The sequence below is a fragment of the Micrasema longulum genome, unplaced genomic scaffold (assembly GCF_059751315.1).
Source record: "Micrasema longulum isolate JH-2025_06_02 unplaced genomic scaffold, ASM5975131v1 h1tg003288l, whole genome shotgun sequence".
Lineage (NCBI taxonomy): Eukaryota > Metazoa > Arthropoda > Insecta > Trichoptera > Brachycentridae > Micrasema > Micrasema longulum.
The window spans coordinates 1-72,089 of record NW_028280368.1 but is presented as its reverse complement, the minus strand read 5'-3'; the positions used below and the strand labels follow the sequence as shown (position 1 = coordinate 72,089).

Below are 72,089 nucleotides of genomic sequence, written 5' to 3'. Positions count from 1 at the left end.
TTGCACATCCCCATCCAATTATTCCATATTCCAAAACTGATTGACTTATTGCGTAGTATATTTTTACAAGTTCTTTTAGGCTAATTATATTTCTTATAGTTTTAAGAAAGGTAAATTTGTTTTTTTCTAATTTTAACATGTTCGATTTGATTAATCATTTCGTTAAGAATGTGTGTGAAATAGCCTATTCTCCGTCAAATATCACGCGGCTGGTTTGTTTATTTGGACATTCTTGTAATAATGAACATACTTTAATCCACACTTATAGTTTTAAGAAAGGTAAATTTGTTTTTTCTAATTTTAACATGTTCGATTTGATTAATCATTTCGTTAAGAATGTGTGTGAAATAGCCTATTCTCCGTCAAATATCACGCGGCTGGTTTGTTTATTTGGACATTCTTGTAATAATGAACATACTTTAATCCACACTTATAGTTTTAAGAAAGGTAAATTTGTTTTTTCTAATTTTAACATGTTCGATTTGATTAATCATTTCGTTAAGAATGTGTGTGAAATAGCCTATTCTCCGTCAAATATCACGCGGCTGGTTTGTTTATTTGGACATTCTTGTAATAATGAACATACTTTAATCCACACAAGTGCCCTTAGAAGATTTGATAAACAGCAGATTTCGACTTCTGGAGACACGGTTGGGAACATGAAAATAAATCGATTGAAACAGAGATGGTAATGTCATAAATTCAGAATTACGTAAACATAAACGTACCCTTAATTTCCTGGACAGGGCACGCAGAAAAGCCCTCTGCCTCTCCCTGAGAAGAACTCTTCGCCCATTCTTCCTGCGCACGGAGTACCGTCGGAGGGCCAACACTAACCACTGCATCAACTGATTTATCATTTTCAGTTCCTATTGCACACGCGCAAACAGAATGCAAAGTGGACGCGAAAACAAAACAAATCTAATACGGATTCAATGAGAAAGTTCAGTGGTTAAAGAAATCCATCCATCCATACTAATAATATGAGGGCGGGCATATTGCCTTAAGGCAATGGGCAATTATCATGGATTTTTTATTAGCTAATAAATTAATTTTAAAAATCACAAGCCGATCGGTACTATTCTTATTGAAATCTGTTAAGAAGTAAGGGAGATATAAAGGATTAAATTCTAGTAATTTGAATGGTGCCAAAAACAAGCAATTCGTGACGTCATCAAGTATGACGTCTCCGGATGTTTTGTGGCGTCATCGGATTTTTTCATCAATGTCTCTGGATTTTATAGTGTTGTAAATAGCTTCCTTTTTCTATGTGTCGCTTGTTTACATTTACGACGTCCTGTCACTTATCAAACGCTACGAATTGTGATTTATAATTTTCATGATCAATTGATCATTATCCTAAAAAAATAATATTTAGAAGAGGTTGAAAACCACAAAATAATAAGAGAAATTCGAGATGTAAGATGTAATCCGTTTTTACTTTAATCTGTCAGTGCCTGGAACTGGAGTGTGGAATGGGTAAGGGGGGGGGGGGGCTTTGAGATAATATGCAGAGACAACTCTCCTTATATTTCTATATGTAGCCTGTAGCATTACCAACATTAAAATGAATGCATTACTCGTGAACTTCTGTGGCAAAATTTATTACCAACTTACGAAACGGTCGTTTTCGAAAAACCTTATTTTTGAAACGAAAAAAATTAATGAAAATATTCATTTTAAGGGTTTGTATAAACACTAGGAGAATCTTTAAAAAATCTTTCATTTGTAGAGTAGGTTAAATCCGATATTCATCCCGAGTAATAATGCCCTTTTTCTTCCTACCGACCCAAACCGTTCAGTTTGAGAAAATTACAAGTACACGGACATATTCTAGGTATTTATGCAGAATCTTATATTTTTTACAAAAAATTACACTATGCTGTGAAGAGAGGAGAGGAGAGGTTATAGGAAGGAAAGAAGAAGGAGAAAGGAACAACTGAAACTTTTAGATAGTGACATTTCAATATTGATTAAAATGTAAATAAAGAAGGGGCGTCTCTAATATTAGTGGATAGATTATTTCACAATCGAGCAGCTACTACTGTAAAAGAGGAGGCAAGAAAATAAGAGCGGTGATAGGGTATTAAAAGGGTTCTCTCGTTACTACAGCAAAGAGATAGTCTATGTCATACGGTATTTTATTTATTTATACGCGATATGGGCTTTTCTGTGAAAGTGAATCCGTAAGGGTTTATATATAAATTTCAAATAAAAAAAATAAGTACAATACTAAAAAAAAATATTACTCGACAGTATTTCAAAGACCCTTATTAATTTAAAATTGGTTTAAAAAAAAGTGATATTGCTGGAAAAAAAAATTCAGTCAGATCATAAGATCTAAAAGAGGTTCAATGAAGGTCTTCGTCCCGCTCGCGCGTGGGAGGGTACAACTCCACATCGGGGCGAAGAAAGCGAATGTGGTTGTTGAGGCGAGAAGGAATGGGTAATTAAAAAACGGAAAGAAATAGTGAATGGTGGTCAGCCAACGGGGCGAGAACGGAAGCCTACTTTGGGGCAGGGGTGGCGAACGAGCGACCCGCGGGGCGCGCAGTGACCCGCGTGAGAAACCATCTAACCCGCTTGAAATCTTAGATACGATAGTTTTTTATTTAAAGCTTTCATTTAACCTTTCCCTTACTGTCATAAAAAACACCCGCGCGTTACGGTGCTGTGTAGTCACTACACATTAAAAAATAAAATATTTAAAAAGGGAAAAATTAAATATTTATAGGGAATAATAATAATAATTATGGACAACTTATATAGCGACATTTTTGTCATATAATACCTCAGGGGCGCTTTACAAAGTGATTATACAGGGTGTTCTTTAAACCCTGTCACATCCGAAACCACCATGATCAGTGTGGCATATAAGCATACTTAAAAAAATATTTAGGACAAAGAAATCTTTTAAAAATACAATATTAAAAAAATAAATGGTTTCTTACTTCTGCAGGGGAGAAGTGAGGGGCGCGCGGTGCAGTATAAGACTCCCCCCTCCCCTTCCTCGTTTCTGCCCTGCAGAAGTAAGCAACCATTTGCAGTTTTTGATAAATATATTTTTTTAAATTTCATTCGTTCTAAAAAAATATTTTGATGTGCCAATATGTCTTCTTGCTCATACTGATCATCGTGGTTTCGGATGTGACAAGGTTTAATGAACACCCTGTATAGAGATTTAAATTTAATTTTAACTTTTTAATTTAAGAAAAATAATGTACTTTGTCACCACATGCTAAGAATTTATTCAAATGATTTAGAAAAATTCCGAAACATCACTTCACTCTCACAGCTTCGAACCTCTGCTGGGAGAGCATTCCTGCGCAGGAGTTGAATTCCATGTAGGGCCTGCGACCGCAAATGCGCGTTCGCCGAATTTAGTGCGCTGTTTGCGCAAAGGTATAATAACTTTTCCTTTCGACGTTGATGTAGCTGATCTAAGCGTAAGACGTCTGTCAGCTAGTTCATCTGGAATGCAGAGTTCCCTTAGATATTCTGGAGCAGAGTGAATGCGGTTGAAATGCGATCTCTTAGACGAATGTGTGGGAAATCACTGTTTGACAGGGTTACGAATGATGAAATCAGGCGAGAGTGTAAATCTGACTCAGGTATAATTAATAAGATTAAGAAAGGATCTCTGAGATGGTTTGGTCACGTAGAACGAATGGACGGCGAAAGAATGGTAAAACAAGTATATATGGCGAAAATGAACGGTTACGTGAGACGAGGACGACCAAGGAAGACGTGGCATTATCAGATAAACCAAAATCTTAAGTCTGGTCATGTCAAAAGCAGACAGAACCGAAGGGCATGTATGACAAGATGTATAAATGTGGAAGAAGCTAGGAATGTATGCCAAGATAGACGTGTGTGGCAGTTCTTTCTCTCTGCTTACCCCTACGGGAAATGGCGTGAAGGTAGTAGTAGATAAAATTGAAGATAAATGCCCTGGACTGACACCTGAAGCGCCAGACTGATAATCTTACCTTCAAATAACAAAAAAAGATTGAGATACGTTGCAATTGGTGTATCTATGCAGTGCCTTATGCACCATTAGGTGGGGAAAGGGAACGATTATGAATCGTTTTTTACCTTTACTGTAAAATTTTCATTTTGCATATAGACCCTTATTCGAGGGGCACCTTCAATTATCTACCCAGGGATAATATGATATTTTCACTCGGGAGGAATATCGGATTATAATGGCGCTAGTAATCAATAATTTCATTCATACATTTCGTTTGCAAAATTCGCTATCCCAAAAACGGCAGTTTGGTAAGTTGGCAATAAATTTAGTCACAAGAGGCCACGAGTAATGCTGTTATTTTAGTATTGTTAATGCCATAGGTATAAACAAAAGACACGTGTACGTTATAATATTGTTTTTTATACTTTTTTTACCTCCACTTTGCTTTTCGCATTCCAGACATTGACAGATAATAATAAAAGTATTTTTTCTAAATTTATTTAGATTTATCATGACAGACTTTAGAGTTAATAGTAAGCATTGCTCTAAACTGAATATATTTTATGACCCGACACCACTTCTTTGTCACTATCAGGTTTTTGGGTAAATTAAAAACAGATTTTTCGGCGTAACTATTGATGCATTTCTGCACATAGGCTCAACGAATCTAAAATAGATTTTTAAAATTATAAATCACAGCTCGCAACAACGTTTGATAAGCGAAAGGACTTGAACGCCGTAGACGTAAAAAACGACCTATGGAAATAGTTAGCTATAATTACTTTATAAAAATCATAGACTTTTTGGGAAAAACTACCGATGACGTCACACAGCATCATACTTGATGACGTCACAAATTGTTCGTTTTTGCTTTATTTAAAACACTCGAATTTAATCCTTTATATATCTTTTATTACTTAAGAGATTTTAATTATATATATATATATATTGTGGTATGTATCTTTCTTCTCATAATTTCCTCTTATCAACATTCAAACTTGTCATGGATATCTGCAAAGTCGTTCAAAATAAAGGGTTCATATCACGAACTATTTCAGGAACTCCCCAGGGCAGGGCATTCGGTCCTCAATATATCCACAAGCACGCGGTTTAAAATAACAAAATAATTCAGATAAAAAACGACGATGAATTTAGTGAACACTGATGGATAAGAGACGAAAGGGAAAAAAACACCACTGCAACACAGAGAAAAAAAAACACAAAGACGTAACGATTTTTATACTCTATGGTTTTCTAACCTAAAAACGAATCACTGACACCCGTTTGCGCGGCCGGTCAACGCGATATTTGGCGATAAAATTTAACAATTTAGTATGTAAGTACTTACATTTGAATCGCGTTCACAAAATCCACTCTCTTTTTTTTAGTTACGTTCTGATAAGCACCGCGCGCACATGAGCGCGCTTTTATCTCGACGGAGAGAGGAGTTCAGAAAACCGTGCGCCCGAAAGCATGCTTAATATACGATAGCTACATATTATGAATATTAAAACGCGGCAATTAAGAATCTCGGATGAAAGTACGCGGAATCAGATGCGGCAAATTTAAACTCAAAGTTTGGTGTGGAACAGGGTCAAACAAACTACGGCCCGCGGGCCGCACATTCGCAAATATCCGACGCGTTTTCGGGATCCACCCGAAGTGGCTTGACGTGACGGACGGAGATTGGAGATACCAGGGGCGCGATTATAAACACTATATTCATTGGTACATATCGAGACGGTACAAACTAACATTGATATTTATGTACGAAAATGTGTCCCCGTTGATCGCGGGGGATGCTGGACATGGCCGCGATAAAAAAAAATCCAAAAAAAATCATTTATGGGAAGATTACGAAATGTAAATGATATAAAAGTTAGTGTTCTTATATATAAAACAATCCTATGTCTACACATAAATTACTGTACTTGCATTTTTTTGATATTTACATACTGTTTTGTTATCTTCATTACTGAAGAAGAAATTAAAAATATACAAATTCTTCTAAATAAGGCGATGAGGATTATACTCAAAAGAAATATCTTTTCTAATGTAGAAATAATGCACAAAGAAATTGGCTCGCTCACAGTAAAGCAGCAAATTAAATATAATGTAGCAATTTTTATACATAAAATAATTAAGGGGATGAGTAAAATAAAAGCAATAATAAAATTTAACCAACAATGTCATACATGTGAAACAAGGGGTAAAAAAAAGATAAGATTACCAATGAGGAGAAAAACAGAATCTCAAAACTAATTGTACAAGGGATTGAAGCTGTACAATGAGTTACCTGAAGAAATAAAAGAGATGGAAAAGAAATATTTCAAATTAATTTGAAAAAAAAATGTTATTGAGAAATTTTGATAAAAAAAATTGTAATGTTATTAAAAGGTTATATTAGTTCTTAAGATGTTATGAACCAACTTAATAAAGCATAAAAAAATAATTAATAAGTAAACGAAATTTCGCGATCAACGGGGGGGGTATTTTCTACGGAACTCTATCGGATATTTTTAGCCGATTCTACGTCTGCACTAGCCGATTCGCCAATCATTTTAAGGCAATGAAAGTTTGATCGTTATTTAAACCGATTAAACCAACAATGGTTGGGCAATGGCTTGCTTTAAAAACAATTTCTCCCTTTTTTTCTCAATCGATAGCACTGTAGACTCAGGCAATTTGAAATCCCCACCTACAACTGCAATTTTACCTCCATTTTCTATAATTTCGATTAATTTTAGTTTCTTTTCTGACGTCACTACATTGCGAAAAATATGGCGTTATAACGAACCCGCAACTCGCCGGGGTCGCGATCAACGGGGGTACCTGTATTTGTATGAGAATTCCAAATATTTTCGTCGGAAACCTGTAATTGAACATGCTTAGAAAAAAATGTAAGCATATTATAACGATATAATCGTATAATGCTATTCTGAATCGACTTCATGTACTCGGCAATAACTGTCCTGACGTTGCTGATATATTTAACATAAAGTATAGTTTATAAAAATCAACTCTTTTGAATTATTTCAAAGATGGTGAACTGTAACTTACATTTGTCAAGCTATAGTTATGTACCTAAATTATATATTTTTTTAAATAATTGCTTTCTCTTTAATTTTTTTCTAGTTTTCGTAAATTTTAATGAACATATATTAACAAATTACAGCAGGGATGGAGAATACCTTAAATAAGGGAATATGGAAGTCTAGGCATTTACAGGGCTTATGACCTGTCATTGACTGGTTTACAACGTTTATAACATTCACCGTTTTGCCTATCTTTGAACATTCGTATTTCTTCAATTCTTCCATCTGTTGATTTTAGTGAAGTAAAAGAGCTAAAACCTTTATTGTTGTGAAGAGATTCATTTGACTGAATTATTTCACATACTAGGCAACGCCTAAAACAATTTTCCAATTTTTAAACTTCTTCTTGGACCAGTTGGTTTCATTACAATATTTGAGTTTGTCCGAATGTTCGTAGACATGTTTTTTGGATCCTTATTTTTAACTTTAAAAAAAAACATTTTTGCTCTTAAACTTAGATTTTGTAATTTTGTATTTTTTTTGTTCAATGTAATTATGATACAAGATATACCTACCTGTCCTTCTTTTAAAAAAAATAACTTTAAAAAACATTTTTCTACTTTTTAATTTTTATATTTCTTTTGATGATTTTTTTATTCCTTTTAATAACTTTTATTTTTTACACAATATGTTAGCGTGTTCACTGAATGAAACCATTGTGATATAATATGTACATATAACCTTTTTATGCTTTTTTTCCTCTTTTATATACTGTATTGAAGTGTTTATTTCTACACAATATGTATTTTTGTAAAGTAAAAAGCACCACGTGCCGTGTATATTGATAAATAAATAAATTTTCTGATTTTCATGCAGAAAACTTAATTTTACTTTGTACATAAAATTGAAGATAAATTTTTACTTTCCATTAGAATACGAACCATGACGCGTTATCCACCCCAGTAATAACAGAATCAAATTACTTTTTTTGGTAAGATATTTATTATCGAAATAAATCTTCAGAAAAAATATTTCAATAACTTTGATACATTCTTAACATTATGGGATGAATTATAAAAATATAAAAAAATATGCCGAATAAAAAAAATAAATTGAAAAAATATGCTACCTGAGGAAGCCTAGATACCCTCCTTAGACCCGTAACGATTAATAACTTTTTTTTTACAAATTATTAAAAATATTTTAAGACATTCCATTATTTTTCCTTGTTTTTTGGTGTGTTCACCAGAGAGCCTGGAGCCTATGAAAACAGCCTATAACCTCTATCTGTCTTCGAAGTGCCCTTCAGACAAAAATATTGAAGAGCCCCGACACAGAATGCTCTTAAAACTAAAACTATTCCAAATGACTGAATCCGTATCATTTTTAATGCGCCGAATGTAAATTAGGTAGTTTTTCTAACTCCATAAGCAGTGAAATTTGATAAATATAACTTTGAGAAAGGGTACTTGTACTTATAATTGGAAGAAATTCATTATTCAACAATTTTATTATTAATTAAATATTTTAATGATCGGCATGTTCTAATATGAAATAAAGAATATGAGAATGCAACAATTGAGTATGTCCAAATGCTTGCAGACTGGCTGGATTTCCTCCACAGGGAGATATTCATGTTTAAATTTATTGCAACAGAGATGGAAAACATTTTTGAGAAGGGGATATGGAAGTCTGAGTATTTACATGGCTTATGATTTGTCATTGGCTGGCCACTGGATTTGATTTTTTTTTTGTTTTTTACAATAAACATAAGTGATAAAACAGAATATTAAAAAAATAAAGCATAATTACATAGCAATGAAATACATATTAATAGTAAAAAAAATCCCACAAAGGCATAGCCTGTTCATTATTCAATAATAATTCTGCCGGATGAATCTCACCCGCATAAAATAAAGGTTTCAGCTCCTTTACTTTCACAAAAGTCAACGGATGGAAGAGTTGAGGAAATTTGAATGTTTAAACATGAGCAGAATGGTAAATGTTACACAGTGTGTAAAGCGGTTACTCAAACCATCTAATGGCAGGTCATAAGCCCTGTAAATGCCTAGACTTCCACATTCCCTTCTCGAAAATGTGTTCCCTCTCCGTTGCAATAAATTAAAATATGAAAATGAGCTAATTAGTTCATTTGGTTGGATCCAGCCATGTCTGAAAACATTTGGACGTACTCAAAACGTTGTTGATATAACCAGCAAAACTTGGAAAGTATTTTCGGGCGTTACCTGGTGGATGTTGTTTTTACACTAGAATATTTCATAGCACCTGGACTAGTACCTGAAGCGTAAGACTGATCATCTTACCTTCATGTAACAAAAATCATAAGATACCCTGCGATTGGTGTACCAATGCAGTGCCCTATGCACCACTAGGTGCGGAAAGGGAATTATGAGGATGAATTTCTTAGAGCTTTATTGATTTAAAATTGAAAACTAACGTTTTTTTATCATTTTTTTATTACTCAAAGGATTTTTTCCTATTCATTAACAAATTTAAATACAGTAAATGGCGTCTTGAAATATTTTGACGAAATTTTTATGAAAAAATGCTAATGAAAGTGGCTCGGACCGAAATAGAGACGATGTATCTTTTTGACCGTAGGCGGGAGTCAAATCTGGTCCCCTGGCGCATACATATGCTTACAAGCTATAATATACAGCATGTTTCGGTTTAAAAGCATTTTATCAAAAAAAAAAAATGTATACTAGTATATTTATATTTTTTCGATTAATAAATTTCATTAAAGCTACATGTTTTTTTTTTCTATACAGACCTACTTTTATACATCTAGTCAATGTTATCACTGTAACTCTCCAAAAAAAGAGACTAACTTTTGTGCTTGAAGGGTGACAGTAGCTGTAGTTGTTTATTTATAAGAGTTTTTATAATTTTGAATATACGAGTGTGAGAAAAAAAAATTAAAACAGAATATATAAAGAAAAAAACATAATATAATAAAACATTCATACTAATTAATATTTAATGCAGTTTTTATACGTGTTCAAAAAATTTCTTCAGATTTACTTTAAATTTATTTATTGATATATTATTTTTATTTGTTTTTGGTTCATTGGGGAGATTCTTATAATTTTTTACACCTTTGAAGACAAAGCTATTTTGACCATGACTTGTGTGGAATTTAGGAATTTTAATATTATTTTGGTATCCGAGTGACTTTCTTTTATTTTTCCTTCTTCATAAATTTGTAAAATGGAATTTTTTGTCAAAGTATACAAAATAAGTAAAGAAAATATATTACATATCAAATAAATACAAATAAGTTTATACATAAATAAATGTTATTTTCATGTACTCGTAAATATTTTTCAATAATCAAAGATTTTTTAAATGTATTTTTTTAAGAACATAAGTTATTGTGTTATGTTAATACTTCTCTATACGATTGATGATAATAATGTTTAGGACCGTGTTATTTTAAAACCGTGTAAAAGAAACCCGTGTAAATCGGGATTCCAGTGTACAGTGTAGGTATGATATATTATATTACATCTATATAGAATACACTACACGTGGGTGAGTGAGAGGTGATTGTGCATCTCAACCGCCCACTTAGTGTTAGGCGTCTGGGAATTTGTCAATGACAAATACATCTGCATATAGAATTATAATAAATTTTATATACAGATAAAAAGGCAGTCCCTCGATGCCTTACACCAGCCAGCGGCAACCTTTTTCTGGTCTGGTTCGAACTGCCAACTCCGAGTTGCGGGCCGGAATATCAAATTAACCACCGCACCTACAGAGCAATGAGGAAACCTGGCCACCAGACTCCGGTGTATTATATCTTCGGGGGAAAACGTGGGAAAATAGAGGAGGTAATATCGCCAGCGGTCACTGAAACCGTCAGAGACATTAACACTGGTAGCAAAACCAGAATAAGTATTTATTCCATCTGCTAGTCTGTAGCACAAACTATGCACAACACTCTTTCCTCTATCGTTATTGCTCTAACTATAATGCTTTTTTGTCATCTATTGATGTATTTTACATACCCATTAATTTATTTAAAAATAAATTAAGACTTACTATTTCTGGCTGCGATACTATCCCACTTGCTATTTAATGATGATGATGAATCACACTAATACGCATAAACACACATCTACACTTAATCTCATACAAATACACATAAACACATCCTTTTGTTGTAACACAATTTAATAATATGTATGATTTTTATTTAGAAACTTTGCTGGTCTGTCTTTAAACTGTATTTTTTTAATGTTATTATATCATAGTCGACTGTTTGTTTCTTTAAAATAAAAAATAAAAGAAATAAATAAAATAAATGTCGACGGTGACATGCAAAAAAAAATCTCAGCAGCCAAAGGCATAAGACATTTCCCCTTAGCTTTGCCAAAGGCTGTATAAAGCAAAATACGCGGCAGCGTTGGGAGGATCATTACCGCGCTTCTTCTACAGGTAAAATCACCAAACCCAACGCTGGCTGATGCAGCAAAATTCCGTCGTCATCACCAAAGTACTTTCGAAACGACCCACATTTTTACCGGACACGAAGCCATGAGAACCTACCAATATAGGTTTAAATGAAGGAATGATGACTATTGTTCATGCGATGATATTTCTTTACAGAGTATCGAACATCTGTTATTTCAATGCCCATTTTTCAGTTTACAACGCCATAATCTTGAAGCAGAATGCAGGAAAGATGGAATATCATTAACAGATATCCACGCTGTAGTTAAAAGTAGTTATCACGCGCCATTGTTCTTGAACTTTGCAACAATGGTGATTGGACTCATAAAGGCAATAAACCCAAATCAGTGATCGAACGTCCCATTTCCAAGACAAACAAAAACGTTTTTTTCCGAGTACCTTAGCCTTGTACATGACACGTAAAACTACTAACATTAAAATTAAGTATAGTCCAGAAGGAGCGTAGAATCATATTTGAATACATCGGACTGTGTCCAATAATTCCCCCACTATGCCTCACTTTCGCCGCGCGCATTCGTGATGCCGCCGCGTAATGTTGCACGATGGGAAAAAATATAATTATATTACGAATGTAAGGTAAAAAAAAGCAATCTATTAATTTCTCTGAAATTTTATTGGGCATGCGGAAATATTGATTGACACAACAGAGTAGATAAATAAAAGGTCATTTAATAAGAGTAATTGAATTAATGAACTTTAAACTTAAAATATATAATAAATTTTATTACATAAAACGGATATATTTATATCATGTTAATGATGTTTTAAAGATAATGTCGGTCAAATGTCCACGATAGAGTTGTTTAATCCGAGATCCAATGTTCATTATTTATCTCATTACATGAGCAAAGTAGGGTAAAAAATTTACTACCCTGGTAACACTAACGAAAGGTTCATTTTGTTTCTTCGACAATCTGTCAGATGTAAAAATAATTTAATTTTTAAGTAATGCATTTGTTACATCCAGTTTCATTTGCTAATTACACATGAAATGTGATTGCATCCTGTTTCTTTAAGATCCTAGGAGTATTTCTACACTTTAAAAGGACACAACACGGCATAGATGAATTCAAATCAGAAGTTGCATACTGAGCGTCGTCTACAAAGAAACTATTGGGTCAAAACGTAAATATACTAATTTATGAGTAGTTTAGTCGCCTTCTGTTTGATGTGCGTATGCGGTTTCTGGACTATTCTTAATTCTATGGCTACTAAATACAGAGGTCCAAATATATGTATCAATATCAATATCAAAATGGCATAAGACAGGGTGACAGCTGAGCCCTTTTCTGTTCGATTTAATTATGGACAAATCTAGGACTAGATTACAAAACGGGAGATAAGGTCGTTAAAATAACACGCTACCTAGACGGTACAACCATAGTGACAGAATCAGAAGACTTTAGTCCTTAAAATATAGCATGATTAGAATGACCATTGTCAGAAAAAGTGACGACATAACTTTGTAGTAACGTCTAAGGAATGATTTATATTGACACACGAAAAATAATTTGTATTTGGTATGTTAATTTATTTTATAATACAATGCTTGACATATAAATCAACATAAATATATAAAACCAGCTTCAAAACTAAAATAAACTTAATTCTTGACACATAAATCAATATAAGTATATCAAATCAGCTTTGAAACAAAAAAAGTAAATAAACCCAATTATTAACGACGTTCTTACAAGGTTACATAATTTTCCAAAAACGTTAGAGATGGGACAAATTGATCAACGTAAATTGATCGAATAAAAAAAAATTAATTTGATAATGTTCCAGAAAAAAAGTATAAATGTCTTATTTTTTGGTGAATAATTGTATTAAACACACTAAAATAGGCTTGTTTTTGCGTTTTTATTTCAATTTTCGGAAACAGAGTTTCATATTTGCGTGATAAAACTGATAAAATCGATTTGATCGGTACATGATCAGTGATCAGTAATTTCCCATCACTATTGACATTAGTTTGACAGCTGTCATTTTAATCAAGCTAAATTTTAAGGACTATAGGAGTAAGCAATTTTGCAAATTAGATCATAAATACCAGGTTACTAAGCAAGTCCATCAGTATAAATATTTAGGATAAATATCTGAATGAGGAATGAGATCACTCACGAGGCACGAGTCACGAGAGATCAACGCCAGAATAGAGAACTTATTTTCGGGATTATTATTATTTTATTAATTTAAAGCGAGCAGTAGCTCAATCACAAATAACTATCGACGTTTAAATTTATTGCGACGGAGGGAAAACATTATTGAGGAGGGAAAACATTATTGAGAAGGGAATATGAAAGTCTAGGCATTTACAGGGCTTATTGGCTGTCATTGGCTGATTAAAGTGGCAAGTGACAGGTCGTTAGCCCTGTATTTACAGCATTTGCTCTCTGTTACAATAAATTTTAATATGAATAACTCCCTGGGGAGGAAATCCAGCCAGTCTGCATGAGAATATCGTCTGTTGTGTTGTTAACCTTAATAATAAGTTAAGGAATGCTATCTTTGTTTAGTTTTTTTTATATTGTACTTTTTGTGATGTTACATGTTCACTTAATTGCCATACTTACTAGTTCTTTGCTCAATGTATTATTATTGCGTTTCTTAAAATTATTTTTATTATTAACTTTTTAAAATCATTCTTATGTTGTTGAAATTCCATTTGTCGATGCGTTTTGAAGCTGCAAGACTTTTTGTGATGTTAGCTATCATATTATTTTTATCATATTATGTAAATGTTTTCAACTATCAAATATCTAAATTTAGTAAATGGGGTCTAGAATTTCAACCGTCCATGCGCTCAGTAGCTGCGAGACTTGTTGTTATCTAAATTCTAATTTTATAAACTTGCTTTTTATTTCGTTTTTAAAATATCACTTAAACTCTAAACTTCATTGTCAATTAAAAAAATGAAAATAAAAATGTAAATAGGGGCTAGATTTCTTATTGTCCATGCGCTCTGTAGCTGCAAGACGTTCTGTTATCTAGCTCATATATATCATAATTGTAATATATCATAATTGGAGACGAGGAACTAGAATCCCAACCGTCCATGCGCTCTGTAGCAGCAAGACGTGTTGGGATATTTATTTATTGTACAGCGCCCTTGAGGTGATTTTCACAAAAATGGCGCTATATAAATTATCCAAACATTATTATTATTATACTCAAACATTAACATGTGATGTTAATGACCTTATCTCCCTTAGTAGATTCACTACTTTTTTTTATATATATTTATTCTGTTTGTGTAAGAAAATGTTTTTGGGGTATATATTGTTGTGCTATATTTAGATATAAAGGTGCTAAACTTGCTTTGTTTCTTTGTTGTTCTCAATATGTGTTATTTTCTAAATGTTAATATTATTAATGTCCCGAATTGAGTTGTTGTAACTCCTGGGAATGTAATTCAACGTATTATAATTGTAAAATACTTTGTGTTATATGGTTTATAAATAAAAATAAACAAATAAAATAAAAATAAAAATTGTTGAATTAACTGCCTGGTAAAAAAAGAAGTATAAAAATTGGAAAATTGTTTTCAGGCGTTGCCTAGTAGGTGATTTGGTTCAGCCGGATGAATCCCACCCGCATGATAAAGGTTTCAGCTCCTTAACTTCACAAATTTCAACAGATGGAAGAGTCGAGGAATTGTGGATGTTTAAACATGGGCAGAATGGTGAATGTTACACAGTGTGTAAAGTGGTCACTCAAACCAGCCAATGACAGGCCATATGCCCTGTAAATGCCTAGACTTTCATATTCCGTTCTCAATAATGTTTTCCTTCTCTGTTGCAATAAATTTTAATATGAATAACTCCCTAGGGAGGAAATCCAGCCAGTCTGCAAGCATTTGGACATACTCAAACATTATTAAATAGTTGTAATTCAAATACATTTTCATTAAAAAACTTCATTAATTAATTAATAATAATAATAATTAAATAATAAGAAATAAGAAAATAATAATAATTATATAATTTTCACCTGTTTTTATTATATACATTCAAACAAAACCTGAATTCAAACAATTGTTATTACTTTAAACTTAAATTATTTTAATTTCAATTCTTTTATTTCCATAATTATATAAAATCATGATTTACAACCCCTGCTTGCACTTGTATAAGTATAACATAGAAATTTGTTTAGTCTCCCACCAGTCTGACGATGTCGGTCACGACGAAACCCGGTCACTGGTAAAAAATTATAAATAAAAGTGTAATAAAACTATTTACGTATTTTTATTATTATTATCAAAATGCAGTTTCACCAAGAAATGTCAGTAGAAAAACTGAATATATATGTATTAATATGTCATTGGCCACAAAAAACAGTTTGCATAGCTGCCGCATATGAATTTAAATTTCGACCGTGAAAAAAATGGATACCTACATACTACATACGCTAATTCACTATAAATAAAAAATACTATTTTTCATGTTGAATAATGAATTTACAATTGTTGAATTCTTAAAACACTACATGGTATCGGAAAATAATACTGTATCTTTAAATTTTAATAGCCATAAACTACTAAATTAAAAAATGCAGGGACTTTGACAAGTCAAATTGTTTAGCAATTTTGTTTGAGTTTTTATTGCAGTCCGATAAGGTATTTCGATATAGGCAAAGCTCATAACGATAAAACTAATTCTTAAACAACATTGATCGATTCGATACAGCACTTTTTGTGCAGTGTTGATAAAGTCTGAAGAAATATTATTGTCACATTACTCAAACAACGAACCATTATGGAATTATTATTCTTGTTGGAATCCAGTTAGACATTCGTTTCACGAGAAAAGTGTTCGCCTTATCTTGTTATACTAGCATACAAGTACCGCTATTTTAGAAATATATTCGATAAATCTATTTTTACTTTCGAAATGCACATGCCTAAAACGTGTGCGTCTAACGCCTAAAAAGAAAAAAAACCTCGCTCGAAATAGCGTACATAAAATGCATCAAAGAGACACTTAAAAAATATCCCGACTACAGTACAGTGATTCACTTTGTCCTATGTAGATTTAAAAGCTCTCGAGTTTTATGAATGAAGCTTTGATTTTTTAAGTCAAAAGCTCGACGCACGCTGAAAAGCGGATGCTCGTAAAATATAAATGATAGCATTTTATGGAATTATTGAAGTGTTGGAAGAGTCCATTGCTCACCTTTTTGGGTCCATTCTGCACGATCGTCTCGTATTCCAAGCCTTCCACGGACATTTTAGCGTAATATGGTCACTGGTTTAATTTACAGGGATGCACAGATTCTCGCGCGGGTGGCGGACGATTAGCTATTTTTTGTATGCAGAAAAAGCGCCGGCGTGTCGGCTAATAATTTGGAACGGTAAATTAACGAAAGGCCGGTCGCGCGACGTTCACCGCGGTCAACAATCTGCGAATACCAAGCCAAACACCAAACGAGACGTTTTTTGTTTCTGCCGGCGCGGACCGCTCTTTCTCTCTTTCTGGATTGAACGGATTGAACGAACTCGAAAACGCCCGCTCTGTCTGTCATTCGCTACCAAGCCCGCTTGCATTTTGTTTACTTTCGCTGTGTTACCATACGATGACATCCAATACCCTAGATTTTTATTTTATGATACACGATTAATAGCCAACCCAGCAATAAATCAAGAGGTAATATTAAAAAATGATCATGTCCACGTTTGTTAAAATTGAGTAAATGTAACAATTAGTTTTTACACTTACTATTTCATATTTAAATTTGTTTCAACACAGAGGGAAAACATTTTTGAAGAGGATTGAAGTCTAGGCATTTACAGGGCTTATGGCCTGCCTTAGGCTGGTTTAAGTGGCCACTTTACACACTGTGTAACATTCACCATTCTACCTATGTTTGAACATCCACATTTCCTCAACTCCTCCATCTGTTGACTATTGTGAAATAAAAGAGCTGAAACCTTTATCATGTGGATGAGATTCATCCGACTGAATCAATTCACCTATTAAGGAACGCCAGAAAATGATTTCCTAATTTTTTTATTCTTCTTTTACCGGGTAGTTAATTCAACGATGTTTTGAGAAAAAACATTTTTACTCTTTCATACCGATAACAATATAACTAACTATGGTTTTCATTCCCCTATGCCCAGAATTCTTAGGTCTGCCAACAAACATACCAGTCTTGATTTCTTTGATAAAAAGTTGACTTCTTTCATACGACTACTGAATCAAATTCAATTAAAAACACCTCTTTCCCACTTCCTGTCTCAGTAAGTCTACTATTTACCATTGGGTCTTTCTACTTTCCTAAATAATAATTTTATATGTATAAATATGTCCTAAAAAATACCGTTCGGCGTATATATAATTGAATAAACAATTAAATACATATACTGTATATTTCCAGCAGAACAGTAAGGGATTTGACCAAATTTTAAATTAAGCACTTTGAAAACTTTAAAGTTTTGAAAAAAATTACCGGAACCGCTTTTTATACGGTTTTGAAATAACACTGTACAAAATGAAATTTAAATAACAAACAATAACATGAATTTAACAATGCTTCATAGTCATATAATTATACTATTCGTTTTTGTTATTTCCTACATCGCTCTTTTACTTAGTAGGCGCAGAAAAGTATGCGCAAGGGAAGGGTGATAGTGAATAATCTTTATTTCGATTTATGAAAGTATTTTGTGTTCATTGTATATTGTAAAATAAAATAAAGTTAATATGTTTAATTTATCAATCATGTTATATTTAATAATGTAATAAACCATAAGGGCTAAAAACTTAATTTCAAATAAAAAAAATTACAACAAGTAGTTGAAAATATCTATTTTACAACGATTGTTTTTTTATGGAATACTTTTATTACAGTGTAATTTGATTATTATTTTTATATTCCGTTTCCTAAAAAGGGCTACATTTTATTTTAAATTATTTCTCATTATTTTTTACTTTATTTTGTTGTTAATATTTGGTATTGTTTGTATTTCTATAAGATTTAAACAGATAAATCCCTACAAAAATAAAAGCCGCTAAGCGGAAAATTAATTACATGTGCATGAAATTATAAATGCAAATTTTTTTATTAAAATAATACCATTATATCCCTAATATCTGAGGATTTTTTGAAAGCATGACAACATTATTTCAGATGTTAACTGTCAACTGTCACGTTTATTTTGTATTGCTTTTAAGTCGTCAATAATATTAGTTTTTAGTTTACATACAGAACTTTGTTTGGTAATAATTAAAAACATAAATATTTTGAGGTGAGTTTTATTTTTACATACAGTGTTTGCATTCTTGGTAGCGTTATGCACTGTCTACTTTAAATATAAAACAGTATTATTGTTGTTAAGGTTATATTTTTATTTACGGAGATATCAGTTCAATTCATTTAGACATCATTAATTTGATCAAAGATTTTCATGTAGGTACCTACTATAATCTACCAAGAACTACATAAACAGTAATAATGGTGTTCTTAGAAGAATTCTGAGCGCTTACAATGACGCTTTTAGTGACATCTTTTGTAGTGACCGACTGAAACTAGATTTTCAGCCGAAATTGAAACCGATTTTCGGTTTCGTTCAAGTTTTTCCAAAACCGAAACTTATTTAAAACGCCCAAAATGTGACGATTTCGACACATCCTACGTACAACTGTGTAACTGAAAAAAGTATATTTTACAGGAGAGCCTCTCAAAGATTTTTTAAAAATAAATTCGTGATATTTCGCTGTGCTTACGAAGTAAAGCTGTGAAATTCGGCATTACGCTTTTAATTGATGTATTTAATAAGATAAAAAATAAATGTTCTTTCTCAGATCATTAGTTTTTGTTTTATCACACATTCAGACTTAAACTGTGCTATGTAACCTGTCGTCAATACTGTAAGTCGCTGATACAGGCTTATTCAATGGGATTCATTGAAATGTTTCACGAGTATCTGCCTAGTTACATAGTTTTACTCTGTACTTCATTTGATGTCTTCCCCTAAAATGTTCTTATACACAGCTTTCACTAAAAAATCGTAATTGAATACGGTCTTATATTTGTTTATGTATCGCTGTCACAACATTAATATTAGATCATTCTAATTATTTTGATAAGTATACATGTGATTATAATTTTTTTTTAATTTTTGACCGAACCTTGACGCTGTCCGAGGTAGAACTGAGCGATGGGCAGATCTCTGTCGCCCGCGCCGCGCCGCATTACCCCCGCGTAATAGTCTGTAGCTGGCACGTACTTAATTATTCCTCAGATTTTATTTTAGATATATGCAGTTAAACATTTATATGTTTTAAAAAAAAAACACATTCCAATGATTTTTTATATTTTTTAAATATTTGATATTAAAGTTTCAAAAGTGTAGATTTCAAAAATGCAACAGTCATATAATTGTGGATGAGGCAGTTACACAGTTGTACGTAAAACTCCTGTTTTAGTGTTTTTGAAAAAATAACAAAAACTGCTACACTAATGCCAATGAAAGTCTCCATGTTAGAAATGTTATTTTCACTGAACTGAAACTTTAAGATAGGTACTAATAAATTAGCTTTAATAAAAACACGAATTCAAAAAACTTTCTTAAGATTTGTATGGCACGGCCATTTTGAAAATTTAAATCTCAAGCCTGTCATTGGTCGAATAAAATCGCTGATGGATATTGCTGTTTGCTTCCAAACACTATTTTCAAACCATCAGAAGTATGATTTTAAACAAAATTTGCAACTCAACTCATGATTTTTATAAAAATGAAGTTGATAAACTACAGAATGACATCATCATGAATGGAGTCAATGTCAAAAATCTCAAGTCTACAAAAACGTAGAAATAACAATGACTCAATATTTACGTTTAATTTGCTGAATGGCTTAATTGATGAACCATCGTTACTGGAACAAGTGGCATTCAATGTTCCGATCCGCCGGTTGCGAAATAATAATGTGCTGTTCCTCGATCAACACAGCACAAACTATGGCTTGCATGCACCGATGTCCCGATTGTGTCGTTTTGTAAACTCGAGACAAGATCTGGCCTTTTTTGGTGTAAGTCTTTATAGATTTAAAAATTTACTAAGATAAACCGGATCTTGTCTTGAGGTAGTTACTTTAATTTTTTTGTCCTAGCTTTAATTTTATTTAATTATATTTTATTTTATTAGTGCCTGTATTTATTATAAGAAATTGTACTTACCATTGTTAGAATGGACTGCAATAAGTCCGTCAAATAAATAAATAAATAACCAAAAAAAAACTTTTTTTTGGAAGTTGCTATCTTTGCTTCGATGTCCTTATATGTATTATACTTTGTATGATATGATTCATAAATATATAATTTTTTTTAAATATCAATAAATTTTGTATTAAGAATATTTTTTCCAGAAACCAACAATGCCAACACTAGAGGAGCAAGGATTTAAGTTATTCAAACAAGGAGCTGAGGGCAAACTATACACAGGCATTTACTTGGGCAAGCCGACCGTAGTAAAGGAAAGATTCCCAAAATCATATCGCCATCCGGACCTCGACGTCGCCCTAACCAAGGAGAGAATCAAGGCTGAAGCTAGAGCGATAGTGAGATGCCAATCGGCTGGAATAAAAACTCCAGCACTGTACTTAGTAGACTTTGAGAGACGTGCAATATTTATGGAGCATTTTGTAAACAGTACAACAGTCAAGCAGTATATATTTGAATTGACGGAAAAAACAGAAGATAAAGAAAAGCATGAATCTAACAATTCTAAGATTGAAAAGCTTACCCAAAAAATCGGCACAGTTCTTTCTAAGATGCATAAAAACAACATCATACACGGTGATCTAACAACATCAAATATGTTACTTATACCAAGTAGTGATTCGTCTATAGATTCTGACGATAAATACGAACATGCGACTGTTGTTCTTATAGATTTTGGTTTGTCGCATGTTGATTCTGGCGCGGAAGACAAAGGGGTGGATTTGTACGTTTTAGAAAGGGCTCTCACGAGTACGCACAGTATCTGTCCCCATCTGTTTGTGCGAATTCTCGAAGTGTACAGAAAGCAGGATAAAGCCAGTTCTCGAGAGGTTCTGGAGAAATATGAGGAAATCAGATTAAGAGGAAGGAAACGAACTATGGTTGGATAAATTAAGCATTGCTGAAATAAAAGTTATAGTTTTGTCATTTATTATATTGTTTTATTTTTATTATGTTGTTTGATGTATCAGATATCAGCCATAGAACCACAACCCAATTCGCTAACCACACACTTAAAGTCTTAGGTTCGATTGCTCGTAGAGTAGATGAGAAATATTAATTTTAAAGGTGATTCTACACTGCAATATTTCATTGCCCCTTGACTAGCACCTAAAGGATAAAACTGTTCACCTTATTTTCTCAGGAAGTTACAGAACATATGATTGAGATAAGCTGCATTTAATTTACTTATGCAGTGCCCTATGTGCCATTAAGCGCGGACAATGGTTTAATGGGGTTGTTTTTATTTGATCTACTTAATTATTTGGTTTCTATGATGTAAAATAAATCTTCGAACATCATTGCGGTACACAAAATCAGTTTTTTTATTTGCTGCAAACAAAAAAGTTGTAAATGAAAATTAACCTTTGAATAATTTTTTTTTGCAGATACGAGTATTTCAATAAAACTCAATAGATAATATTTTTTGTACGAAGTTTTTTTTTTTAAATAAACAGGACTTTAAATGTGCCTGCTTAGGAGAGAGGGCTCATTTTGCACAATTTTTTGTGTATTTTTTGTAATTTATTCTGTAAATTAGTTGATTGAGCAGAAATCTGAATACTTTAAATTATAATATTCCAGTCTTATTTTTATACTTAAGATATTCCAGTGAGGTCACATTACTTTTATTATTAATCTTTTTTTTAAAAAACCGATAAATAAATATCTTTTTAAAATTTAATCTAAAAAGTTTAGCAGTTTTCTTTATACATTTGAGTACCATAATTTTATATTTAACATTTTCTCTCTGATGGTGCAAGATGCTTCTTTTGAAAGGCAGTTCGTTTTACAATTACGCAATTTTTTTGTAATATTTATACAATTATATTTCATTTTAAAAATCCATCGGTATCGCGAGGAAGTTAGGATGCCCTCGGTTTCATATGATTCTCTTATTTGTTTTAGAATATTTCTTTGATTTATTCGATGAAAATGTTTTTTTGGATTTTTTTTTTGTAAATTTTATAAAAACTCTAAGTACTTACCCCAATCAATTATTTATTAATCCGAATCTGTTGACTCTGCAGCGGACAACACTAAATTTATCTGTCATTGTGTCGAAAAAATATAAATAATGAATAAATAATGATTATTTATCTCTAATAAAATACGAAGCAATTCTTAGCTGCTTTATTACTGAAAATGATCACTTAAAAACCTCAAAAACAAATAAATAATATATTCTGACCGTGAGAAAGCGAGATAATCTATAAGATAATTTGAGGTTATGGTATCGTAAATGACGTTAAATAACGTCGATTGATGTTTTTCGTTGGAACTTCAATAAAGGTAAAACGAAATGAATAAGAAAAAGGTTTTTTCGTTTGGCAAAATAGCTCTTCCGACAGCATCCTCGAATACTAGCACTAGTGAGGATGCTAGCGTCCAAGGCTTCGGAACATTTGGCAAACAAGCCACTGATAAAGAAGACGATGTTCAGAATATCGCGCAGGACTTGGAGAAGCAGCACATGGAAACAGTGATGGGCATACAGGGCTTCGGTAAAAAGGCCAAAACTTACGACGTGGAGAAAATGCTGGAACAAGTAAAGAAAACTGCCAGAGATGTTACACCTAAAGCTGTAGAAAAGGCCGCGGAATCTTCGGAGAGCGAAGATAGCGATGAGGATGCTATAGGACCCCCGCTTCCCCCGGAAATGCTAGCCAGTTCTTCAAAATCGGAGTCTACAACTCAAGTTTCCACTACGAAGAAAGCTGCCGAAGACGACGACGATAGTTACAACGAATTGAGTGATTCCGATGAAGAAGAAGACTCACAAGTCAACAGGATTCCTTCTAGCCACGAAGTCAAAATGGAACACGGAACTAAAGCAGTCGTGGCTGTCGCAGCTGATCCATCAGGAGCTCGGCTCTCAACTGGGTCTGTCGATTACGAAGTCTGCTTCTGGGATTTCGCCGGAATGGACATGTCCATGAGATCATTTCGGACTCTGCGCCCTTGCGAGAACCACCCCATCAAGTGCCTGCAGTACTCCGCCACCGGAGACACTATTTTAGTAGTCAGCGGGACTGCACAAGCCAAAGTGCTCGATCGGGACGGATTCGAAAAGATCGAGTGCGTCAAAGGCGATCAGTACATCGCGGACATGGCGAAGACTAGCGGCCACACGGCGGCTTTAAACAGCGGCTGCTGGCATCCGTACACAAGGGAAGAGTTCATGACCTCTGCCAACGATGGTACTTTGAGGTTATGGGATGTCGAAAACCCCAGACAGCAAAAGTCTGTCGTCAAACCCAGGGCACAAGGGGGAGTCAAGACTAATCCCTATGCTTGTGCGTACTCACGAGACGGCCACACTGTCGCAGGTGCCTGCTTCGACGGTTCTATTCAAATGTGGGACCATCGTAAAAATTATGTAAACACCTGCATGTTGTTAAGAGATGCACACACCAAACAAACTGAAATTTCTTCTCTCAGTTATTCGTATCTTGGCCACAACATCTGCACTAGAGGTATTTAATTGTTTTATGTATGTGTATTAATATTAAGTCATAATAATAATATCAATTCTATATTATAATTTTCACCAGTGACCGGGCTTTGTCGTGACATCTTCAGACTGGTGGGGGACTGAACAAACTCTTATATTATATACGAGTGAAAGCGGAGGTTGAGAATTTTCTGACGATATCGATCACGACAAAACCCGGTAACTGGTGAAAATAATAAAAATAAGTGGAAAAAACTAAGCACAGTATTTTTATTATTATCGTTTAAATGCAGTTACACCAGAAATATCAGTTGAAAAACTCAAAATATATTATTTGCTTGTTAAAAATAGACATAAACAATAAAAAAGAAATTAATTTATCTTATTTGACATATTAAAAATATTATTCACTGTAATCGGAATAAATATTGAACATTCTAAACTAAAAGTGAAAACATTCCTAGCTTCTTCAATACTTTCTGGCAACTCATTAAACACTTTTGAATTTTTTATTTTTTTTTTGCACCACAACAGGCCAAGAGGCCTAATTACAGTGGTGAATTACATCACAGAGCACCCAGGCTTGAGAAAAATCACATTTTAATTTTTGTGTTTTCACCGGGAATCGAACCCGGAACCTTCCGTGAGTGAGTCAAGCGTCTTGACCACTACACCACGGAGGCCGCCAAGTATATAAGTTGCTTTGGGTTATATTACCTATTTATGTTTAAAGTATTACCTTTGTTGTCAAACATGTTAGTAACTATTAGTATATAACCACTTACCGACTTTTTATGTGTACCGATTTCGAGACGTACCCATCTCTTCGTCAGGACACTCACTACACTAACATGCAAATACTAAAATACGCTTTTATATTCACTGTAGTATACATAATAATGAAAAAAATGCATAAATTACGTGCAGAGTTGTAGGGGGATGCATTCACCACCGTGTATTTTAATATTTGCATGTTAGTGTGAGTGTCCTGGTGAAGAGACGGGAGGTCTCGAAACCGGTAGACATAAAAAGTCAATAAGTGTTTATACACTAACATTAGTGCTTTGAGATACTTTGAAAGTATTTGTATCGCTTTGAAATACCCTTTAATGTTTCATTTGGAAGATGTCTGCTTTTTAATTTGTGAATAAACGTAAAAGTATCAAACATAATCCTTTATTCGAGTCACATCAGTGTTACTCTTATCTCCTTATTCTGAATAACTTGAATGTAAAAAAAAGACTTCCCGTTTTAAGAAACAGGACTGTAATTGTGGAACTACAAACAATTTTAAAACAACTTGACTTATAATAAAATAAATAAAACAACTTTGTTTTTAACCACTAATTTTTATTTTTCACCGAGCGGTTTCAAAGCAAACAAGATTCTTTGTCAAGGTTTACGTAACTAATTAATTGATTCCTTTTTATTTTATTTATATCATGTTCACTAAATACTACACGTGGACCCAATAAATCAAGTGGTTTTTCTTACACGGGTGGTAAATTGATATCTTTATTTTCGAAGTAAGCCAGGAGAGGACTAAAAGAAATATTGTTTATTTGGTTATTAATTATTGTTTTCTTATTATTATGTCGGTGAAAAATAAAAATTAGTGGTTAAAAACAAAGTTGATTTATTTATTTTATCATAATGAATAACCACAAAGTTAGTGCTTCAAATATAAACTTTATACAACTTGACTTAAATCAAAATTTAGTTTATTTTAAAGTTTTAATTTTTTTTTTTCTTTTTAGGTTGCGACGATACTCTAAAACTTTGGGACTTACGAGCCTTCAAAAAACCTGTGCACGTTATGAATGATCTGTTTTCTAGATATGATACAACCGATTGTATGTTCAGTCCGGACGACTCAATGATAATAACAGGGGAATCCTTAAAAAGAGGCCAAAAAGCCGGTCGCGTATTATTTTACGACACAGCGTCTTTTGCTCTCGTTTCAAGCATAGATGTTACGGATTCCCACGTTATCAAAACTGTTTGGCATCCAAAATTGAATCAGATCTTCGTCGGGTGCGGAAATGGCACAGTCAACTGTTTCTACGACCAAAAGCGCAGTATTCGAGGAGCGAAGCTTTGCGTTGTCAAAACGCACAGAAAAAGAGGATCTACCGAAGTGATAAGCGCCACGCAGGTCATAACTCCACACGCTTTACCTCTCTTCAGGCAAGACAGAATAAAAACCAACAAAAAGAGGATGGAAAAAGATAGATTAGATCCCCTTAAATCCAAGCGCCCGGATTTGCCTATTACATCGGGTCAAGGAGGTAGAGTAGCATCTTCAGGAGGAACTCTAAGCTCTTATGTTATTCGAAATCTCGGCTTGAGTAAACGAGTCAATGACGAACAAGATCCGAGAGAGGCCATTTTGAAGTACGCTAAAGACGCAGAGGAGAATCCGTTTTGGATCGCCCCAGCTTACGCCAAAACTCAGCCTAAACCAATTTTTCAGGAATCCGAGAGCACAAATAACACAGAAGATGAGGCATCTAATGCAAAGAAAAGGAAACTGTAACTACAGTCAAGTCTACTGGATAATTTTACTACTACAACTGATGTATTTTAAATAAGTAAATTGGACTACATGTTACAAATTGCAGTTTTATTTTTATTTGTAAATTATTTTAGAGTTACCCAATAAAAACACATATTTGTATCTTCCTAAATTAATGCTACAATCATTAAGTCATCATAATATGACTTAAACGAATCACAACCTGTCTAATTGTAGCATTAATGGAGGAGGATAAAAAAAAACATGTTTTTAGTGGTTATAAGAGGGAGAATTTGCAATAGTATAAATAATGGGAATAAATAAAACCTCACAAAATATCTTCAAAACTTGAATAAATTATCTTACCAAACAAATTAAACAAACAGAAAATGTAAAGTACTAGGGGTTTACAAGTAGATGAAAAATTAGTATGGACAAAACATATCAAAGCAGTTAAAATAAAAACTGGGTTCTAAGATGAAAAAAATAAAAAATAACAAATATTCATTTTTAACTTCAATATCCAAGGAATACAAGAGTATGAAATAATTTAACTTACAAACAACCTAGGACTAACAGAAAAATAAACAGCTTAGTGTATTCAGCAATAAAGTTCTACAATTCACTTTCAATGACTAAAAGGATAAACAAAACAAATATGTACGTACTTAAAACACTGTTCTTATAGCCCATGTGACGAGTGATATGTGAAGTTATTTTATTGACTTTTAATAGTGTCATAATATATTATATCCAACATTATTTTTTGGTATGTGTATTTTTTACATACACAAATCTGGATTTCTCCCGAGGGGGAGTAGGTATATATATATATATTTTTTATCAATATTCCTTAAAATAAAGTAATATGCTAATTAAAAATACTTAACTTCAATATCAATACATAGATGGTGCTCCAACACGCTAGTGAATGGTTTCTCATTTAATAAGATATATATACAAGAATCAAAAATGGTACCTGTGTCGATATTCGCTAATAAGCGGAATGGGGAATGTTGTAAAAACGTAAAGTGGCCACTCAACCCAGCCAATGACAGGTCATAAGCCCTGTAAACGCTTGAATATCGATAATCCTGAATTTGAAAAACTTCTACCTCATCTCTGTAGGAATATTGATAAAAAAAAAAAAAAAAAATATATATATATTATATCCCCTCAAACAAGCACTTTTGCTGATTGGGAATATTTTTTACAAATAAAATATACAATATGCGAAGTAAAACAATGTATTTTGTCATAAATAAATAAATCTAATTTAATCTAAAACAATTTAATACTGTAAAAATCCACAAATAAGCACTTCAAATAACACCTCATTCTGCGTCACCTGCTTTTTTATTTAATTATTTATTTCTTTCTTATTTTTTTGTGCACCACAACAGGCCAGGAGGCCCAATTACAGTGGTGAATTACATCACAGAACACCCAGGCTTGAGAAAAATCACATTTTTTAATTTTTGTGCTTCCACCGGGAATCGAACCCGGAACCTTCCGTGCGTGAGTCAAGCGTCTTGACCACTGCACTACGGAGGCCGCAAATTTATTTATTTATTACTATTTTTTATTTATTACCTTAAATAACAATCATCATAATTTTATTTCCTCAAAAGTAAATTTATTTGACAATATCCTAACAAGTCCGACCTATTGTAAGAATTTTAGTTTTTGTGTTTAGAAATGAAATAAAAGAATTTTAGTAGACTCAGATCAGTATTTGATTTCAATATTAAAATTATAATTTTTAGTTCTACAAAATGAACACAAATTCAACAAAAAAATAATTATCATTATTCCTTAATTCACACTTAATGGTGCATTAGGCAGTGTATTATTAGAACAGTGAAGAAGTTTAGCCCTACAGGAAGTAAGATATAAAAAATGTGTTCTTACGGGCGGTAAAAATCAGAGCATTAAATAGTGGGGTGAAGATTTTTGAAATGTATAAAAACAATAATAAAAACGAATTACTTTGCATGACGTTACTAGTTCTTCCGAATCAACCAATGATAAAAGAGTTGTTATGAATTTCCGGTTAACGGTAAGTCAACTGACGAATTAGCTAAACTCATTGAGTTAAGTATTAAAATATCAACCGGTTTTTGTTTTTTATCAAATAAAAATAGTTGTAATATTGTATTTATATAATCAGTAAACAATGAACGGTACCCATGTGAATATTGAATTTTTTGTTAAATAATTGTTAAGGTGACACAAAGGTCAAGCGGGGAATATTTAAAATCGATTTTCTTGCCTCCAAAGACAAGAAAATTTTAGATATTTTCAACACGCTTATTATTAATTTTAAATCTACCGGTTCTGTGACGTTTTATCAGCAAAAGCAAACGCGTCTCTTCTTAAGACATACGTCTTGAAGCAAACGCAACCATATTTCGGCCAGTCAAAGATGGTCGCCGAAATGTCAAGTCGCGGGTGTGAGGTGCAGTGATGTTTTTTCGCTTTTTACTAAATATTTGCACATAAAAGTGTGTTTCATCATAACACAAGGATAACTAATTGTAAGTTCTTACAACTCTAATTCAAGGTATTTCTCATCCAAGTGTAATAATGCGTTAAATACGCTTCCAACCTTTGATTTTGACAGGTGATAGGTGTTTCTCTAACAATAATATGATTTATTGTGAACTTATACAATAATTCCGCGGTATTTCTAATTAATTTACAAGTAAATCGATTGGTTCTCGATTTTAGAAATTCTGCGCTGTGTTTACGTTATGTTTTTCGTGTAAATATGGCAATAGAATCTGAATATTTGTGCAGTTTCTTGACACCTTTATAAATCTTGGAATTCATTGCGATCAACAATTTTGGATAGGTACCCCGATTAAATATAATGCAAACATACTTCCGAATTATTCTATGCTTGGGTTGTCACCTTGAATTAATTACATTTTTGTGTCGTTAGTTATATTCATCAGTTTTTTTACTAGCAAATATTTGACGTCTACAATATTTTATAATTATATTATTTATTTAACATACTTATGAAATGTATGTATTGTTATTGTCATGGATTTCTTTGGAAAATTAATTATGGAGTTTTTTCTGAACATGTTTTTTTATTTTATCAATTTTAGGGTCAGATATTAAAAAAATCTCTTTGCATCATTCCAACAGAAGTGACATTACTGATGATTGAACTGTTAATTCTATACGGATAGGAAATATTTAAGTGATTGAAATATCAAATTGAATTTTTAAAAATCCTATGAAAAATTAATGTAGAAACTTATGTAGAAACCATAGAATTAAGAATAGTCCAGAAACTGCACACGAGCATCAAACGGAAGGCGACTAAACTACTCAGAAATGAGTAGTTTACTCGCCTTCTTTAGTAAATGATTATTATTCTTATAAATAACTTATATAGCGCCATTTTCGTAATATGATACCTCAAGGGCTCTTTACATAGTGATTCTATTGATAAATTAATTTAAATGAAGCTTTTAAATTTGTAATTTAATTCTAACAACTTATTTTGTTATCTTTACGGATTTATTCAAATAATTTAGAGAAGAAGTGGGTTTTAAGGTTTTTACGAAACATCACTTCACTCTCACAGCCTCGCACCTCTGCTGGGAGAGCATTCCATGTCATAGGGCCTGCGACCGCAAATGCGCGTTCACTGAATTTGCGTAGAGGTATAATAACTTTTTCTCTCGCCAAAGACGTAGCTGATCTAAGCGTAAGATGCCTGTCAGCTAGTTCATCTGGAATGCATAGTTCCCTTAGATATTCCGGAGCAGAGTTGTGCAGTGATTTATACATAAGTCAACACAGTTTGTATTCCACTCTCTGTGAAAAACGTAGCCAGTGTAATTCCCGAAGTAGTGGAGTAATATGACTGAACTTTAGAGATTTCGAAAATAAGTCTCGCTTCAGCATTTAATACAGACTTTAGGCGTTTGGCGTTCTTTCCTCTGCTTACCCCTGCGGAGTAACGGTGTGATGGTTAGTTTGTTTGTTTGCTACAACACAGGAAAGATGTATGAAAAAAAATATACTCAAATTTGAAAAAAAAAACAGTTCAGGTTTTGTTGAAAAGTTTTCAATGCATTGATTTAAAAAAATATGTGAACTTATATGATAGACATCCATGTTATGATTGATGTTAAAATATAAACAAGATCTATGGTCTATTATCATTATTCTTTAATCAATTGTCTTGTGATGAATTTAGCCTACTTGAGCACGACAAATGGCTTCTTAATTGATGTTAATTTACAAATAGAGCGCTCTCTATTTGTTTATTTAACCCTTCCAGTGCGAGCATGGTTACATTAACTTAATTACCACAAATTAATAAGGGTCTATAAAATACTGTCGATTAAAAAAAATCAAGTTTAAACATGTCGTGTTTTTGTAGGGACATATTTTTTAATAATTTCTTTTTTAAAGTTATGTTTGAAAACATTTCTCCACAAGATCTACATTGATTTTGGAAACACAATTAATTTTTCTAAATCCAATTCATATATTTTTATCGGTATTCATACTAAGTGATATTTTCCTATTACAGAAAAATTGTTTAAACTATTTTAAATGTTAAATTGGTGCGAAGGTTCTCACGGTCACTGTTATCAATGTGTTTCTTTTTTGGGTGATACCGTGTGTGTTTGATTTGTTCCGACGTTTCGGCTACCATTGCAGGAGCCATCTTCAGGGTAAACTGTGTGTTTTCTAGAAAAAAAGTGTGTTTATTTACTAGTAATTTGTACTGTGTCGTAGTCGGCAGTAGGCACATTTCTATTCGTTTTTGTAGTGTAGTGCTGGGAACCATGTTGAGTTTAATTTAAGCCCTATTAACTTAAAAAAACACACAGTTGACCCTGAAGATGGCTCCTGCAATGGTAGCTGAAATGTCAGAACAAATCGCACACACAAAACACACACGGTATCACCCAAAAAAGAAACATTTATTCCAAATGTGTTTTGAACCAATTGCGTAGGCCTTATATAATTTACTTAAAACTTCATGTACAAAGAATCAGTACTTTGGCGGACTTATTGCTAAAAGCAATATCTTCCAGCCGTCCAAAAAACGGGCTGGTCAAAATATACATGAAAAAATAAACCTAATTTATTAAAATGACAGCTGTTTTGTAATGGGGCGATGAGGCTTGCACATATTAAATTAAAAAAAGTATATTATGTTTTACATATTATAAGGATGAGGAATGTGGAATCAGATAATGAGTTTGGAAGGAGAGAAAGAGAAACCAAGGAAAGAAAAGGGATATAAATGTATATAAAAAAAAAACAGTAAAACACAGGGAGTTTGGGATTCTGAGGGTATATAGTAATGTTTCAGGCGTTTCTTGAAAGTGGCTAGAGAAGTAGCTACGTATATATATATATATATATATATTCTAGCAAAATGATTTGAATTGCAAACGTCTATTGACTGAAATTCTTTTCCCAGAATATGCATAAGACCCATGCAATTGGTTTACAACACATTTGAAACCATTGAGATATAATACATAGAGATAACACTTTATACAAATCCGAGCTAAAAAGTCCTCCCCGAAGAACAGGGATTGACCAGCGGAGATAGCAAATATCGTCACGTTGACTTTGACAAGAAAAACAAGTAGTGCAGTAAAAAGCACGGACTGTTAACATCAGTCTACTTACAGTATATTGCTCCCTTCTGCATACGCATCACCTTTGTTTGTCGTTTTGCTTTACGCCCGACTTACTGAACATATTAATAAGAATGACATTAAAATAGCCATTTTAAACAAATATTGATGAACCGTTACGCTTCTGAGGTCATTATGTGAATCTATGTTAAAATTGCGATGCATTTTTTATACGTGTTGATAAAAAAAACAAAAGAAATCTTAAATGCCATAACTTCATAAAATATTTTGGGATTTTAATCATTATTTTTGTGTATTGTAGAGAAAGAATCATTAATTTAATATCCGTAAAAGAAATAAATGTAGTTTTTTTTTTATTTACAATAAATATAGAATATAAAATACAATTAACAAAATTATTTTTTAACATATATGTTTATGGGCGCAAATTCCATGTAGTCCCCTTTTACAGCGACTTCAAAAATTTTTATTGAAGAAGAGACTATCGATAACCGTTTGCGCGGCACACGCGACTTCGCTGACGGTCAGGTGTGCTCTGGCAGGTTCGGGCAGGAACGGTGAGACACGCGTCAATTTATTGACGCTCCGCAGTTTTGACGGGTATAATGGCGTCAATTTATTGACTCTCCACAGTCTAACGGTTAAGATAAGAACATTACTTGGCGGTTGAAGGTTAAACCATCGCTTTTCCAGATCGATTTGTGCAGTATCTTAACGTACACACAGGCATTTTAGTAATTTCGAGGACAAAAGTAGCTGGCGAACGCTCGCAACAGACTGAAAACCGTTCTATCAAACAAAGACCAATGGGCTGCAAGTTGGGAGAACATATTTCGAACGCTTATGTTTACTCTTGTTATATACCTCAATGTTTGAAAGAATGAAATAATCAAGGTCAACATGGCAACGGTTATCTTTGTCGTGAAACACTACCCTCACTCTTGTCTTTTAAGTAAATATGATTTCAACAATGTTTTGAGTATGTCCGAATGTTAGTTGACAGGCTGGATTTCCTCCCAGATTTATTTAGATCGAAATTTGTTCTATACATTGTAAAATCTAGGAGCAGGAGAGTGAATGTCTCTTGAATTCTATTTTCGCTCATCTTTGTAGAAAATCTCTAAATCTATCAAATAATCTAAAATAATTCTTACGGTATATAAATTTTAAACTTAGAATCAGTCATGAATTTTTAAATTACGATTTTTTACTAAAAACATTAAATTTGTTAAAACTTAACAATATAAGAAAAAATATAGACCTTTTAAATTTATTCAAAATTGTAAATTCAATATGGGATTGCCCTGAACTATTATCTCTCATCAACTTCAGGGTTCCTGGAAGAATGACTAGACGGGTGCCACCGTTTTGTAGCAACAATTCACGGGCAGTGTATACTTGTAATGCCGTATTAAATAGACTTCATGAACTCGGCAATAGTTATTCCCACGTATCTGATATATTCAATGTAGGGTATTGTTCCTATTGAACAAACCTTTTGAACTTTTTCAAAGATGGTGAATGGTAATTATATTTATTTATTCATGCATTTCATAATAAATATATATACAGTTTTTTGTTCACTTTGCCTAGCTGTGTGAAACAGTACTTATGATTTTCTTGTTGTTTTACTGTAGAATGTTTTTATTATTTAAACTTTCTACTGAATATGCTGTATAATTTTCAGGTTAACTTTTTTAAATATAAATCTTTTAAATTGTTGGTTTATTTTTTTTTTTATATATATCTTGGGTATAAAGAAATTCATGTTTTAAAAAAAATATATATATTAAGCCAAATATGTTGATATTTTTAATGTTTGTAAAAGGCAGATTTTCCGTTTATGTTTATAAAATAAAATAAAAATAAAATAAATAAAAATTAATAAATAAAATAATGATGTCTAAAAATAAATCACGACGGATTCTTGCGAAAAACTTCTCAAATTTCTTACTTTTTATCAAAAGAACAATTTAACCCTGTAACCAGATAATATGATACTGTAAATCAAATTAACTAGAGCTGTTCACTTTCCAATTTGACGTCCTCGGTACTAATTTCGAGAATGAAATAATAGGCCACGCCTGTGATTGTGTAGTTGACAATGCAACCGAGTATTGAATTACAGTGTTCATAACTTCTCCGCTTGCAGTTGCTAACATCGAATAAAAAATGTTTATTTGCGTAAAAGACCCCTGATATCTTTTGATAGAAGTTACCAACTTGTCAACAATACGAATATCAAGTGAAAGCACTACTTCCACATACCCGAAAACCCGTTTTAAAGACCAAGGGTCTCCTTACCGATTTCATTCATACTTCAGATAAGTATTTGTAAATGAAGATTTATACGCTTAAACAATACTCACTTACAGATTCAAAAACTACTCTTACTCAAATGAAAGACATAATCCCTACAATACATCACATACAAATAATATAATCACTCAACACAAAGACAACTTAAACAAATACAAACTAATACCACTTTCGAACAATAGGATTTTTAGTATTATTCAATTAAAATCTATAACCTACTTTCACTATCTATTAAAACTATTAGTAAAGAGAAAATGTTCAAAAAGGCTATAAAAAATGGATAGTGGAGCTAGGTAGAAGTAAAATGGATTGTCTCATTCGCCCAAACCAATATTGAATCAACCGCTCCACAAGTGTATAGCTTATGTTAGGTTTTTGTTCTTTCATTGTGCGTTTTGTAATATAAATAATATAGGTTTACATAAACTAATTATAAACATATATACGTAGTGTTTAAAACTGTCTGAATATTTTGTTAATTATCTCTGTTTATTAAGTTAGTCTTCTTTGCTTATTCACAAATGTAAAAATATTTTTAAAAAGTATATTGTTAAGCGTCCTCGGCACGGGTAACCCCAGTGAGGTCACATTATTTTTATTATTAATTGTAGTTTGTAAGAGAAAAAATATGAATAAATAAAAAATAATAATCAGTCTTTTGTTATTATGTTCAGTGTTTAATTTGACATTATTTTGCTAACTAATTCAAACCATCGAATATTTAATATATTATGTATTTATTTATTTGTATTCAATAAATGGCAAACACAAATCTTTATAATACGTACAGGCACAATTGAAATAAAATACAAAATTTAAGGCAGGACATTTTTTATTTTTTATAATAACTTGTCAATTCTCAATGTCAGCTTATTGAAATTAATCCTTTGCTAGATTTGAAGACTCCTGAAACAAAAATTAAATATACATGATTTATATTTATTCTAAATGACAAACTTTGATAGTTTTATAAGGTTATGTCATTCCACTGTCTTTAAACTTTTAAATTCGTGTTATGATAAAAAAGTTATTTTCATGTAAATGTGTAATTAAAAAGAGTGAGTACAGATTTCATGAATATTGAAGTAATAAAATAACTAATGACAAATAATTTCTGCTAGTTACAGTGAACTATTATATTCGATAAGAAATACTTCATTATTATTTCAGCAAATGTAGCAATAATCGCAAGAAGAAATAAAGTATACGTCAAACATCAAACAATAAAATATTATGACAACGATGTTTGGCCACTCGACGGGAACCTATAATAGTTATGCATGTAGTATGCCTGTTGAACAGAATAATGGGTCGATGTTCAAGTCCATACCAGAACATATTTTTAAAAATGATTTTTACTGTAAATATTTTTATTAAATATATTTTTTCTGTTAATTGGAGGTTTGTGTTATGTTTCAATTAAAACAAAAAGCTGCAAGTGACATAAATATTATATGTATTTTTATTGAATCAAAAATAGCAACCCATTCTTTAGATTTTGTTCATAGTGTCTTTGTGGACATGTTTTTATGAAAATTATTGCAGCTTACCTATCAATAAACCGACCGCTCGCCACTGCAGAATTGTAAATGTTACACAATATGTAAAATAATCACTATAGTCATGTTATTTCATGCAATCATGAAACTCTGTTTCCGAAAATTCATATGAAAAACGCAAAAACAAGCCTGTTATAGTGTGTTTAGCAAAATTGTTCACCAACAAATGGGAAATTTTTACTTTTTTCATGAACAACATCAAATGAATTATTTTTTTTTTCGATCAATTTACATTGATCAATTTGTCCCACCTCTAAAGTTTTTGCAAAATGATGTAACCTTGTAAGAACGTCGTTAATAATTAAGTTTATTTTAGTTTTAAAGCTAATTTTATACATTAATGTTGATTTATGTTTCAAGCATTGTATTAAAAAAAATAATAAACACGCCAGATACAAATGATTTTTCGTGTGTCAATATAAATAACTCCTTTGACGTTACTACAAAGTTATGTCGTCTCTTTTTCTGAGAACTGTCATTCTAATCATGTCACATTTTAAGGAGTATAGGAGTCTGATCTTTATTCTTTCGCTTTGATTATGATTATGTTCAAGTAGACTCTCATTATTTTTTGAATGAATAATTTTATACCCAAATATCATGGTATTATAAAATATCGTTTCCCTATATTATGCAAGTATTTGCAATTTATTTAACACTAGCTTTTACCAGCGGCTTTCCTCGTGTGGCATTAGATAAAATGAGTTAATTAATCAGTTTTTTCGTTAAAAAATAAGAATTTTTCGGATCGAATGATTTTTTTGGCATAAAAAGTAGCCTGTATCGATTGTCGGTCCTACAACTATCGCTATGCAAAAAAAGACGATCCTTTGGCATACGGTGACGTAGAATCGTGGTTTTGTTTTGACAACTATTAATTTTCCATCAAGAATTCGTTTACCGCTAAGAATCTTCTCGAGGGGTGATATTTTTTTCGGAATGAAAGTAGTAGTACCCTATGACACTTCTCAGCTCTCCGACTATCCCTATGACAAAAATCACGTTGATCGGCTGCCCTGTTACGACGTGAAGGAAACACGAACAAACAGACACACTTTCGCATTTATAATATTATATTGCATTGATATATATATATATATTTAATTATACCTCAGTGATTATAGTATGAATGAGGAGTTTAAAATTATTTTTATTTGTTAATAGACTATTAAACCAAGCTTAAAAAAATGTATCGTATTATCAGCGCTACGATTTTTTAAAGTTTTGTGTTTCTGAAATTACTCCGCATGTGATGTCAAAGGTTCTCATCAGCTTCTCTCAGTCACTTCTGCCGATTGGTCCGTTGACGGTAAGTAAACCGGAAATCTTCGGCAACTCTTTTATCATTGGTTGATTCATATGAACTGGTGACGTCGTTCAAAGTAGTTTGTTTTTATTAAAATATTTTCAATATTTTTTTCGTACATTTTCAAGAAACTTTGCCTTATAATTAATGCTTTAGAAAGTAAACCGAAAATCTTCCGCAACTCTTTTATCATTGGTTTATTTATATTAACTACTGACGTCATTGAAAGTAGTTCGTTTTTATTAAAATATTTTTCATAATTTTTTCGTACATTTTGAAGAAATTTTGCCTCATAAATGAAAATAGGAAACTAATTATTCACAGATATAATTTTTCATTGAAAAATTCCTTTTTTTCACGTTTATTTTTAATGGAAATTTTACAAAACTTGGTTTGCGAAAACTTTACACTATATTGATTGTAACAAATACCATAACCATAGAATTAAGAATAGTCCAGAAGGAGCGTAGAATTATATTTGAATACATCGAACTGTGTCCGAAAATTCCCCCGCCGTGCCCCACTTTCGCCGCGCGCATTCGTAATGTCGCCGCGTAATGTTGCACGATGGGAAAAAATATAATCATATCACAAATGTAAGGTAAAAAAAAGTAATCTGTAAATTTCTCTATAAATTTATTGTGCGCGCGGAAATATTGATTGACACAACAGAGTAGATAAGTAAAGGGTCATTTACTAAGAGTAATTGAATTAATGAACTTAAACATAAAATATAAAACAAATTTTATTTTACATAAAACTGATATTTTTATATCAGGTTAAATAATATTAGATGTTTTAAAGATAATGTCGGTCAAATGTCCACCACAGAGAAAAAAAAAGTTACTACCCTGGCAACACTAACGAAATGTCCATTTTGATTTCTTCGACAATCTGATCAATGGAAAAATAATTCAATTTTTAAGTAATGTATTTGCTACTTACACATTCATTTTCTAATTACAATGAAATGTGATCCCATCCTGTTTCTTTAAGATCCTAGCAGTATTTCTACACTTTAAAACGACACAACACGGCATAGTTGAGTTCAAATCAGGAGTTGCGTACTGAGCGACGTCTACAAAGAAACTAATGGGTCAAAACGTAAATATACTCATTTATGAGTAGTTTAGTCGCCTTCTGTTTGATGCTCGTATGCGGTTTCTGGACTATTCTTAATTATGTGACCATAGCGATATAATTTCGTTCCTTTTCACAAAATAGTGTACAAAACAAAAAATAACTTATCTTATTTTCGTTTTAGAATCTCCTTATTGCTATAATTTTTACCGCCCGTGAGATAACAATTTTTGTAGCCAATTTCCCGTAGGGATGAATTGTTATAAAATCGTCAAAGATAATTATTTATCGATGACTAAAATCGATAAAATATCTATAATATTATAACGTGATTGAAGCAAACTCAGTAGGTACTTGGTAGATATTTTCTCAATTATACTTCCTTGTTTCAGCTGTAGTATTTTGAATAAGATATGTAAATCATGTGTACGATTATAAATACACTTAAAACCTTGTGTTACATCGTGTTATTTTGCCAAGATTTGAATCATTTCCGACACATATTTATATCTCCCGCGCCTCTGTTTGACACTTCTATTTTTGACAGGCGGCGCCATCTTGAATTTTCGGCGCCAGGTGCATTTGTTTTTTTTTCTTCGAAAATCGAACGCTGTTTTTGTTTTTTTAGTATTTTTATCTAATTAAAAGTACCCGGAACTGGGCGGACGTAACCAACGTAACATGTCCACCGATGTTTACAATTATTTCTACTTTTTTCATTCGTTTCAATAGCATGCTAAAGAATAGCATCGCGTCTTTTTAAAAAATAAATGACCCGCTAAGCCTCTATTTTAGAAGCTTGTCAGCAGGTGGAAAAAAGGTAAGATTGATTTATTTTATAGAAATTTACAGTCAACAATGATTAAATTACGTAATAAAGATATAGTAATAGATTATAGATGTTCAAATATGGGCAGAATGGTGAATGTTACACAGTGTGTAAAGTGGCCACTTAAACCAGCCAATGACAGGTCATAAGCCCTGTAGATCCCTAGACTTCTATATTACCTTCTCTTAAATGTTCTTCATCTCTGTTGTAATATGTTAATAATAAAGATAAGATTCAAAGACAGACCAGCGAAGTTTCTAAATAATAAGCATACATATAAAATTATGGTACATTCTTAAATGTGTGCGTGCTATATACCTATATATGTAAAAGGGTGTGTTTGTGTGTGCATCATCAAAAAGCAAGTGGGAGTGTATCGCAGCCGGATAGAATGAGTCATAATTTATTTATGGAAAGAAATTATGAAAAATACGCTACAAAAATATTTCATGGATTTTTCCTCACATCATCATAATCTTCTTTCTTTTTCCGCACCGCATGGTGCATAAGACACTGCTTTGGTATATTAATCGCAGCGTACCATGATCATTTTCGTTACATGAAGGTAAGATTATCAGTCTTACGCTTTAGGTGTCAGTCCGGGGACTATGAAATATTCTAGTTTAAAACACCCTTTTAAATAAAATAAAAATGTCAAACATGTCGGGAATCAAACCCGAGACCTTTTGTTTGGTAGTCAGTCACGCTGATCACCACATGATGCCGACAAATGGCGGGATTAGAACACGTGACGCAAGTTTCGCAGTTGGTCGTTTAACCAACTGTGCTTGTTAAATAGTATTTTAAAATTACGTTTCAGAATTTTCGTTAGAAAAATGGCAATTTTTTTTTGTGTTTTTGGAAAAAATTCTCGTCTCGTTTATTAAAATATTTTTCGGTTTATTCCAAAGTAACCCATTCAAACCAGCCAATTGCAGGTCTTATATAAATGGCCCTGTATATGCCTATACTTCCGTATTCCCTTTTCAAAAAATTCTCCATGTCTATTGTAATATGTAATCTCTATAATAATTTCCTAGGGTTGAAATCCAGTCCTTGTCTACATGCTTTTGGAAAAACTCAAAATATTGTCAAATACGTATTAATTATTAAATGAACATAAAAATAAAAACACATTTTTTTAAACATTGTAACCTGTAATACATACGTAACCCTTACTCCATACCTCCAAAAACACAAAATTTTATTTGACATAAAGGCTTGACTTATTAGCTCCTAATATAGGGTGTTCTTTAAACCCTATCACAGCCGAAACCACGATGATCAGTATGAGCAATAAGACATATTGGCATATTAAAAAAAATATTTATATCGAAGAAAATTTGTAAAAATAAAATATTAAAAAGATCAAATGGTTGCTTACTTCTGCAGGGGAGAAGCGAGGGGGGCGCGGCCGCGTGGTTAACGGTGTGTCAGACTGCCCCCTCTCCCTCCTCGTTTCTCTCCTGCAGAAGTTAGCAACCATTTGTTTTTTTAAATATTTTATTTAAAAAAAAATTATTCCTTATAATTTTAATGTGTCAATATGTCTTCTTGCTCATACTGATCATCGTGGTTTCGGATGTGACAGGGTTTAAAGAACACCTTGTATATTAGATTTATTTATCATACATTGTTAAAATTATAAAATAGGATTATGTTCATTTAAAAATTATTCCTTGACAAGGGAGCACGTTTAGGTCCAAAACTGGTCGGTAATTAAATAAGTCATAAGTTGTTGAAAACAATGTTATAAAATCGTATTTAGAATTTTTAATTAGCATTTACCAATGCTTATTATTTAATTTCTATTTCACCATGCTAACGCTAATTATAATTATTAGCTTACTATTGCTCCTTGCTGAATTTTATTTTATTTTAGTTACTAAAGTAGTTGCTTAATCACAATGGCCACACTTGTAATGACCGACATGATAAATGTTTCTCACCGCGATCGCGCTTATCGTTTTAGTTTTAATATAGAAATGTCGGGGATTATTATATTTTTTAATATTTCCACACCTCAACCTGATGCGTGGCAACACCTAATATTAAATGTCATAATTAAAAATATTTACGTTTTGCGTATTTGAATATTATTTGGCGCCGTTGAATTATCGTACTAACTAAAGATGGAAAATACTCCAAAACTGTAAGTAAAATAAATTTGTTTTTTAAAGTTGTAATTGTTTGTGTATAATTTATCATGTACTATTTATATTTAACTCAATTTGAGACAGCAATAAAAATATATAATTTATTAACACGGTACATAATATTAAAGTCATAGAATTGAGAATAGTCCAGAAACCGCATACGCACATCAAACAGAAGGCGACTACACTACTCATAAATGAGTAGGTTTACGTTTTGACCAATTAGTTTCTTTGTAGACGTCGCTCAGTACGCAACTCCTGATTTTAATTCAACTTTGCCGTGTTGTGTCCTTTTAATGAGTAGAAATAATGCTAAAAAAAACAGGATGCAATAACATTTCATGTGTAATTAGCAAATGAATGTGTATATAAAAAATGCATTACTTAAAAATTGAATTATTTTTCCATCTGTCAGATTGTCGAAGAAACAAAATGGAAATTTCGTTAATGTTGCCAGGGTAGTAATTTTTTTTACCCTACTTTGCTCATCTAATGAGAGAATAAATCAAAATTGGATCTCGGATTTAACAACTCTGTGGTTGTATTATTTAACATGATATAAAAATATCAGTTTTATGTAAATTAAAATTTCTTTTAAATTTTAAGTTTAAAGTTCATTAATTTAATTACTCTTATTAAATGACCCTTTACTTATCTACTCTGTTGTGTCAATTAATGTTTCCGAGTGCCCAATAAAATTTTAGAAATTAATTAGGGCTTTATTGGACACAGTCTGATGTATTCAAATATGATTCTACGCTCTTTCTGGACTATTCTTAATTCTATGATTAAAGTCATAATTACCCTTTCCCTCACTAAGCATCCAAAAATTACATTACTACCGAATAATTACCGAACGGGGGGACCAAACGACCCCAGTGCCTACTTGTATATGGCGTCAGGAGAATAAAACTTTAGAAGTGTTTATGACCGTGCAATAATTTATTCACGTTTTCGCGTACACATATTTTACTCATCCCTGTATTTTATTCATTTTTGTTAGTTTGCCGAATGCTTATGTAAATAAAGTGAAATTGACCAAATCGGTCTATGGGGGATTCGAATCCCCCCCTTCGGTCCGGCTAGGTTAACATAATCATAAATTTTATACTGAAATTAAACAATTAACTATCACACAAAATTAAACAAAAGACTCAGACAACCTTTACAAAATATATTGTTAAAAATATTATCATAACCGTAATATGAATTTTATAAATTTAATTATTTTGTTAAATTAATGTAATCCGTAAGCGTTTATAAATAAATAAATTTCAAATAAAGAATAATAATCAAAACAAAGTAAACATTTTCATAATCGATTAACAAATTACAACAGGGATAGAGAACATTTTAGGTAAGGGAAGTTGGAAGTCTAGGCATTTACAAGACTTATGATCTTTCATTGGCTGGTTTAAGTGGCCACTTTACACACTGTGTAACATTCACAATAAAAATATTAAAAAATCCACTTTGTGAACTTCTTGGACCGGTTGGTTTTATTACCATATTTTGAGTTTGTCCAAATGTTTCCAGACAAATAACTGAATTTTGCTCCCTACGGAGTCATTAAGATTAACATTTGGACAAACATTTGGACAAACATTTGGACTAAATCTTGGAAAAACTCAAAATATTGTAATTTTCATGATCAATTATTAAAACATGTACAACAGGATGTTTAAACTATGCCGATAAACATCTGTGATTGAGCAACCGATGTCGCCTATGATAAAATAATACTAACGTAATTTTTAAAACTGCCTGTAAGTTTGTTATCTGATTATCAATTGGAACATCTTCAAAATAACAGCAGTTTACCTATATTTTTGTAATAAACTTATGTGGAGTTCGTATTTAATTTTGGTAATCAGTTTGTATTTATATCATCAAACAAATCTCATTAATAAATTAGAACTTATTTTTCATTTATTTTATTTATTTATATTAAACACTTGAATTTTTTGTTATACGTTGACCGGTTTCGAAGTTACTACCTTATCATCTGAATCTAAATTCATCATCGCTCCTAAGCTCATCACTCCTAAATAAAGGGGTTAAAAGCCAAAACGTCACTGTCCACGATTACCGTTTTTAGGAAAACCAACAAAACTAGCAACAAAAAGATTATTTCTAATGTGCACATTGAATAACAAATTGATAGTCTTTTCGCTACTGGTTCCGTTAGTCTTCTCAAAAACAGTGATCATGGACTGTGGTGTTTTTGCTTTTCATCGTTACTGCTCTCAAATCCGTTATCATTCCCAAATCCATTATCGCTCTCAAATCCATTATCGCTCTCGAATCCATTATCGCTCTCGAATCCATTATTGCTCTCGAATCCATTATCGCTCTTAAATCTGTTATCGCTCTCAAAACCATTATCGTTCTCAAATCCACTATCGCTCTCAAATCCATTATCGCTCTCGAATCCATTATCGCTCTCGAATCCATTATCGCTCTTAAATCTGTTATCGCTCTCAAAACCATTATCGTTCTCAAATCCATTATCGCTCTTAAATCCGTTTTCGCTCTCAAATCCGTTATCGCTCTCAAATCCATTATCGCTCTCAAATCCGTTATCGCTCACAAATCCGTTACCGCTCTCAAATTCATAATCGCTCTCAAATCCATTATCGCTCTCAAATCCACTATCGCTCTCGAATTTGCTATCCCTCTCAAATCAAATAGCTCCTAATTTGACCATGTCTGTTGTTGCAGGGCCAGAATGAGTGCGGAGGAGGGCGCCCCCGGCGACCCCCGTGCGGCGCTGATGCAGGAGATGCGCGCGCAGAACTACGACCACATCCGCTTCGCCAGCTACCGCACGGCCTGCAAGCTGCGCTTTGTGCAGAAGAAAGTCAACTGTGAGTCTGTAGGATGTTAGTTGTTGTTAGGGGGGCTCCTACCCCAGCTGGGGGTGATGAAAGAAACGCTGTTGATGTCGGCTGTGTATTTATTACATATTGTAATATACGTGTTACCACAGGTTGTGCTGGTTTGCCACCGTCCGTCTACCGCAGTCAGACTTCCTGACTTAAACGGGAGCGCACCAAGTGTGTTCCACCCGTAAATACTGCGGATGTGGCGCATCCCTTGACTATATAAAAAAATAGCATTATAAAAATTACATTTTTTAAATTTTTTAAAAATATTCCTAAAATTATCGCATTCCGTATTTCCTGTCAAAGTACCTTGGCCTTGACAGTATTCGTTAGGTACGCTAGAATCTGGATACTACTCTTCATTTTGAGTCCAGTCCTATTACAAATTATCAAACTGTAGAATGTTTTATTACTTAAACTTTCTACTGAATATGCTGTATAATTTTTAGGTTATTTTTTAAAATATAAATCTTGTATAATTTTTGGTTTGATTTTTTTTTTTTATAAATCTTGTTTTTAAAATTCATGTTTTTGAAAAAAAAGGAAAAAAAATATTAAGCCAAATATGTTAATATTATAAATGTTTGTAAAAGGCAGATTTGCCGTTTATGTTAATAAAATAAAAATATAAAAAAATAAATTTCCATTAAGGTACATAATGTTGTCATATTGTTCTACGAGACTCATAGAGATAAGAGCATCCGACTCGTGTAATGCAAAGAAAAGGTGAGACGAAAGATCGAAAAGAAATGCCGCGAGTGATGTCCTTTCAAGTGTCATATAGAACCTCGTATGGTGAAGTTAGGTTCGTATCAGGTTTGTCAACTGAAAAGGGCGTTCCAGTGTTGGCAACCTGATAATGTTTATTTAAGTACATCGCTCTCCGCTACACGTTCAAATAGTAAAAAAAATGGCAAATTACAGTAATTGTCGGATTACTGACAGAGTACTGTATTACTTTGATTTTATAATTGATATTCAAATCTTTCTGAAAACACATATCAACATAGGTGCGAAGGTTTTCACGGTCACTGTTATCAATATTATGTATCTTTTTTGGGTAATACCGTGTATGTTGGATTTGATCCGACGTTTCGGCTACCATTGCAGGAGCCATCTTCAGGCAAAACTGTGTGTTTTCACAAACGTCGGATCGTCGGATCAAATCCAACATACACGGTATTACCCAAAAAAGATACATAATATTTATATACATATCAATATGTCTGTAGAGCGGCGATGCTGTGGCTTTGGTCATTGCGATTTTTCCCTTTCCATTTCAGTGCACGCCGTGGACATATGGAACGTGATCGAGGCGTTCCGCGAGAACGGCCTCAACACCCTAGACCCGCAGGCCGAGGTGAGCGTGGCCCGGCTGGAGACGCTGCTGTCCTCGCTGTACCACAGCCTCAACAAGCGCCTGCCCCCCGCCGGGCAGGTGCGCGCCCCCCACTGCTGCGCCCTGCTGCTCAACTGGCTGCTGGCCGCCTACTGCCCCCCGGCGTAAGTACGGCTGGCGCTGCCCCTGGCTATGTGACTAACGGAATGAGTGGGGAAATTGACAAAATGTGATGGAAAATCTTAAAATTTGTTAGGAAAATGACAAAATTTGTACGGGAGATCAAATAATGTACAGTCGAACTCGGTTATTACGAGAAAGATGGGACCGACTGAATTTGCTCGTTATAAACATTCAATCGCCATTGCACATTGTCACTAAATAAAATTATTAATAAAAGCAAACTTAGAAATCTCCATTGAAGGCGTTACTGAGATATTTGCAAAAAACTTTGAAAAGTGAATTGTGAGATTTTTAATTATTTATTTATTTATTTATTTATTAACGGACATTGTCCATGTATACAATTTATAAGGTTTAAATATTACAATAAAAGAGTAGTTTAAAACATTTAAAGAAAAAAGAAAGAAGCATTGACAAACATAAGGGACATCGAGACAAGATCTGGACTATTTATTTAGTGCTCGTTTAAATCGTTGTAAACTTAAACCAAAAAAGTCCAGATCCTGTCTCGAGTTAACAATACGACAAAGGCGGGTCATTGGAGAATTTAGGCCATAGTTTGTTCTATGCTGATCGATGAACAGTACTTCATTGTTTCTCAATCTACGAGTCGGAATATTGAATTTTACTTGTCCCAGTAATGATGGAACATCGATTAAACCATTTAGTATGCCGAACATATATATGGAGTCAATATTAGTTCTACGTTTTTGTAGACTAGAAATATTTAACATTGACTCTATTTCAGCATAAGAATAATTATCTCTCTCTAGTCCGAGCATCCACGATATTTTTCGAAGCAAGCGATGTTGGACTGATTCAATGTGATTTATGCGATTGACATAGAATGGAGACCAGGCCACTATTCTAGGAGGCATATTCTAGAAGAGGGCGAACAGTTGAGCAATAAAGAGTTTTGATTGTACGGACATGAGTAAAATCAGAGGATATTCTGTTAATGAAGCCAAGTAATTTCAGTGATTTATTTACTGTATTATCTATATGCTCGTTGTATGTCAGTTTATAGTCCAAAACAACTCCTAAATCTCTGATGGACTTGACTACATCAATTAATTATGCTTCACTAACTCAATGGAGAATGCTATGTTTGCGATGTCAAGTATAATTGAAATCTGTTTTGACAAGATTTAGAGAATAGTTTTGAATTACGCTATTATTTAGGTAGATAGATTTTAATGTATAGTTTATTTTGGCATCAATGACTAATTTTGTCGTATAATAATATTTGTCGCAAGAGGCAAAATTAGCCGTTCACAACGGAGTCCTGGTCCCGACCCTGATGCATGGGAGCGAAGTATGGACTTGGAAAAACATGGATGAAAGTAGGCTGAATGCTGTCAAAATGCGATCTCTCAGGCGAATGTGTGGTACGATAGATGCACAAATGTTGAGAGCCGTACATTATGTAAGGCTGAGACGAGCATTATCGACAAAATCGAGAAAGGAGCTCTGCGCTGGTTTGGGCATGTAGAGCAAATGGACAGCGAAAGAACGTCTAAGAATATTTACAATGCGAATGTTGATGGATGCAGAAATAGAGGAAGACCGAGAAAGACATGGCACGACCAAATTCAACAAATACTTGAAGATGGACATGTCAAAAGTCGGAATAATCGGCGCGCGTGCATGAGAAGATGTATGAATGTAGAGGAAGCGAGATCTGTACTCAAAGATAGAGTGATGTGGCGTTCTATCCTCTCTGCCCACCCTTATTGTTGTTGTCAATTAATTTTCCGTTGTTAGTGGAGATTCCTAAGTTTAACAATATTTTGAGTTTGTCCAAATTTTTGTAGACAAGGTGTACTGTGTAACATTCACCATTCTGCCCATATGTAAAGTGGCCACTTAAACCAGCCATTGACAGGTCATAAGCCCTGTAGATGCCTAGACTTCTAAATAACCTTCTCTTAAATGTTCTTCATCTCTGTTGTAATATGTTAATATAAACAGCTCCCCAGGGAGTTGAATCCAGTCCTTGTCTACAAAAATTTGGACAAACTCAAAATATTGTTGATAAATTATCTGGCCCATGAAGAAGTATAGAAATTGAAAAAATAACAATTTCAGGCGTTGCCTAGTATGTAGGTGAAATAATTCAATAAGATGAATCTCACCCACGTGATAAAGGTTTCAGCTCTTTTACTTCACAAAAGTCAACAGATGGAAGAGTTGAGGAAATGTGGATGTTCAAACTTGGGCAGAATGGTGAATGTTACACAGTGTGTAAAGTGGCCACTTAAACCAGCCAATGACAGGTCATAAGCCCTGTAAATGCCTAGACTTCCATATTCCCTTCTCAAAAATTTTTCCCTCTCTGTTGAAATAAACTTAAATATGAACAACTCCCTAGGGAGAAAATCCAGCCAGGCTGCAAGCATTTGGACATACTCAAACATTGTTGTAATACTTTTGTATTTAATTTTAAGTTTTTCACATTATATTGAAGTGTTTATGTTATTTTTAATATGTATCTTTTTAAGGTCTTTTACCTGCGTGCCGTGTATATCAATAAATAAATAAGTAACCAAACAAAATATTTTTTTGGATTTGGTAAGGGTTGCTATCTTTGCTTCCAATACCCTCATATTTTGGATCACTGTTGAAATAAAATAGGTTAAGATATATTAGTTGAGCATACCTTGATAAAGAAGCTTGTGTAGCATTGAAACTGGTCGGTAGAAAAAAAAAGTACAGGGTTAACAAAAAAGTTGATTTATATTTATTTTTTAACATTTTTTGGTTCGTGTACCTGCACACAAATCTGGATTTTCTCCCAAGACGGGAGAAGTATATATTTTTATTTATATCCCTACAGAGATGAGGTAGATTCAGGATTATGGATATTCGAGCGTTTACAGGGCTTATGACCTGTCATTGGCTGGGTTAAGTGGCCACTTTATGTAGGTACTACAACATTCCCCATTACGCTTATTTAATAAAAATAAATAAATATAAGTAAAAATAAATTGCAGAGTCATCTGCAGGCGTTTACTAGTACTTAATTTAACTCGGATGAGTCTTAACTACATAAAATAAAGTAATCTGCTAATTAAATACTTAACTTCAATATCAATGCATAGATGGCGCTTCCAACTCGCTTGTGGACGGGTTCTTGATTCGTAGCATATATACAAAAACCAAAAATGTTACCTGGTGTGGATATTCGCTAAATAAGCGTAATGGGGAATGTTGTAGTACCTACATAAAGTGGCCACTTAACCCAGCCAATGACAGGTCATAAGCCCTGTAAACGCTCGAATATCCATAATCCTGAATCTTGAATTTGAAAAAATTCTACCTCATCTCTGTAGGGATATAAATAAAACTATATATTTATTTTATTTTAATGAATAACCGAAATGTTAGTGCTTCAAAGATAAATTTTAAAATAAATTTGTGTTCACAGGGAAAACGTTGGAAAGATCCGGGTGTTCTCCATCAAGGTGGCGCTTGCTACGATGTGCGCCGGGAAGCTGATGGACAAGTTAAGATGTAAGTTTTTATTTTTTTATTTTTATATTTTATTTTATTCCAGTAAAATGACTATATAGTGCAGAGCCAATTCTACCATATAAACATGAACATAATTATAAATATAAACAAAAATATAACAATAAACACAAAATAAAATTTTATATTTGCAGCACTTATGGTGGTCTTAGCATATCGCGCCATCGCTCGAACAACGGTATATATCTATATATAGTTGGATAATTTATAAAGCGCCATTTTTGTGAAAATCACCTCAAGGGCGCTGTACAATTAATAAATATCCCAGTACGTCTTGCAGCTACAGAGCGCATGGACGGTTGGGATTCTAGTTCCTCGTTTTCAATTAAGATCAATCAAAAATTATAATAGATAGGAGCTAGATTACAGGACGTCTTGCAGCTACAGAGCGCATAGACAGTTAGAAATTTAGCCCCCATTTACACATTTTAAAAATTGACAAATAAATTTAGTGTATTACAAAATAATATGAATAGTAAAAAGGAGTAAGATTACAACACGCCTTGCTGCTACTAAGCGCATAGACGATTGGAATTCTAGACCCCGTTTACAAAATTAAGGTATTTTAAAGTTGATATATTAAAGCTAGATAACCAATCATCGTGCAGCTACAAAGCGCATGGATGAGAGGAATTCCAGCAAAGTTAAAACAATATCAATAAATTTATAAAAAATAGAGTATAGTAGTAAATTGGTCAAGTGTTCATACCAAGAAGTAAGCAATAAAAAACTAAATAAATCAAACGGTGAATGGATCCACCCTGCAGTGGCTTGGAGAATTTCGTTATTAGAGTTTTTCAGGCGCTCCCATAGGCTCCAGGCTCTTTGGCGAAGTAGGGCAGCGAAGGTGTTTATTCGTCCAGCTGTAAACATTTCAGAGGCACTGAATTGTTATACCTGACCCTTAATTTATTCCTCGCTGCTTGCGTATAGTTGTTCCATAGTTCCGCTGTATACACGGACGTCAAATACGAAGTAAATCTGATTTTCTTCACTTCGTTACTGCATTGAAAGAAGCGTCTCGCTTGCATATTTATTTATTTGACACTTTATATACATATACAATAAATATACATATAAGGGCGGGCATATTGCCTTAAGGCAATTTCTTCCTACCTACCCAAACCGTTCAGTTTGAGAAAATTATAAATACATGGACATTTTGAATCTTACAATTTTATACAAAAATTAAAAGCAAAGATTAACAAAAATAAATATATATATATAAAAAAAAAATTTAAAATAACACTATACTATGAAGAGAGGAGAGGGGATGGGAAGGAAAGAAGAAGAATTAAGGAATAATTTAAATATTTAGATAGTGACATTTCAATCTTGACTTAAATGTAAATAATGAAGGGGCGTCTCTAACATTAGTGGGTAGATTATTCCACAATCGAGCGGCTACTACTGTGAAAGAGGAGGCAAAAAAATTATAGCATAGAGGCCCTGACATTGATGGCTCTTTTCTGTCTCTCTATGTCCTGATTGTCTTTACAATTATCAGTCAGTATGTGCCCTAGATATTTGACAAAACTTTTTATTTGACAAAAAATTATTAACAAAAAAAAACCCTCACATTATTTCACTGCACCAACTTTCAAGAGTTAATTCACTAACTAAACGTGTACGCATTGCTCCATTCATTCGTCCCATGCTACCATTCATTCTCACCATATTTATTTATTTTAAGCTAAACGCGATTCTGTTCATCTTATGATCGTTTTGTCCCCAGATGTATTCTCGCAAGTGTCGGACGGCTCGGGACAGCTGATGCGGCGCCGGCTGGCGGAGTACCTGCGAGAAGCCCTCGCCCTCCCGGCCGCCGTTTACGAGAGCCCCTCCTTCCCGTACTCGGACAACCTCACAGACATGCTCTTCCCCGGGGTAATTACCTATTTATTTTTTTACTAACCCTGTTGCGAAATAATAATGTGCTGTTCCTTGATCAGCACAGCGCAAACTATGGCTTGCATGCACCAATGTCCCGATTTTGTCGTGACAAGATCTGGACTTTTTTGGCGCAAGTCTTTCTAGATTTGAACAATCACTAAGGTAAACCAGATCGTGTCTTGAGGTAGTAACTATTTTTTTTTTTAATTGTCCTAACTTTAATTTTCTTTAGCTGTATTTTATTTCAATTGTACCGTTATAAAAGAATGTATTTAGCATAATTAAACGGACTAAACAAGTCCGTAAATAAATAAATATCATATTATTATTATCAAAAACATTTTTCACTTTGTGGTATGACATTTTACACTTATTTGTTTATAAATTAGTATAAACCACTTAATTTTTTTAATTACACTTCGACTGGTTTCGAGGTTAATACCTCATCGTCAGGAATTTAACTAACTTATAATTACACGCGTTGCTATTTATATAATAAAATATTGTATGAAAGAGACAGAAAATTGAAAGACAAAAAATTCCAAACGTAAAAAGGGGGTTTTACTGTATCAATAAAAAAACGGTATCATTGTTGCAGCATGGGAAGGTGACAGTAAACGACTTCATGGACACCATGATGTCGGATCCCGGTCCTCCTTGTTTAGTCTGGCTACCTCTTCTCCATCGACTCGCTTCTGTTGAAAACGGTAAGACCAATTTTACCTAGTGCACTTTACCAAAGTGATTGTATGCTATACTGATGAATCTATTCACAACAATCTCATGAATCTATTCACAACAATAAAGGTTTCAGCTCCTTAACTTCACTAAAATCAAAAAATGGAAGAATTGAAGAAATATGGATGTTCAAACATAGGCAAAATGGGGAATGTTACACAGTGTGTTAAGTGGCCACTTAAACCAGCCAATGACAGGTCATAAGCCCTGTAAATGCCTAGACTTCCATATTCCCTTATTTAAGGTATTCTGCATCCCTGTTGTAATTTGTTAATCTTAATGACTCCTGAGGGGGTGAAATCCAGTCTTTTGTCTGCGAACATTTGGACAAACTCAAATATTGTATTTTAACTAAAGTTATTTGTTAGCGCACTATGGCTTTTCACAAACAAATCTGGTCCATTTTTGAACCCATTGAGACGACACATTGAGATCAGCTCTTGCGGCAGCTTATTCCAACCATCAACAACCCTATTGCTCAGGAAATGCTTCCGTGAATTTAGGTTGAATGAGACTGTGGCCCCGAAGACGAGCAATTTGTTAAAGCTTGAACATGGGATCCAAATTTGGGCAGCTATAGTGACTGTTGAGTGTCTCGTATGTCTCTATCAGGTCACCCCTTTCTCGCCGTTCCTGCAGCGTTGTGAGACCGAGAGATTCCAGTCTCTCCACATATGGGAGCTGTTTTAGGGTCGGCGACAACTTTGTAGCTCGTCTTTGGACTCTTTCCAACAATTGAAGCTTTTAAATTTGTAATTCAATTAAAACAACATATTTTGTTGTCACATGCTACGGATTTATTCATTCAAATGATTTAGAGAACAAGTGGGTTTTAAGTTTTTTCCGAAATATCACTTCACTCTCACAGCCTCGCACCTCTGCTGGGAGAGCATTCCGTGCCATAGCGCCTGCGACCGCATATGCGTGTTCACTGAATTTAGTTCGCTGTTTGCTTAGAGGTATAATAACTTTTTCTCTCGCCGTAGACGTAGCTGATCTAAGCGTAAGACGCCTGTCAGCTAGTTCATCTGGAATGCATAGTTCCCTTAGATTTTCCAGTATTGATTTTAACCTGTCCTCCTCCTTGATGTGTAGCTAGTACACATTGCGTCTAATAACTATAATATATTAAAAAATATATACATATTTAAAAAAAATTTTATTTATTTAGTTCTATGTAACATAGTCTAATATATATTTACAACACAATATTTACATCTATACTTATTCTAACATTATTTATCACTATTATACACTTAATATCCTAATTTATAATATTCACTGTTTCATATGTACATTTTCATTAATTATATTCACTATTTACACTATATACTACCTAATATTTTTCACATATATACTTTTTACATTTAATTTTAAATATATTTACATTAATTTAATTTTTTATGCTTTCTGGCATTTCTTCAAATAGTTGTATTCCCTTGTACATGCGGCAGTTCTGGGACATTGCTTTTGATTTCTTTTCCAGTCTTATATTTTTAGATCCTCTTGTTGCATAGTTCTATGAAAGAACTCACTATTTTTTAGTTTATTTTGAAAATATCTCGGAACTATTCCTTTAATAATTATGTTTATTTCATTGGCAACATTGCATTTGATTCTTTGATCAATTGTCGTGATATCTAGAAGTTGAATCATTTTCTTAACTTTTGTTCGTCTCCCACATCTTAATATTATCCTATTGGATTTAGATATTCAGTATTCCTCCATTACACATTTACGTATCGACTGAAATAATTTGTTATTAAACAATAAGTACTTATTAGACACAAAAAAGAATTTTATCGGAAATCGGGATTAAATTATACTCACAGGATATCAATGTTTCGCATTGTTGCGTATGAGAGTAAAGAATTTACGCCCATCGCGCGTTGCAGTCAGTTACGTAGTCCAGTACTAGCTACGAGTACTTAGTAGATCTCAAGAAGTTGGCGTTGGTGCACGTTTCGTCCGAGTCGTTAGCGATACCCAATGGTTTTTTCATGTTTTCAGCAGTTAGATTTGAAATATTATCATCCTTGAATTAAATTATGATTGATTAAAGCCATTCCCTATAAATATTCAATTTTTCCTCTTTTATATCTCTTATTTTTTTATTGTGTAGTGACTACACAGCACCGTAACTCGAAGGTGTTTTCAGGACAGTAAGGGAAAGGTCAATTTGACTTAACCCTTCAATGCCCAATTATCTGCCTGCTGCCCGTGGCATTTTAAGTTTATAGATTTTCTTCCCTTCTCCTCCAGTGGTCCACCCCCTGGCGTGTTCGGCTTGCGGCCGGGAGAGGCTGGCGGGCTTCCGCTACCGCTGTTCCCGCTGCAGCCACTACACGCTGTGCCAGGACTGCTTCTGGAGGGGGCACACTTCCGACGGCCACACTAACCAGCACGAGGTCAAGGAGTACACCACATACGTGAGTCTGCCTTCTGGCCTACCTAACCTAATCTTACATTCAGTAAAATCTCATGTTTACTTGCCTTAATTTTACGTTTTCCCACTTTTTATACCCCGAAATGTTCAAGTCTCATTTTTTCCCATACATTCTCATTCAAATATTCCTCCCAATTAAGGTTTTTGCGTTTGTCAAAACCCCGGTTTTACGTTGTAAATTTTCGAAACTTATTCGATGTGTCAAAAAACGCCGAGCCACGTGCCACCGCGTTTGTAAAAAATGGGTACTAAAAGCAAGGTAAATAAAAAAAGGGTAAATTTTTGTCTCAAACTAAATACAAAGTAGGTGCAGTGTAATCGACCTTTTTGTTTTGTGTTGTTGTATCTAATTTTCTTTCCATTGTATGTTGATACATTTTTCGAGCAAATACAATCTTAATGACGTTCCGATGTCCTTTGGGGTTAGTTTTTCATTATATCCTTAAAGGTTTTTTGAACAAAAACGCCGTATTGACATTTAACTAAATTGTGAGAGACAGCTGACGCATGTTTAGGAAGAAGTATTTGAATCAATGAATTACGACGCAGAAAGTTAAAAGATGTAGCAATAGAAATATTCTTTGAAGTTATAAACATAATGTGAAAAGAAGATGGTTTAAACAGTTATAAAAGTGTAAAACCGTTTTGCCGCGATGTATTTGACAGTTGAAATTATGTGTTGCCATAGTAAAAAAAGGGATACCTTATAAATTAAATATCCCAACATTTAGGGGAAAAATAAATTTATGTACGAGGGTTGTGTAAAAAATAAGGTTTTCAACTTTTTTTTCAGGTTTAAGGCATTTTTTATTTGAACTGAAAAATACATCATTGGAAAGCTTAATTTCTTAACTATTTTTCAACATAATCACCAGATTTTTCTTGACGACTAATCCACTTTTGGAATCCAGCTTCGAAGAAGTCCGCCGCCAGTCCGTGGAGGAATTTGGTGACCGTCCTGCTTGTTGAGTTTATGACTCGAGGGACCACAATAAATTCGGAATATCATTGCGAGACCTTGAAAAAACTCAGAAGAGCCATCCAAAATCGCCGGAGAGGAAGACTGACGAAAGGCGTTAGACTGCACCACGACAGTGCGCGCCCGCACGTCTCTCGCCAAACCGAGGATTTAATAAAAAAAATTGGCTGGGATCTCGTTGAACAGGCTCCCTGCAGCCCTGATCTTGCACCGAGTGACTTCCACTTGTTTCTAAAATTAAAGCAATACTTGGGTGGACAACGTTTCGAGACTGATGAAAGAGTGCAGGAAGCGGTCACCAAACTCCTCCACGGACTGGCGGCGGACTTCTTTGAAGATGGATTCCAAAAGTGGATTAGTCGTCAACAAAAATGCGTTGAAAAATAGTTAAGAAATAAAGCTTTCCAATGATGTATTTTTCAGTTCAAATAAAAAATGCCTTAAACCTGAAAAAAAATTGAGAACCTTATTTTTTACACAACCCTCGTATTTTATGCAAATTCAAAATTTTATTTTAGTGTTTTTAAATTTATGTATTTAATATGTTTAATATGCGTTATTCTATACCCTATCCCTTCTTTCTAGAAATCCCCTTCGAAACAGATCGGGCATTCTCTTCGTAAATCCTTCCGGTGTGTTCCGGACCGCGCTAGGCCCGCCCTTCCCAGGTTCCCGGACCAGCCTGAGAAGACCCTTAACCTCAGTCACATTGTGTGAGTACACCAAATTATTGTAACTGTATCAAACAAACCATCACGCCGTTTTCCCATAGAGATTTGCCAGAGACCGCCACCTTGCTCTATCTTTGCATCCAGATCTCGCTTCCCATACATTCATACCTTCCATTAAATAAACGCCTATATGGCGCTGATTTTTTTTTATTAATAAAAATAATGTCTTACAGCCCCCCCTCTCCTGTGGCCATGCACAATGGCTTCCCGGACCCTTACGGGGGCCACCAGCCGCACACGGGCTCCCTGGACTCCAGAGCCCCTCGTCCCGCTCATCACGGTAAGACTCACAAGTCCAGTATTTGCCTACAAAATTTGGACATGCTCCATTAAGTTTTAGTTTATTTTATTTGTAAAATTGACTCAGTGGTATTTCGGATGACTCCCCACTAGCGATTCATGTTCGTGTTGTGATTTTTATATTCTAAAAATAAATCCCAACATATTCTTGTTTTTTTTTCAATAGATTTTTAATTTGTATTTAGAGATGGTAATATTTTTTTCCAGTAGACATGGGAAGAGGAGATGATGAACATCGTTTGATAGCGAGGTACGCTGCGAGATTGGCCCAACACAACACGATGGTTAGTACTTGTTCATTTGTCCATTCCTCTTACTCCACTGAAATCATAGACCTTTATATAAAAACTGTCGCCGCGTCCGATAACGTCACACGTGGTGACGTCACGAATTGTTTGTTTTTATTTAAATTTATTTCAACAGAGAGGGAAAACATTATTGAGAAGGGAATATGAAAGTCTAGGCATTTACAGGGCTTATGACCTGTCATTGGCTGGTTTAAGTGGCCACTTTACACACTGTGTAACATTCGCCATTCTGCCCATGTTTGAACATCCGCATTTCCTCAACTCTTCCATCTGTTGATGTTTGTGAAGTTAAAGAGCTGAAACCTTTATTTATGCAGGTTCTTCATCTCTGTTGTAATATGTTAATATAAACAGCTCCCCGGGGAGTTGAATCCAGTCCTTGTCTACAAAAATTTGGACAAACTCAAAATATTGTTGATAAATTACCTGGTCCATGAAGAAGTATAGAAATTGAAAAAATAATATTTTCAGGCGTTGCCTAGTATGTAGGTGAAATAATTCAATTCGTTGAATCTCACCTGCATAAATAAAGGTTTCAGCTCTTTAACTTCACAAACATCAACAGATGAAAGAATTGAAGGAATATAGATGTTCAAATATAGGCAGAATGGTGAATGTTACACAGTGTGTAAAGTGGCCACTTAAACCAGCCATTGACAGGTCATAAGCCCTGTAGATGCCTGGACTTCTATATTACCTTCTCTTAAATGTTCTTCATCTCTGTTGTAATATGTTAATATAAACAGCTCCCCAGGGAGTTGAATCCAGTCCTGGTCTACAAAAATTTGGACAAACTCAAAATATTGTTGCCAAACCTAATTATTAACGACGTTCTTACAAGGTTACATCATTTGTTAGAGATGGGACAAATTGATCAATGTAAATCGATCTAATAAAAAAATGATTAATTTGTTGCTGTTCATAAAAAAAAGGATTTAATGCCTTATTTTTTGGTGAATAATTGTCTTAAACACACTATTATAGGCTTGTTTTTGCGTTTTTATATCAATTTTCGGAAACAGAGTTTCATGTTTGCATGAAAAAACTGATAAAATCGATTTGATTGGTACATGATCAGTGATCAGTAATTTCCCATCACAAGTGACATTAGTTTGGCAGCTGTCATTTTAATCAAGCTATATTTTAAGGACTATAGTAAAAAATCTATGATAATTGCCCATTGTTCAATTGATTTTATTTCCTTATATTAAAAAAGAAAAGACTTATTACTTCCAGAAGATTTCTAGAGTCGTTATTGAATCATTGTTAAAGAATCTTTTTTAAATATTTTATTTTATTTTGAATATATATATTTTTTTCTCTACTATATGAACTTCTCACTAGGCAAACCCGTGTCATGGCATTCATTTACATAAATTTTTAGATAGTATTTTTCTTATTTTTTTAATATTATAAAGTAATGCCTAGTCGGCCTCGTGGAGTAAGGGTCAGGGCGTTTGCCTACCATGCAAGAGGTCTTGGGTTCGATTCCCGACATGGTTGATATGAAATATTTATTTAAAAGGGTGTTTTCAAACTAGATCATTTCACAGTCCCTGGACTGGTACCTGAAGCGTAAGACTTACCTTACCTTCGTGTTACAAAATTGATCGAGATATGCTTCGATTCGTGTACCAATCCAGTGCCCTATGCGCCATTAGGTGCGAAAAGGGAATGATGATGATGAATACGAGAAGACGAGAAGACGCGCGCCAAGGCAGACTAACATTTTGAAAATAATTTTGATGAATGTTTTTTGTTGCAGCCGAGATCCGGTCGGTCAGCCTCACTCACCCCTGACGTGGTAAGCAATCACAGCTCGTACTAAGGTCGATGACAGATCATAAGACTCCCATGTCGCCTCGCTTACAGTTTGTATTGAATGCCGCCGCGAGACTTTTTTTTGGAATCTATAAGTTCAGTCATATCACTCCACTACTTCGGGAATTACCCTGGCTACGTTTACCACAGAGGGTGGAATACAAACTCTGTCGGCTTATGTATAAGTCACTGCACAACTCTGCTCCAGAATATCTAAGGGAACTCTGCATTCCAGATGAACTAGCTGACAGACGTCTTACGCTTAGATCAGCTACATCAACGTCGAAAGGAAAAGTTATTGTACCTCTACGCAAACAGCGCACTAAATTGGGCAAACGTGCATTTGCGGTCGCAGGCCCCACGGCATGGAATGCTCTCCCAGCAGAGGTCCGAAACTGTGAGAGTGAAGTGATGTTTCGGAAGAAACTTAAAACCCACTTGTTCTCTAAATCATTTGAATAAATCCTCAGCATGTGGTGACAAAGTACATTATTTTTCTTAAATTGAAAAGTTAAAATTAAATTTATATTTTTATATAATCACTTTGTAAAGCGCCCTTGAGGTATTATATTATGAAAATGGCGCTATTTAAGTTATCCATTATTATTATTGTTATTAATTGGTCACGTTGTCCACAGGGCAGGGGAGTGGCGGAGAGCATAGGCTGGGGGGGAGCGGAGGGGGCGCGCGCCCAGCGCGAGCTCATCTCGCAGTTGGAGAGCAAGAACCGGGAGATCATGCAGGAGATCTCAAGGTTAAGGTACCACATAACCACCCCCTATTTCCTTCTGTCTCTAGCTGACTCTTCCATAGTGTAGTGTAGAGTAGTGCGGACCGCATTGGCTGGGGCGGAGGGGCGCGGGTCCAGCGTGAGGTCAGCAGTTGTCCTGCTGGTGGAGAGCAATGCTGCTGTGCAGAGCCTAAACCGCCACAACCATTTTTTTCTTTTTTACTTTTTCGTATTTATGTATATATTTTGTTAATATTTTTGGTTACTTATGTGTATTTACTTGTTACTATTGTTATGGTTATGCAATTTTATTATTTTTATTATGTACAGTGAAACCTCTATCTATCGTTCCTCGAATAATCGTTTTCCCGGATGTGTCATTTATTTCTTCCAACTCTGAAATAATTTCATATAAAACATACAAAAATCGCATCGATCGTTTCTCTATCCACCATTTTACGATGCGTATTTGACATATTTTAATATTTTGCGTATGTTCTAATGCGCAGAACGTTCGAAAGAGAAAAAGAGATATAATGACAATTATAACAAGTTAAGGTTTCTGAAGATGATTGGCTAAGACTCGATACACAGACGAATTTCAACAATTTTGTCACATTTGACGACAATATCCCAACGTGTGGGATAGAAACTATTGAAAGCTCGTGTGACGCGAGGTTGAAGGAGACAGCTGAAGAGGCCGATATTGATGAAGAGGAGCCGCCGCCTGTACCTATGTTTTCAGAAGCATGCACTATCTTCGAAGGATTAAAAACATTCTACTACTCACATTCAATAACTGATGTCGAAAGAATTTTTATTTGCAAAGCCGAAATTATAATGTTGACTTACGGGAATAAAACAGCAAAAAAACAAACGCCGATGAAAGATTATTTCCAATGCAATGAACTTCAATATTTTTTTTGTTTTTGTTCTGCTTTTTAATTTTATTTAAATACATTTATTTACACCTGAAACTATTATCTTTTTTAGAATTTTAACCTGCCAATGGTAATGCAGATTGCCAGGGCGGTATCTCTACCCGATCTTATCTCCTTGTGTATTGACCTCTTATTCCCACATTCATAGTTTATTTCAATAAGTCCCTTTAAAAACGATAGATAAAGGTTTCACTGTATATATCGCACCTTTAAGACGAAAACGACTTAACTAAAAAAAAGCTTAAAATGAGTTAGTATCATAAAACAATGAACATTATCCATCTTTCTGCAATTTAAAAAACGCAACATTCGGGAGGGAATAGGACAAAACCGTTACATCGGTCTCTTTATTACTCAGAGAATTTAGATTCCGTGTCAGTACGAAAGCGACGCAATTAGTATTGCGTTTACATTGCTGTGTGAAGGACGCAACGCAGACAAACATATGGTGACCGAAAGCCGGTTGAGTTGATTTTATTCAGATACAAATGGAATGTTTACTTTATTTTTTTAAATATTAAAGTGACTAATTTAGCCAGTCCAGTAATGTTGTCAGGCGTGGCAATTTTATAACGCCAAAATTAGCCAGTACTTATCTACATATGATTTTTGGCTGAAATATAATTTAAACAAATTAACGGTTCACTTACACCATCAATGACATATATCTCCGCTGCTAACAACTCCTTTCTTCTCCGCTTTCCATCGCTATACGTACATGCGCGGGGCTCTGCCCTCTTCCCTTCCAGGAGGCAGCAGGAGCTGGAGGCGGGGGGCGCGGGTGGCGGCGGCGGCGGCGAGCTGGTGGGCGAACTGCGCGCCCTGCGGCAGCGCAAGGGCGAGCTGGAGGGCCACCTGTCTGCGCTGCAGGGACTCGCGCAGGCACCTCATGGGCCAGCTGGAGGGGCTCATGAAGATGCTCAAGGTAACCCATTAAATTCAAGCACAAATCACAGCAATAGCTAAAAACACATCGACTTTCCTGGTTAAAAAAGCCTTCCGCCTCAATAAATAGTCTACAAAAATTTGGAAAAACTTAAAATATTGTTCAAAAAATAGTGTTACACTTTTTACTCATTTGTCATTTTATATTATTTAATTTATTTATTTATTTATTTATTTATTCACACTTATTATCAAAATACAATTCCATATTCACTTTGCCCAGCTAACAAGGGTACATACCCCGTTCCAAGCTAGGCAATTACATTTTAATATATTATAATACTTAACAAATTAATATAGAGCACAGACAAACAAAATATAAACTTATTCGGATACACATTTTGTTTCATATACATACAGACATACACATATATACACACATGTATATATAAATATACACATATATACATATGTACATACACACACACGTACATACACGCATGCGCATACACATACATACATTCATAAAAACATAGACTATTTATTTATGCGAAACTTCATGGTTGTCATCTATAAATATATATTTTTTTAATTATTCTTTATTTTTTATATTTTATTTTTGACATCCAGTAAGGTTCTCCAATCCGTGGCATGCATCAACTTTTCTGACTCCCTACGACCAATGTCACGAAAGAGCGAGGTCAACACCTTCCGTAACTTGACAACACTCCCGTCTTTCCACGATTCTGGCAAAAGGTTATGGACCTTTTTGCCTACGTTATAGTGTTGTCTCGATGCCAGAACAGTGTTGACCCCTTCACTTAGTATCAGATCCCTATTAGAGTATCTTGTGTTATGGTTGTGGTTGACGCTTGGGTAAATGTCTCTCTTTATGTGTGTAACCACTACCGTTCTCAATATATACTGTTGAATAATATTCAGTACTCTGAATTCTTTGAAAAGCAAGTCACTTGGATAGTGAAATGTTTTTTTTAAGATGACTCGGATTAAAGATTTCTGTGCAATTGCTACAGGTTCAAAGGCGGTTTTTGTGCAAGCTCCCAACCAATTAGACCGTAAGTCAACACAGAATTTGCCAGTGCATGGTATAGGTGTTTCAAGTCCGGGACTTTAAGTATATTTCTAAGTGGGATGAAAAAATGTATTAAGCGCTTAATTTTTGCAGTTATAGTTTCAATTTGTTCATTCCATCTCAAATACTGGTCTATATTATTCCAAGATATTTTATACTTTGAACACTACTTAGTTTTTTGCAGTTGCAATTTACCATCACTGAACAATTATGTAGTTGAAGTTCGTATTTTAATATTAATATTGAAAAGCCTTCCGCTTCAAAAAATAGTCTACAAAAATTTGGACAAACTTAAAATATTGTTCAAAAAATAGTGTTACACTTTTTACTCATTTGTCATTTTATATTATTTAATATTTTAATATTAATATTGAAAAGCCTTCCGCTTCAAAAAATAGTCTACAAAAATTTGGACAAACTTAAAATATTGTTCAAAAAATAGTGTTAAACTTTTTACTCATTTGTCATTTTATATTATTTAATATTTTAATATTAATATTGAAAAGCCTTCCGCTTCAAAAAATAGTCTACAAAAATTTGGACAAACTTAAAATATTGTTCAAAAAATAGTGTTACACTTTTTACTCATTTGTCATTTTATATTATTTAATATTTTAATATTAATATTGAAAAGCCTTCCGCTTCAAAAAATAGTCTACAAAAATTTGGACAAACTTAAAATATTGTTCAAAAAATAGTGTTACACTTTTTACTCATTTGTCATTTTATATTATTTAATATTTTAATATTAATATTGAAAAGCCTTCCGCTTCAAAAAATAGTCTACAAAAATTTGGACAAACTTAAAATATTGTTCAAAAAATAGTGTTACACTTTTTACTCATTTGTCATTTTATATTATTTAATATTTTAATATTAATATTGAAAAGCCTTCCGCTTCAAAAAATAGTCTACAAAAATTTGGACAAACTTAAAATATTGTTCAAAAAATAGTGTTACACTTTTTACTCATTTGTCATTTTATATTATTTAATATTTTAATATTAATATTGAAAAGCCTTCCGCTTCAAAAAATAGTCTACAAAAATTGGACAAACTTAAAATATTGTTCAAAAAATAGTGTTACACTTTTTACTCATTTGTCATTTTATATTATTTAATATTTTAATATTAATATTGAAAAGCCTTCCGCTTCAAAAAATAGTCTACAAAAATTGGACAAACTTAAAATATTGTTCAAAAAATAGTGTTACACTTTTTACTCATTTGTCATTTTATATTATTTAATATTTTAATATTAATATTGAAAAGCCTTCCGCTTCAAAAATAGTCTACAAAAATTTGGACAAACTTAAAATATTGTTCAAAAAATAGTGTTACACTTTTTACTCATTTGTCATTTTATATTATTTAATATTTTAATATTAATATTGAAAAGCCTTCCGCTTCAAAAAATAGTCTACAAAAATTTGGACAAACTTAAAATATTGTTCAAAAAATAGTGTTACACTTTTTACTCATTTGTCATTTTATATTATTTAATATTTTAATATTAATATTGAAAAGCCTTCCGCTTCAAAAAATAGTCTACAAAAATTTGGACAAACTTAAAATATTGTTCAAAAAATAGTGTTACACTTTTTACTCATTTGTCATTTTATATTATTTAATATTTTAATATTAATATTGAAAAGCCTTCCGCTTCAAAAAATAGTCTACAAAAATTTGGACAAACTTAAAATATTGTTCAAAAAATAGTGTTACACTTTTTACTCATTTGTCATTTTATATTATTTAATATTTTAATATTAATATTGAAAAGCCTTCCGCTTCAAAAAATAGTCTACAAAAATTTGGACAAACTTAAAATATTGTTCAAAAATAGTGTTACACTTTTTACTCATTTGTCATTTTATATTATTTAATATTTTAATATTAATATTGAAAAGCCTTCCGCTTCAAAAATAGTCTACAAAAATTTGGACAAACTTAAAATATTGTTCAAAAAATAGTGTTACACTTTTTACTCATTTGTCATTTTATATTATTTAATATTTTAATATTAATATTGAAAAGCCTTCCGCTTCAAAAAATAGTCTACAAAAATTTGGACAAACTTAAATATTGTTCAAAAAATAGTGTTACACTTTTTACTCATTTGTCATTTATATTATTTAATATTTTAATATTAATATTGAAAAGCCTTCCGCTTCAAAAAATAGTCTACAAAAATTTGGACAAACTTAAAATATTGTTCAAAAAATAGTGTTACACTTTTTACTCATTTGTCATTTTATATTATTTAATATTTTAATATTAATATTGAAAAGCCTTCCGCTTCAAAAAATAGTCTACAAAAATTTGGACAAACTTAAAATATTGTTCAAAAAATAGTGTTACACTTTTACTCATTTGTCATTTTATATTATTTAATATTTTAATATTAATATTGAAAAGCCTTCCGCTTCAAAAAATAGTCTACAAAAATTTGGACAAACTTAAAATATTGTTCAAAAAATAGTGTTAAACTTTTTACTCATTTGTCATTTTATATTATTTAATATTTTAATATTAATATTGAAAAGCCTTCCGCTTCAAAAAATAGTCTACAAAAATTTGGACAAACTTAAAATATTGTTCAAAAAATAGTGTTACACTTTTACTCATTTGTCATTTTATATTATTTAATATTTTAATATTAATATTGAAAAGCCTTCCGCTTCAAAAAATAGTCTACAAAAATTTGGACAAACTTAAAATATTGTTCAAAAAATAGTGTTACACTTTTTACTCATTTGTCATTTTATATTATTTAATATTTTAATATTAATATTGAAAAGCCTTCCGCTTCAAAAAATAGTCTACAAAAATTTGGACAAACTTAAAATATTGTTCAAAAAATAGTGTTACACTTTTTACTCATTTGTCATTTTATATTATTTAATATTTTAATATTAATATTGAAAAGCCTTCCGCTTCAAAAAATAGTCTACAAAAATTTGGACAAACTTAAAATATTGTTCAAAAAATAGTGTTAAACTTTTTACTCATTTGTCATTTTATATTATTTAATATTTTAATATTAATATTGAAAAGCCTTCCGCTTCAAAAAATAGTCTACAAAAATTTGGACAAACTTAAAATATTGTTCAAAAAATAGTGTTACACTTTTTACTCATTTGTCATTTTATATTATTTAATATTTTAATATTAATATTGAAAAGCCTTCCGCTTCAAAAAATAGTCTACAAAAATTTGGACAAACTTAAAATATTGTTCAAAAAATAGTGTTACACTTTTTACTCATTTGTCATTTTATATTATTTAATATTTTAATATTAATATTGAAAAGCCTTCCGCTTCAAAAATAGTCTACAAAAATTTGGACAAACTTAAAATATTGTTCAAAAAATAGTGTTACACTTTTTACTCATTTGTCATTTTATATTATTTAATATTTTAATATTAATATTGAAAAGCCTTCCGCTTCAAAAAATAGTCTACAAAAATTTGGACAAACTTAAAATATTGTTCAAAAAATAGTGTTACACTTTTTACTCATTTGTCATTTTATATTATTTAATATTTTAATATTAATATTGAAAAGCCTTCCGCTTCAAAAAATAGTCTACAAAAATTTGGACAAACTTAAAATATTGTTCAAAAAATAGTGTTAAACTTTTTACTCATTTGTCATTTTATATTATTTAATATTTTAATATTAATATTGAAAAGCCTTCCGCTTCAAAAAATAGTCTACAAAAATTTGGACAAACTTAAAATATTGTTCAAAAAATAGTGTTACACTTTTTACTCATTTGTCATTTTATATTATTTAATATTTTAATATTAATATTGAAAAGCCTTCCGCTTCAAAAAATAGTCTACAAAAATTTGGACAAACTTAAAATATTGTTCAAAAAATAGTGTTACACTTTTTACTCATTTGTCATTTTATATTATTTAATATTTTAATATTAATATTGAAAAGCCTTCCGCTTCAAAAAATAGTCTACAAAAATTTGGACAAACTTAAAATATTGTTCAAAAAATAGTGTTACACTTTTTACTCATTTGTCATTTTATATTATTTAATATTTTAATATTAATATTGAAAAGCCTTCCGCTTCAAAAAATAGTCTACAAAAATTTGGACAAACTTAAAATATTGTTCAAAAAATAGTGTTACACTTTTTACTCATTTGTCATTTTATATTATTTAATATTTTAATATTAATATTGAAAAGCCTTCCGCTTCAAAAAATAGTCTACAAAAATTTGGACAAACTTAAAATATTGTTCAAAAAATAGTGTTACACTTTTTACTCATTTGTCATTTTATATTATTTAATATTTTAATATTAATATTGAAAAGCCTTCCGCTTCAAAAAATAGTCTACAAAAATTTGGACAAACTTAAAATATTGTTCAAAAATAGTGTTACACTTTTTACTCATTTGTCATTTTATATTATTTAATATTTTAATATTAATATTGAAAAGCCTTCCGCTTCAAAAAATAGTCTACAAAAATTTGGACAAACTTAAAATATTGTTCAAAAAATAGTGTTACACTTTTTACTCATTTGTCATTTTATATTATTTAATATTTTAATATTAATATTGAAAAGCCTTCCGCTTCAAAAAATAGTCTACAAAATTTGGACAAACTTAAAATATTGTTCAAAAAATAGTGTTACACTTTTTACTCATTTGTCATTTTATATTATTTAATATTTTAATATTAATATTGAAAAGCCTTCCGCTTCAAAAAATAGTCTACAAAAATTTGGACAAACTTAAAATATTGTTCAAAAAATAGTGTTACACTTTTTACTCATTTGTCATTTTATATTATTTAATATTTTAATATTAATATTGAAAAGCCTTCCGCTTCAAAAAATAGTCTACAAAAATTTGGACAAACTTAAAATATTGTTCAAAAAATAGTGTTACACTTTTTACTCATTTGTCATTTTATATTATTTAATATTTTAATATTAATATTGAAAAGCCTTCCGCTTCAAAAAATAGTCTACAAAAATTTGGACAAACTTAAAATATTGTTCAAAAAATAGTGTTACACTTTTTACTCATTTGTCATTTTATATTATTTAATATTTTAATATTAATATTGAAAAGCCTTCCGCTTCAAAAAATAGTCTACAAAAATTTGGACAAACTTAAAATATTGTTCAAAAAATAGTGTTACACTTTTTACTCATTTGTCATTTTATATTATTTAATATTTTAATATTAATATTGAAAAGCCTTCCGCTTCAAAAAATAGTCTACAAAATTTGGACAAACTTAAAATATTGTTCAAAAAATAGTGTTACACTTTTTACTCATTTGTCATTTTATATTATTTAATATTTTAATATTAATATTGAAAAGCCTTCCGCTTCAAAAAATAGTCTACAAAAATTTGGACAAACTTAAAATATTGTTCAAAAAATAGTGTTACACTTTTTACTCATTTGTCATTTTATATTATTTAATATTTTAATATTAATATTGAAAAGCCTTCCGCTTCAAAAAATAGTCTACAAAAATTTGGACAAACTTAAAATATTGTTCAAAAAATAGTGTTACACTTTTTACTCATTTGTCATTTTATATTATTTAATATTTTAATATTAATATTGAAAAGCCTTCCGCTTCAAAAAATAGTCTACAAAAATTTGGACAAACTTAAAATATTGTTCAAAAAATAGTGTTACACTTTTTACTCATTTGTCATTTTATATTATTTAATATTTTAATATTAATATTGAAAAGCCTTCCGCTTCAAAAAATAGTCTACAAAAATTTGGACAAACTTAAAATATTGTTCAAAAAATAGTGTTACACTTTTTACTCATTTGTCATTTTATATTATTTAATATTTTAATATTAATATTGAAAAGCCTTCCGCTTCAAAAAATAGTCTACAAAAATTTGGACAAACTTAAAATATTGTTCAAAAAATAGTGTTACACTTTTTACTCATTTGTCATTTTATATTATTTAATATTTTAATATTAATATTGAAAAGCCTTCCGCTTCAAAAAATAGTCTACAAAAATTTGGACAAACTTAAAATATTGTTCAAAAAATAGTGTTACACTTTTTACTCATTTGTCATTTTATATTATTTAATATTTTAATATTAATATTGAAAAGCCTTCCGCTTCAAAAAATAGTCTACAAAAATTTGGACAAACTTAAAATATTGTTCAAAAAATAGTGTTACACTTTTTACTCATTTGTCATTTTATATTATTTAATATTTTAATATTAATATTGAAAAGCCTTCCGCTTCAAAAAATAGTCTACAAAAATTTGGACAAACTTAAAATATTGTTCAAAAAATAGTGTTACACTTTTTACTCATTTGTCATTTTATATTATTTAATATTTTAATATTAATATTGAAAAGCCTTCCGCTTCAAAAAATAGTCTACAAAAATTTGGACAAACTTAAAATATTGTTCAAAAAATAGTGTTACACTTTTTACTCATTTGTCATTTTATATTATTTAATATTTTAATATTAATATTGAAAAGCCTTCCGCTTCAAAAAATAGTCTACAAAAATTTGGACAAACTTAAAATATTGTTCAAAAAATAGTGTTACACTTTTTACTCATTTGTCATTTTATATTATTTAATATTTTAATATTAATATTGAAAAGCCTTCCGCTTCAAAAAATAGTCTACAAAAATTTGGACAACTTAAAATATTGTTCAAAAAATAGTGTTACACTTTTTACTCATTTGTCATTTTATATTATTTAATATTTTAATATTAATATTGAAAAGCCTTCCGCTTCAAAAAATAGTCTACAAAAATTTGGACAAACTTAAAATATTGTTCAAAAAATAGTGTTACACTTTTTACTCATTTGTCATTTTATATTATTTAATATTTTAATATTAATATTGAAAAGCCTTCCGCTTCAAAAAATAGTCTACAAAAATTTGGACAAACTTAAAATATTGTTCAAAAAATAGTGTTACACTTTTTACTCATTTGTCATTTTATATTATTTAATATTTTAATATTAATATTGAAAAGCCTTCCGCTTCAAAAAATAGTCTACAAAAATTTGGACAAACTTAAAATATTGTTCAAAAAATAGTGTTACACTTTTTACTCATTTGTCATTTTATATTATTTAATATTTTAATATTAATATTGAAAAGCCTTCCGCTTCAAAAAATAGTCTACAAAAATTTGGACAAACTTAAAATATTGTTCAAAAAATAGTGTTACACTTTTTACTCATTTGTCATTTTATATTATTTAATATTTTAATATTAATATTGAAAAGCCTTCCGCTTCAAAAAATAGTCTACAAAATTTGGACAAACTTAAAATATTGTTCAAAAAAATAGTGTTACACTTTTTACTCATTTGTCATTTTATATTATTTAATATTTTAATATTAATATTGAAAAGCCTTCCGCTTCAAAAAATAGTCTACAAAAATTTGGACAAACTTAAAATATTGTTCAAAAATAGTGTTACACTTTTTACTCATTTGTCATTTTATATTATTTAATATTTTAATATTAATATTGAAAAGCCTTCCGCTTCAAAAAATAGTCTACAAAAATTTGGACAAACTTAAAATATTGTTCAAAAAATAGTGTTACACTTTTTACTCATTTGTCATTTTATATTATTTAATATTTTAATATTAATATTGAAAAGCCTTCCGCTTCAAAAAATAGTCTACAAAAATTTGGACAAACTTAAAATATTGTTCAAAAAATAGTGTTACACTTTTTACTCATTTGTCATTTTATATTATTTAATATTTTAATATTAATATTGAAAAGCCTTCCGCTTCAAAAAATAGTCTACAAAAATTTGGACAAACTTAAAATATTGTTCAAAAAATAGTGTTACACTTTTTACTCATTTGTCATTTATATTATTTAATATTTTAATATTAATATTGAAAAGCCTTCCGCTTCAAAAAATAGTCTACAAAAATTTGGACAAACTTAAAATATTGTTCAAAAAATAGTGTTACACTTTTTACTCATTTGTCATTTTATATTATTTAATATTTTAATATTAATATTGAAAAGCCTTCCGCTTCAAAAAATAGTCTACAAAAATTTGGACAAACTTAAAATATTGTTCAAAAAATAGTGTTACACTTTTTACTCATTTGTCATTTTATATTATTTAATATTTTAATATTAATATTGAAAAGCCTTCCGCTTCAAAAATAGTCTACAAAAATTTGGACAAACTTAAAATATTGTTCAAAAAATAGTGTTACACTTTTTACTCATTTGTCATTTTATATTATTTAATATTTTAATATTAATATTGAAAAGCCTTCCGCTTCAAAAAATAGTCTACAAAAATTTGGACAAACTTAAAATATTGTTCAAAAAATAGTGTTACACTTTTTACTCATTTGTCATTTTATATTATTTAATATTTTAATATTAATATTGAAAAGCCTTCCGCTTCAAAAAATAGTCTACAAAATTTGGACAAACTTAAAATATTGTTCAAAAAAATAGTGTTACACTTTTTACTCATTTGTCATTTTATATTATTTAATATTTTAATATTAATATTGAAAAGCCTTCCGCTTCAAAAATAGTCTACAAAATATTGGACAAACTTAAAATATTGTTCAAAAAATAGTGTTACACTTTTACTCATTTGTCATTTTATATTATTTAATATTTTAATATTAATATTGAAAAGCCTTCCGCTTCAAAAAATAGTCTACAAAAATTGGACAAACTTAAAATATTGTTCAAAAATAGTGTTAACTTTTACTCATTTGTCATTTTATATTATTTAATATTTTAATATTAATATTGAAAGCCTTCCGCTTCAAAAATAGTCTACAAAAATTTGGACAAACTTAAAATATTGTTCAAAAAATAGTGTTACACTTTTTACTCATTTGTCTTTTATATTATTTAATATTTTAATATTAATATTGAAAAGCCTTCCGCTTCAAAATAGTCTACAAAAATTTGGACAAACTTAAAATATTGTTCAAAAAATAGTGTTACACTTTTTACTCATTTGTCATTTTATATTATTTAATATTTTAATATTAATATTGAAAAGCCTTCCGCTTCAAAAAAATAGTCTACAAAAATTTGGACAAACTTAAATATTGTTCAAAAAATAGTGTTACACTTTTTACTCATTTGTCATTTTATATTATTTAATATTTTAATATTAATATTGAAAAGCCTTCCGCTTCAAAAAATAGTCTACAAAAATTTGGACAAACTTAAAATATTGTTCAAAAAATAGTGTTACACTTTTTACTCATTTGTCATTTATATTATTTAATATTTTAATATTAATATTGAAAAGCCTTCCGCTTCAAAAAATAGTCTACAAAAATTTGGACAAACTTAAAATATTGTTCAAAAAATAGTGTTACACTTTTTACTCATTTGTCATTTTATATTATTTAATATTTTAATATTAATATTGAAAAGCCTTCCGCTTCAAAAAATAGTCTACAAAAATTTGGACAAACTTAAAATATTGTTCAAAAAATAGTGTTACACTTTTTACTCATTTGTCATTTTATATTATTTTAGAACCAGCAAGCATCTCCGCGTTCTACACCCCACTTCTACCCTCGCCAGCCCAGAGTCCCCCGCCTCCCGGGCCAACACTATCAGAAAGGTAATTTTCTCTATTGTAAATTGGTTAAACATAAATATCGAACTAGCGAAGTCAACATTAGAA

General features: G+C 32.0%; 4 protein-coding genes across 4 annotated transcripts in view; 3 read left to right on the top strand and 1 right to left on the bottom strand.

The window, feature by feature from the left end:
- LOC148270896 (coactosin-like protein) overlaps nt 1-17,049 on the bottom strand; it is a 46,337-nt gene extending 29,288 nt beyond the window's left edge. The window contains exon 1 of the mRNA XM_088242081.1: nt 16,683-17,049. Within this exon, the coding sequence (XP_088098207.1) occupies nt 16,683-16,736 (54 nt within the window). The 5' untranslated portion in view covers nt 16,737-17,049. The remainder of the gene's footprint in view (nt 1-16,682) is intronic.
- Nucleotides 17,050-18,637: 1,588 nt separating this feature from the next.
- On the top strand, nt 18,638-21,661 carry Tcs5 (TP53 regulating kinase). Its single transcript, XM_088242080.1, has 2 exons — nt 18,638-18,757; nt 20,877-21,661. Exon 2 carries the CDS (start codon nt 20,886-20,888, stop codon nt 21,618-21,620), a length of 735 nt encoding a protein of 244 aa, XP_088098206.1. The 5' UTR covers nt 18,638-18,757; nt 20,877-20,885; the 3' UTR covers nt 21,621-21,661.
- Nucleotides 21,662-22,736: 1,075 nt separating this feature from the next.
- On the top strand, nt 22,737-26,799 carry LOC148270894 (gastrulation defective protein 1 homolog). Its single transcript, XM_088242084.1, has 2 exons — nt 22,737-24,206; nt 25,942-26,799. The coding sequence occupies exons 1-2, from the start codon at nt 23,033-23,035 to the stop codon at nt 26,718-26,720; spliced, it is 1,953 nt and encodes a 650-aa protein (XP_088098210.1). The 5' UTR covers nt 22,737-23,032; the 3' UTR covers nt 26,721-26,799.
- A 2,306-nt stretch (nt 26,800-29,105) lies between these two features.
- Dyb (Dystrobrevin) lies at nt 29,106-72,026 on the top strand (the record flags this gene model as incomplete). Its single annotated transcript, XM_088242083.1, has 14 exons — nt 29,106-29,236; nt 44,315-44,460; nt 45,762-45,981; nt 49,428-49,513; nt 51,267-51,418; nt 52,023-52,131; nt 54,425-54,591; nt 56,173-56,300; nt 56,492-56,598; nt 56,829-56,902; nt 58,692-58,730; nt 59,386-59,507; nt 61,168-61,343; nt 71,939-72,026. Coding segments are annotated over exons 2-14 (1,607 nt in total), but the record flags the coding sequence as incomplete, so codon positions are not given.
- Nucleotides 72,027-72,089: the final 63 nt, after the last annotated feature.

Excerpts from the sequence above, each read along its gene's own strand:
- Tcs5 (XM_088242080.1), top strand. The coding sequence starts at position 20,886 with ATGCCAACACTAGAGGAGCAAGGATTTAAGTTATTCAAACAAGGAGCT.
- LOC148270894 (XM_088242084.1), top strand. The coding sequence starts at position 23,033 with ATGAATAAGAAAAAGGTTTTTTCGTTTGGCAAAATAGCTCTTCCGACA. Across the intron at positions 24,207-25,941 it reads CCACAACATCTGCACTAGAG|GTTGCGACGATACTCTAAAA; the intron begins GTATTTAATTGT and ends TTTTCTTTTTAG.